Source organism: Rattus rattus, chromosome 6 (genome assembly GCF_011064425.1).
Source record: "Rattus rattus isolate New Zealand chromosome 6, Rrattus_CSIRO_v1, whole genome shotgun sequence".
Taxonomy (NCBI): domain Eukaryota; kingdom Metazoa; phylum Chordata; class Mammalia; order Rodentia; family Muridae; genus Rattus; species Rattus rattus.
The window spans coordinates 77,392,681-77,464,769 of NC_046159.1; the positions used below are offsets into that span (position 1 = coordinate 77,392,681).

Consider the following 72,089-nt stretch of genomic DNA (forward strand, 5'->3'; position numbering starts at 1 on the left):
GTGCCTTGGTCAGTTACGTGTACTGAAGACACCCATTAGAGGCCTGCCCACATGGCCCTCACCTTAGCCACTGCGGCTTCAGGCAGATGGATGAAACAAAGAAGTGCAGCTGACAGGAACCAGATGTAGATCTCTCCTGAGAGACACAGCCAGAATACAGCAAATACATAGGTGAATGCCAGCAGCCAACCACTGAACTGAGAATGGGACCCCCGTTGAAGGAATCAGAGAAAAGAACTGGAAGAGGCTTAGAAGGGCTCGAGACCCCATATGAACAACAATGCCAACCAACCAGAGCTTCCAGGGACTAAGCCACTACCCAAAGACTATACATGGACTGACCCTGGGCTCCAACCTCATAGGTAGCAATGACTAGCCTAGTAAGGGCATGGGTGGAAAGGGAAGTGCTTGGTCCTGCCAGAAGACTGAACCCCCAGTGAACAGGATTCTTTGGGGGATTTGGGGAGGATGGGAAGGATGGGAACAAGCCCATATAGAAGGGGGGGGAGGGATTAGGGGGATGTTTGCTTGGAAAGGCAGGGAAAGGTAATAACAATTTGAAATAGTAAGAAATAATTTAATAAGATGGAAAAAAAAAAGAAAAAAGGAAAATGTGAGTATATATTTTAAATATGTGTGTATACACGCATGCAGTGTGCTGTGTGTGTGTGTGTGTGTGTGTGTGTGTGTGTGTGTGTCTGTAACGTATTGTACCCATGCAAGTAGAATAGACTATTTGGATCTCTGGAACTAGAAAGAGTCATCTCACCAGCCCTGTGTGGTGTATTCTTGTTTAATTTCTGTGTCTGTTCTTTAGGAATCTGATGAGGCCCAGAACTCAACAACCTTAAGACCCTTTCTGATCTCAATATGGTCATCCAAAAGCTAATATTTATTGTTTATTGTGGGTTAGACAATGCAAGCACTGTGTAATTATCAAAGGGTACCACAGTCTGATGCCATGTTGGTTTCTTAAAAACCCAACCATGGTATGTGAATATAGTCTTGTTTTAATCACGGGTGTAGGATATGGGGTTGCTTCAGATTGTCACAGCAGCTGACTCTGATTTGTCTATCTCTGGCAGGGGTGTGATTTTTTGTCAGGTGAACATAGTTTACATTTAAATTCTAGGGACTCTTGTGAGGGTATAAAATGTAGAGCCCAGATAAAGGAGGCTTCTAGCTTCCCTGTTTGCTGGTGGTTGCTTTGTTTTACAGCTTGTCAAGTGGTCATGAGCAAAAGACAAGAGGAGGAGGTTGGAAAGCAGGAGAAGAAGAAGAAGAAGAGTTGGAATATCCTGATGATTATGATTGGACTTACTCCAAGGAACTCAATTCCCTGAAACAGCAAAAAGTAGTCTAATGAGGTCTAATGAGATCAATGTTCCCCTTTCCCCTCTACCCCTCTTTCTCTCCTATTTAGTGTTGGGAATTGGAAGGAACTGTGGTGGGAAAAGGTAGCCTAAAATTATGGTTACAGTCATCTTTTAATACAGTTCCTCATGTTGTGGTGACCTCCAACCATAAAATTATTTTTGTTGCTACTACATAGCTATAATTTTGCTATTGTTATGAATATTTTTGGAGATAAGAGTTTGCCAAAAACTTGATTGCTTCCCTCTTCTGAGCTTGCTCCTGTGCTTTCAGCATCCAGGTCACCTCGCCAGTATGTCTCAGGCTGAATTCGACAAAGCTGCTGAGGAGGCCTCAAGACTCAGCCAACTGATGCAGAGATGTTGTTCATCTACAGCCACTTCAAACAAGCTACTGTGGGCGATGTAAACATAGATCGGCCGGGGCTGTTGGACCTCAAGGGCAAAGCCAAGTGGGACTCATGGAACAAGCTGAAAGGAACTTCCAAGGAAAATGCCATGAAGACCTATGTGGAAAGGTAGAAAGAAGCTAAAAGAAATATGGAATATAAATTGATTTGGTGTGATCACATGTGTGACACCAATGCCCTATGAGGACATAATGCCTTGGTTTTTTGTTTTTTTTTTTTCTAATGTAGATGACATGGCTCTGATATGTTAGGGCCAGAGTTAATTACTGCTCCTCCTCCCTATTGGGTTTTTACCTGAAATCAATTAAAAAGTACATTTTGTTACTCTTAAAAAAAAAGAGTTTGCCAGAAGGGTCACAACCCACAGGTTGAGAATGCAGTGTTAACATGGTGGCATTGACAGATTAAAAATACTGTAATATACACAACACCAATAAATCACAGACACATGCTTGTAGTACCATATGGAGGATAAAAGCACAGGATTTTTGTGTGAGTTATGTTCATTAAAGTCATGGCAGAATGCATTTCTGTCCAGAAATCTCATTATGTCTCTTCACAGGCCAGGCTAAGATATTCTGTATGCACGGTGTGTAGTCTAATTATCAGCAAGGGTAGGCTCTGCCCAAGTTAACACATGTAGGATTCGGACAGAAAGTACCCAAGAAAAGTGAATTTTGACAAGACACTTTTCACATTGTATAGATACTCTTAAGGGCACTTAGAAACATTCTAACAAGGGATCTCCCATTTTCAGGGACACACAATGAATCAAACATGTGGAGGGCCAGGATCTGCATACCAAAGGTCCTTAGGACAGCTTTATCTACCTGGAATAGTGATGGTGGCAAGGCCTTTGAGCCCCTTTCTAAACTACCTAAAACCAGAGGCAAATGAATCCATGATCATTTTGCTTCCCTGTCAAGAATTCCCTGACAGAGACTGGAATCAAACTTGCACTGACTAGTTTGTTTTCAACTTGACAGAAAGCTAGAGTCACGAGAAAGGAGGGGGCATCAAAAGAGTGAGAAGGTGTCTCACAACACTGGGCTGCAGAGAACTTTAAGCATGTAGGGCATTTTCTCCAATTAGTGATCAATGTGGGAGGCCAAGCACATTGTGGGTGAATTCGCCATCCCTGGGCTGATGTCCCATGGAAAACCGCAGGCCCAGTAAGCAACATCTTCCTTGGCTTCTAGCTCCTGCCTAGTCCCTGGGTTGATATAATGTGAAAGCAGATAAACCCCTTCTTCTCCAACTTGCTTTTGGTCACAATCACAGCCATAGTAAGCCCTAAGCAATGCCCAGAACAGTCTCTCTCTCTCTCTCTCTCTCTCTCTCTCTCTCTCTCTCTCTCTCTCTCTCTCTTTTTATTAACTTGGTATTTCTTACATACATTTCGGGTGTTATTCCCTTTCGGTTTCCGGGCAAATATCCCCTAACCCCTCCCCTCCCCTTCCTTAGTTCCCCTCCCATCCTCCCATTCGCCCTCCTGTCCCCCAACAATAAACCCCTTCTTCTCAACTGGATCACCATTCCCTTTGTTTTCAAACTGGGTTCTCTCTCTCTCTCTTCTCTTGGGACCCAGGGCTTCCCCTTCCTGGGGTGCTCTTACTAGGATATTCATTGCTACCTATGAGGTCAGAGTCCAGGGTCAGTCCATGTATAGTCTTTAGGTAGTGGCTTGGTCCTGGAAGCTCTGGTTGGCATTTGGCATTACAAATGGGGTCTCGGGCCCCTTCAAGCTCTTCAGTTCTTTCTCAGCTCCTTCAACTTGGGGGTCCTATTCTCAGTTCAGTGGTTTGCTGCTGGCATTCGCCTCTGTATTTGCTGTATTCTGGCTGTGTCTCTCAGGGGCGATCTACATCCGGCTCTTCTGCCTTCTTTGCTTCATCCATCTTGTCTAATTGGGTGGCTGTATATATGGGCCACATGTGGGGCAGGCTCTGAATAGGTGTTCCTTCAGTGTCTGTTTTAGTCTTTGCCTCTCTATTCCTGCCAAGGGTATTCTTGTTCCCCTTTTAAAGAAGGGTGAAACATTCACATTTTTTGATCATCCGTCTTGAGTTTTCATTTGTTTCTAGGCATCTAGGGTAATTCAAGCATTTGGGCTATAGCCACTTATCAATGAGTGCATACCATGTGTGTTTTCTGTGATTGGGTTACCTCACTCAGGATGATATTTTCCAGTTCAACCATTTGCCCTACGAATTTCATAAAGTCATTGTTTTTGATAGCTGAGTAATATTCCATTGTGTAGATGTACCACATTTTCTGTATCATTCTCTGTTGAAGGGCATCTGGGTTCTTTCAGCTTCTGGCTGTATAAATAAGGCTGAGATGAACATAGTGGAGCACGTGTCTTTTTTATATGTTGGGGCATCTTTTGGGTATATGCCCAAAGAGAGGTATAGCTGGATCCTCAGGCAGTTCAATGTCCAATTTTCTGAGGAACCTCAGACTGATTTCCAGAATGGTTGTACCAGTCTGCAACCCCCACCAACAATGGAGGTGTTCCTCTTTCTCACATCCTCGCCAGCATCTGCTGTCACCTGAGTTTTTGATCTTAGCCATTCTCACTGGTGTGAGGTGAAATCTCAGGGTTGTTTGATTTTGCATTTCCCTGATCACTAAAGATGTTGAACATTTTCTTTGGGTGTTTTTCTCAGCCATTTCGGCATTCCTCAGCTGTGAATTCTTTGTTTAGTTCTGAACCCCATTTTTTAATAGGGTTATTTGTCTCCCTGCGTTCTAACTTCTTGAGTTCTTTGTATATTTTGGATATAAGACCTCTATCTGTTGTAGGATTGGTAAAGATCTTTTCCCAATCTGTTGGTTGCAGTTTTGTCCTAACCACAGTGTCCTTTTCCTTAAAGAAGCTTTGCAGTTTTATGAGATCCCATTTGTGGATTCTTGATCTTAGAGCATAAGCCATTGGTGTTTTGTTCAGGAAATTTTTTTCCAGTGCCCATGTGTTCAGATGCTTCCCTAGTTTTTTCTTCTATTAGTTTGAGTGTGTCTGGTTTGATGTGAGGTCCTTGATCCACTTGGACTTAAGCTTTTGTACAGGGTGATAAGCATGGATCGATCTGCATTCTTCTACATGTTGACCTCCAGTTGAACCAGCACCATTTGCTGAAAATGCTATCTTTTTCCATTGGATGGTTTTTGGCTCCTTTGTCAAAATCAAGTGACCATAGGTGTGTGGGTTCATTTCTGGGTCTTCAATTCTGTTCCATTGGTCTATCTGTCTGTCTCTGTACCAATACCATGCAGTTTTATCACTATTGCTCTGTAATACTGCTTGGTTCAGGGATAGTGATTCCCCTGAAGTCCTTTTATTGTTGAGGATAGTTTAGCTATCCTGGGTTTTCATTATTCAGATGAATTTGCAAATTGTTCTGTCTAACTCTTTGAAGAATTGGATTGGTATTTTGATGGGAATTGCATTGAATCTGTAGATCGCTTTTGGCAGAATGGCCATTTTTACTATATTAATCCTGCCAATCCATGAGCATGGGAGATCTTTCCATCTTCTGAGGTCTTCTTCAATTTCTTTCTTCAGAGTCTTGAAGTTCTTATTGTACAAATCTTTTACTTGCTTGGTTAAAGTCACACCGAGGTACTTTATATTATTTGGGTCTATTATGAAGGGTGTCGTTTCCCTAATTTCTTTCTCAGCTTGTTTCTCTTTTGTGTAGGAAGGCTACTGATTTATTTGAGTTAATTTTATACCCAGCCACTTTGCTGAAGTTGTTTATCAGCTTTAGTAGTTCTCTGGTGGAACTTTTGGGATCTTAAATATACTATCATATCATCTGCAAATAGTGATATTTTGACTTCTTCTTTTCGATCTGTATCCTTGACCTCCTTTTGTTGTCTGATTGCTCTGGCTAGAACTTCAAGAACTATACTGAACAAGTAGGGAGAGAGTGGGCAGCCTTGTCTAGTCCCTGATTTTAGTGGGATTGCTTCAAGTTTCTCTCCATTTAGTTTAATGTTAGCCACTGGTTTGCTGTATATGGCTTTTACTATGTTTAGGTATGGGCCTTGGATTCCTATTCTTTCCAGGACTTTTATCATGAAGGGGTGTTGAATTTTGTCAAATGCTTTCTCAGCATCTAATGAAATGATCATGTGGTTTTGTTCTTTCCGGTTTGTTTATATAATGGATCCGTTGATGGTTTCCGTATATTAAACCATCCCTGCATGCCTGGGATGAAGCCTACTTGATAATGGTGGATGATTGTTTTGATGTGCTCCTGGATTCGGTTTGCCAGAATTTTGTTTAGTATTTTCGCGTTGATGTTCTTAAGGGAAATTGGTCTGAAGTTCTCTTTCTTTGTTGGGTCTTTGTGTGGTTTAGGTATAAGAGTAATTGTGGCTTCATAGAAGGAGTTCGGTAGTGCTCCATCTGTTTTAATTTTGTGGAATAGTTTGGATAATATTGGTATGAGGTCTTCTATGAAGGTCTGATAGAATTCTGCACTAAACCCGTCTGGATCTGGGCTCTTTTTGGTTGGGAGACCTTTAATGGCTGCTTCCATTTCGTTAGGATTTATGGGGTTGTTTAACTGGTTTATCAGTTCCTGATATAACTTTGGTACCTGGTATCTGTCTAGGAAATTGACCATTTTCTGCAGATTTTCAAGTTTTGTTGAATATAGGCTTTTATAGTAAGATCTGATGATTTTTTGAATTTCCTCTGAATCTGTAGTTATGTCTCCCTTTTCATTTCTTATTTTGATAATTTGGGCACCCTTTCTGTGTCCTCTCGTTAGTCTGGCTAAGGGTTTATCTATCTTGTTGATTTTGTCAAATAACCAACTTTTGGTTCTGTTGATTCTTTCTATGGTCCTTTTGTTTCTACTTGGTTGATTTCAGCTCTGAGTTTGATTATTTCCTGCCTTCTCTCCTCCTGGGTGTATTTGCTTCTTTTTTGTTCTAGAGCTTTTAGGTGTGCTGTCAAGCTGCTGACATATGCTCTTTCCTGTTTCTTTCTGCAGGCACTCTCGCTATAGGAGGTTTTCCTCTTAGCACAGCTTTCATTGTGTCCCATAAGTTTGGGTATGTTGTACCTTCATTTTCATTAAATTCTAAAAAGTCTTTAATTTCTTTCTTTATTTCTTCCTTGACCAGGTTATCATTGGTAGAGCATTTGTTCAATTTCCGTATTATGTGGGCATTCTTCCTTATTGTTATTGAAGACCAGTTTTTAGGCCGTGGTGGTCGATATGTACGCCTGGGATTATTTCTATCTTTCTGTACCTGTTGAGGCCGTTTTTGACCAATTATATGGTCAATTTTGGAGAAAGCTTACCATGAGGAGCTGAGAAGAAGGTATATCCTTTTGCTTTAGGATGAATGTTCTATAAATATCTATTAAGTCAATTGGCTCATGACTTCTCTTAGTCTGTCTACGTCTCTGTTTAATTTCTGTTTCCATGATCTGTCCATTGATGAGAGTGGGGTGTTGAAATCTCCTACTATTATTGTGTGAGGTGCAATGTGTGTTTTGAGCTTTCGTAAGGTTTCTTTTACGTATGTAGGTGCCCTTGTATTTGGGGCATAGATATTTAGGATTGAGAGTTCATCTTGGTGGATTTTTCCTTTGATGAATATGAAGTGTCCTTCTTTATCTTTTTTGATGACTTTTAGTTGAAAGTTGATTTTATTTGATATTAGAATGGCTACTCCAGCTTGCTTCTTCAGACCATTTGCTTGGAAAGTTGTTTTCCAGCCTTTCACTCTGAGGTAGTGTCTGTCTTTGTCTCTGAGGTGCAGAACACAGTCTCTTAAACAAAGATCTAGGAAGTGCAAAGTCTCATCCCACTGCTAAGTTTATTTGATGCTCTTGCTGTAACATAGGAAAAGCAAGTTAGATTTTTAGTATTTTTCTTTGCTATATAGATTCCTCATAATTTCTAGGTAAACACTCCACCTCTGAACTACATCCTAGGCTCCTTTTTACATTTTTCTTTTTTTTTAAAGATTCATTTATTTATTTTATGTATAGCATTCTGCCTGCATATGTGGCTGCAGGCCACAAGAGGGCACCAGATTCCATTACAGATGGTTGTGAGCCACCATGTGGTTGCTGGGAATATAACTCAGGACCTCTGGAAGAGCAGTCAGTGCTCTTAACCACTGAGCCATCTTTCCAGCCCTACATTTTTCTTTTTAACACAAGGGCTTCCCAATTTGTTTAGGTGGTCTCCTTGTGCCCATCTCCCTAGTATTTGGCGTTTCAGCTGTGTACCACCATACATGGTACAAGTTAACTTTGATTTAATGGAACCTGATATTGAATCCTGCCTATCTACTTAACAGAAGTGAACTTTTGGCTAAATGACATAATCTCTCTGAGAATCTGCATGAGTTGATCAACCCTTCCTATTGCTGCCCAATTCTGCAATGTTGAAATACTTAATGTAAAGCTCACAGCTTTGTATCTGGCATATATGAAGTTTTCCATGAAGGCTGGCTGCTGTTATCCTTTGTGGTGCTGCGTCTATTACTGGCATTCTTTCCCAAAATGCTCAATTCTGAGATAATCCACAAGATGTCCCCCCTCTCAATAGAAAGTTCTATAGCACAGCTATGTGTATAAATATGTATGTCTAAAGATGTAGTTCTTGAAAAATTACTTTCATGTCTGTGTTTGCCTGTGCAAAAGCATATATTGAACCATGTGCCCAGGAGGAAATCATACTTGGCATTGGAACTGATGCACATATGGCTCACAAGGCAGTTCTAAGGCTAGCCAGTTATTTTCCAGTCTGAGCGTGGGTAATGACTACATCCCTGCAGTACCTACTAAGCATGGCAGAGTTGAAGGAGATTACTGTCCATCCTTCAGTCCCAAGGGAAGGGTCCAGCTCTTGAAGAGTATGAATGTGTGTGTACACGTGTGTATACTCCTATGTTCATAGCAGGGACAGAGCCTTCTTCTCTTAACATTTCCCTCAAACATGGAGAGATTGTTTTACTTCTTGCTACTCTGTGAATTTGACTTTTGGTAGGTTTTTGTAACACAATATGAGTCCAGTAATATACTCTCCACTTTTTGTAGAACAATTAATACCAGACCTAGAATAATCAAACATATTTAGGCTGACAGAACAATAAGGAATCAAGTGCAGAGGCTACATTTGCAGCAGAGGAAATATAGCTATTGACTCATTTAATTTTTAGCCAATTGAAAAATCTTTTCCTCTTGGTCAACACAGGGGATAAGAAAACAGAAGAGCTGTTTCTGATTCCTTTCCCCCTCCCATTCAACTCATTTGCATACTTAGTAAAGGACCTAGAGGCTGGTAAATATTTTGCCATTTGTTTATTGTACACAGGTTTGTATCTTCTAAGGATAATTTTCTTTGTTGTTTCTGAATGAAGGATGAGAATATCTTAGCTGCTATTCCTACATTGCATTACTTCATACATAATAAGCACTTAATGGGTAGGAGTACAATTTTATTTTTAAAATTTAGAGAATATTTTGCACTGTACTCTGGACTTGTTAGTTGCCACTGAGAAAAAGTGATAGTGCAGCAAATATCACCTGCTTTAAAACAATTTGGCCTCCTATATGTTATATAGATACACAGAATCATAGATGCTTGTGTGACATAAAAATAGAAGTAAAACTATCTAGGGATACAATGGTGGTTGAAGTGGGCGTGCATTATCAACAGCAAGGGGTCTTTTTGGTGTCTCCTCCCCAGTATGTAGATATTTGAGGCAAAGTTCTTGCCCCTTCTGCTTGGGGCAGAGCAAACTGGTCTGGGTTGAGATTGCTGAAATATAGTTCTGTCCCAGAGTACTCTGAAATTAGGATTCACACATATAAAAAGGGTCTTCAGTGTCCAAAGTTTGTCTTCAACTTAATGCTTTTCAGAGCGATTGCTATAAATATTCGCTGTCTATGGTGTGTGTGGGTATAAACAGCTTCTTTCTGAACTATTACTCCCCTCCCACATACATAAGAGGAAATTCTGGAGACACCAGTGAATATTAGCATTGGTTTCTGGTCAGTCTTCCTCTTTGCTTATAAATGACTATGTTCTTGCCATGCTGTACATGACAATAAATGGTTGCTTCTTATATAGTTTGTATAAGAGAAAAGAGTGCTCTCTGCTGAAGAGGCTTGCAACCCCATAAGAACAACAATGCCAACCAACAAGAGTTTCCAGAGACTAAGCCACTACCCAAAGACTATACATGCACTGACCCTGGGCTCCAACCTCATAGGTAGCAATGAATAGCCTAGTAAGAGCACCAGTGGAAGGGGAAGCCCTTGGTCCTGCCAAGACTGAACCCCCAGTGAACGAGATTGTTGGGGGGAGGGCTGTAATGGATGGGGAGGGGAAGCCCATCTAGAAGGGGAGGGGAGGGGTTAGGGGGATATTGGCCCAGAAACCGGGAAGGGGAATAACAATTGAAATGTAAATAAGAAATACCCAAGTTAATAAAGATAAAAAAAATTCTGCAAAAAAAAAAAAAAAAGAAAAACAAATGGGATCTCATAAAACTACACAGCTTCTGTAAGGCAAAGGACACTGTGGTTAGGACAAAACAGCAACCAACAGATTGGGAAAAGATCTTTACCAATCCTACAACAGATAGAAGGCTTTTATCCAAAATATACAAAGAACTCACGAAGTTAGACTGCAGGGAGACAAATAACCCTATTAAAAATGGGTTTCAGAGCTAAGCAAAGAATTCACAGCTGAGGAATATCAAATGGCTGAGAAGCACCTAAAGAAATGTTCAACATCTTTAGTCATAAGGGAAATGCAAATCAAAACAACCCTGAGATTCCACCTCACACCAGTCAGAATGGCTAAGATCAAAAACTCCAGCGACAGCAGATGCTGGCGAGGATGTGGAGAAAGAGGAACACTCCTCCATTGTTGCTGGGATTACAGACTGGTACAACCATTCTGGAAGTCAGTGTGAAGGTTCCTCAGAAAATTGGACATTGCTCTACCTTAGGACCCAGCTATACCTCTCTTGGACATATACCCAAAAGATGCCCCAACATATAAAAAAAACACGTGCTCCACTATGTTCATCCCAGCCTTATTTATAATAGCCAGTAGCTGGAAAGAACCTAGATGCCCTTCAACAGAGGAATGGATACAGAAAATGTGGTACATCTACACAATGGAATATTACTCAGCTATTAAAAACAACGACTTTATGAAATTCATAGGCAAATGGAGGGAACTGGAAAATATCATCCTGAGTGAGGTAACCCAATCACAGAAAAACACACATGGTATGTACTCATTGATAAGTGGGTATTAGCCCAAATGCTCGAATTACCCTAGATGCACAGAACACATAAAACTCAAGAAGGATGACCAAAATGCAGATGCTTCACTCCTTCTTTAAAAGGGGAACAAGAATACCCTTAGGAGGGGATAGGGAGGCAAAGTTTAGAACAGAGGCTGAAGGAACACCCATTCAGAGCCTGCCCCACATGTGGCCCATACATATACAGCCACCAAACTAGATAAGATGGATGAAGCAAAGAAGTGCAGGGTGACAGGAACCAGATGTAGATCTCTCCTGAGAGAGACAGCCAGAATATGGCAAACACAGAGGCGTATGCCAGCAGCAAACCACTGAATTGAGAATAGGACACCCGTTGAAGGAATCAGAGAAAGGACTGAAAGAGCTTGAAGGGGCTCGAGACCCCATATGAACAACAATGCCAAGCAACCAGAGCTTCCAGGGACTAAGCCACTACCTAAAGACTATGCATGGACTGACCCTGGGCTCCAACCTCATAGGTAGCAATGAATATCCTAGTAAGAGCACCAGTATAAGGGGAAGCCCTTGGTCCTGCCAAGACTGAACCCCCAGTGAATGGGATTGGGGTGAGGGCGGTAATGGGGGGAGGATGGGGAGGGGAATACCTATAGAGAAGGGGAGGGGGAGGGTTTAGTGGGATTTTAGCCTGGAAACAGGGATAAGGAATACATTTGAAAGGTAAATAAGAAATACCCTATTTAATAAACATAAAAAATATCTGCCACTGAAGAGGGACAAAGAGATCCAGCAAAACCCCAGGTTCATCTTTGGGATTTGGAAGTGAAATCAAAGGTTAAATAGAGGATATGCACATCTGAGCACTCCTGGTGGAGGTAAGGTCCCGCCCACCACAGATCAGTCACTGTCTCAGTCCAGGCTCAGCCTGTAAGAAAAAAAAAAAGAAAGTAATTAAGATTAAATGAGGTCATTAATGTGGTCCTGAGTTCATAGGATTAGTGCATTTTTAAGAGACTATAGAGAGACTATCCTCTATCCCCCCTTCTTCCTGATCTCTTTCTTTTCCACATTTCCTTTTCTTGATTTCCATGAGCTCTTTGTGGAATTCAGGGCTTTCATGTTGTCAGAAAACTGGGGGGAGGGGGGGAGGCTTAGTCTTTGGTTCTTAATGATTTCGTCTTTCCTGGACTTCTAGCAGTGGCCATCAGGTTCAGGTTCTTGTGGTCCATCACTGCGGCTAACACATTCCTTTTATTTAGCTCAGAGGCTGCATAGAGGGAGTAGGACAGTTTGACCTTTGCAACTTAGGCTGTTGAACCTGTAGTTTAGACTATTGTTATAGAAAGTGCAGGTGTACGGACAAGCAGTTCTGGCAGCATCTGGATAGAACTACAGAACATTGGGTCTCCCCACAAACTTCTGTAGTAGGAATTTGAACTTTAATAAGACCCTCAGTAATTTATATGCATGTTCAAGTAGAAGTAGCAACTTAGGAATCTAGTACTACCTTCTGTTTAGTGGACACTAGGAAGGGGAAATCAGATGCTACCATTCCTTATCAGCTTTCTGTCCTCAGTAACACCCATTGCTATTACCCAATGCCAGCATTGGAAGCCTGGCCTGATTTTTATCTCTTGCTCTTTTCTGACTTGGGTAGGCCTTAATAAATATGACTCATGGCCAGCTTCACAGTAGTCATGCAGTTGCACAGATCTTTAGCTCTTGACCTCAGAATGAATCATTTGACATTTTTGGTATGTCTATCTCCCCTTCTACTTCTAGATTACTTATTTTAATGAGAAAGTTCCTATTGCCTGAGCTGAGCACCAAAAGAATATTAAGAAATAGATGGCTTTGGGGGCATTCTCAGAAATAAGATCAAAACAACTTGGATTTGATATTTTGCTATGGGGCCTGAAGAGCTAGCTCAGCAGTCAAGAGCCCTGTCATTTCTTTCGGAAAATCTAGATTTGATTCCCAGCACCCACATGGTGGCTTACAAACATCTGTTACTTTAGTTACAGAAGATCTAATGCCTTCTTCTGGCCTCCGTGGGCATCAGGGACACATGTGATGCACAGAAATTCATGCAGTCAAAACACCCACACACAAACTAAATAAACTCCTAACTTTAAATTTTTGCAGCAGCTAATTCTCACAGCATGTGTAAATTCAGCAATACTGTGTACGGGTCACTTCTATGGAAAATTTCAGTCAAACCGTCAAAAAAATTGTGGTTTTTTTTGAAGTTGTATGTAGTTTTAGACAGCATGCATTGTTTTGAAAGCTTTTTCTTATTTTCTTTCTAGGCTAAAAGTAAAATGAGTTTGTATTCTGTGAACACACATCTGAAAACAGAGTGAATTCACAGGCTCAAGCAGAGGCATGGGGGAGGTTTTTTTGGAGATTAAAATTTTCCTTTAGATAATCCGAGACATGCTGTGGTCCAGCCTCCCCAGGTGAGAGTACATAGATAATTAAAACATGGGTTGGACTTCCCTCTGCTTTTCGCCGTCTCCCAGGTTTCCTTGGTAAATTCAAGACCAATTTTCTTATCAGTAATTATTAGTGATTCTTGCCTAGGCTTGCAGGATCCCGGTATTGGGGAAGCTGAAGACAGACTCCTGCTTTTCTCTTCTTTCCAAGTGTTGTGGTCGTTAACGTTTGATTTCCATTACTGCAGAAATCACCACCCTGCTGCAAACGCATGTCTTCTGTATGTGTTTTGATTACCTTGTCAGAGGCCAAGCAGGAGGAGGTGGAGCAGTGGTGCTACCCCTCCACTGTTATTTCTGCTTCCCTTACTTGTCACATCTGTCATTTTCAGGAGCAATCATATCCATGGAAGCATTATTTTAGCACTTTAATTATTTTGAATGTCTAAGGACACAATTAACATATCATCTTGGTCACACTGATGGACTGCCAGGGATTTGGGTTTCTAGGGTGGCTTCCCAGAGCACTTTCGTGTGGCAGATTGAATGGGTAAACTCCAAAACTCCGTGGGCTGTTAAGCCACTCCCTAGAGCAAACTTCCAATATTTATTCTAGCTTTCAAAAGCACTTTAAGGAATCAGATGCGCTGGTGCATGTCTGTAATTCTAGCACCAAGGAGACTGAGGCCAGGCATTTCTATGAGTTTGGAGCCAGCCTGGCTTACATGGCGAATTCCAGACCAGCTTGGGATACACATATAAGCCACAAGAAGTGTAAACAAACAAGTCACACTCAAGCTAGGTGTTTTGGTGTGTTTCTGAGATCTCAGTAGGCAGAGGATTACTACAAGTTGGAGGCTAGCATGGTCTACATAGTAAGGTCCAGGTCAGCCAGGGCTACATAGCTAGTTCTTGTCTCAAACAAACAAACAAAAAAACATTTTAAGCCTTTTCATAATATCCTATTGTTCATCATCCTCTTGGTACCATTACCACAATCCCTGACTCTATTGTATTGTCCTTGCTAGGGGCTGCTGTTCTAATCTCAATGTCTGATACAAAGGAATAACAGTGGTACCTAACCTTTGTTGAGTGTTTACACTGGGCCAGGCACCCTACAAATACTCTTTAATTAAGCCCTCTCAAAAATCCTCTACATTGTCATTGCTATCTTCATTTTATAGGCAAGGAAACTGAAGAGCAGTAACTTACTAAAGGCCCCGTAAGCAGTTTGTCTGAGATTGGAACTTTGGCTCTAATTTCAGTATACATGCTTTGTGTTTTGTTTTTATTTTGAGTGGTTTTCTTTTTAAATTTTGTCTTTTGATGACTCATAACTGTAAATAATTCCCAATGTACTAGGTGATGTTATGCTATATGGACTTAGTATAGGATGAGTTTTGTATATCTAATTAACATATCCATCAGTGAAAATACTTTACTTTTAAAATTTTCTTTCTTGAGATTACAACTACATCATCTCCCCCTTCCTTTTTCTCCCTCCAGCCTCTGCCTTAGCTAGGATTACTATTGATCTTTTGAAACACCATGACCAAAAGCAAGTTGGAGAGGAAAGGGTTCATTTTGTTTAGACTTCTAGGTGTATATACTTCCATCACAGAGGGAAGTCAAGGAAGGAACTCAAGGAGGGCAGGAACCTGGAGGCAGGTGGATACAGAGACTATGGAGGGGGTACTACTAAGTGGTTTGTTCCTCATGGCTGTTCAGCCTGCTTTCTTGTGGAATCCAGGACTCCTAGCCCAGGGTAGTACCACACATATTGGGCTGAGCCCTCCCACAGCAATCACTCAATCGCTAATTAAAAAAAAAATGCCTTTTGAAAAATACAGGAACATTAGCAAGAACAGACAGGAGAATAAACCAAGACAGTTTTGTTTGTAATTGTCAGAATAAAACTGAATAGCATATATGATAACTCATTTGCAATAAAAAAAGAAAAAAAAAAAGAAGAAAATGCCTTACAGGTTTGCCTGTATCCTGGTCTTGTAGAGGTATTTCTCAGTTATTTCTCAGATGACTATAGCTTGTGTCAAATTGATATATCCTTAGTCTACTTAAACTTCATGGCCTAATTTTTCATTAATTTTTTTACATATATGTGCAACACACACACAGAGTGCATACACACACACACATATATCACAGAGTGCATATATATATATGGACTCTGCGTGTGTTTATACATAGCCCGCTAACTCTGTATAATGTTACTCATTACTCATGTACATGTTTTCAGGGCTGACCACTTGCTATTGGATACCTAATTGGTGCCTTCTTCACCGTGAGACTCTTCTCCAGCTCTCAGCATCTTTAGTTGCCTGTAGTTCTTTGTTTATGATTGAAGCCATTTGTTCACATGAGCATGGTTATTGGTGTTGTCTTTGTTCAGTTTCAGGTCTTGTTTAGGAAGGCATGTTGGCTTAAAGTGTGTGTGTGTGTGTGTGTGTGTGTGTGTGTGTGTGTGTGTGTACACACACGCACACACACACACACACACACACACACACACACACGTGCCTGTATGTATGTGCCTATATTTGTGGAGGCCAGATGTCAATATTGGGTACCTTCCATAATTGCTCCTCATCTTATTTTTTGAGACAGTCTCTGTCACAAAACCAGGAGCTCACTGATTCAGCTTAGCCAGCTGGCCAGTGAGCTCCAGGAATCTACATGTCTCATTTCTTCAGTGCTGGACAGTGATGCATGCCACCATGGACAGCTTTTTATGTGGGTGCTGGGAAGCTGAGCTTAGGTCTTCATGCTTGAGAGGCATACACTTTACTGACTGAGTCTTGTCCCCAGCATATTTTGGTACTAAAAGTATTTTAGAACGAAAATTATTTCTCCTATCCAGTTGGACCTTTGTAACATTTGACCAATAGCCACCAGTCTATTCTGCTTTGTGAGTTTGATTGTTTTAGATTCCACATATAAGTGAGAAAAAGTGGTTTTGGTTTTCTAGCTGTACTTGTACTTTAAACTACCACGTTATACTGCTCCCAACTCAGATACCAATAACTAATATTTACTGAGTGCCTACCTTCTCCCAGTACTATGTTAAGTCCTTCATATGTGTTAACTTGGTCACTTTATCCTCTTAATGATTCTATAACATAGATTTTATTACTACCCCTAAATTTCAGAAAAAGAGACTCTTGTACACAGATATTAAATAATATCTCTTAGTTACAGTGTTAAGTAAGACAGTCAAAAGTAACCTTCAGACATAAAACAGTCTCATCTCAGAGTCTAAACTCTTATCCCTCTCATATGCTGACTTCCAGAGGCAAGGTGATGGGAGAATTGTGAGATATTTCATTTCAGAGAAACACTAAGAAAAATAGATAACCACTATTCACTTTTTATTAGTTACCATGAAGAATGTGAGCAGGATTGTTAGGGACATGCGTCTTTAAGAGTCACACCTCATGTATGAATCTTTATATACAAATATTCTATTTTAAATATTGGCAACAAATTGTAATTTCTGAAAAGCACTATGCCAGACTGAAAATATTTACTGATAGGAAACACTGAGTTATTAGTGAGGGATGGTTAATTTTATATACTAATCAAACATTTCTGGATGTTTTTAATGCAAATTGTTTGTGTGTTAGATATTATTGTTAATTGAAAACCTCACGTTGTTATTAAGACACTTACTCTGCCTCTGATTTCACTGGCAACAAATAAGTTTGCAAGATGATTTATGTATATTTTACAGTTTAATTCCTCGGTAATGTTATATAGCTACTGAAACAAAACATTCAGATACTCTGAATTTAATGTACAAGGCTGCATATTAAATTCTTCCGTCCTATTTCCAAGTGAAAATAATTTGTGTCTGCAAATAAGTCTTTATAAACTTTGTGATGAGCAATATATGCAGCCTATACATAGAACAGACACAGACACAGACACAAAGACACACACACACACACACACACACACACACACACACACACACACACACACACACGCCAGATATTTATGAAATGTATCTGGCCTGCCTGTTTGTAACCTGATGACTGCCAGTTTACAATCTTTGCTTGAAGAGACATATTATTTATTTTACAAGGTTTATATCAGGCAGTGGCCAAGCATAGTGACTTCATGTGCTCTTGTTCTGGCCTGTACATGTCTGAAACATGATGCTGTCTCTTAGCACACTTTGTTACATTTCTCTTGCTGATTTTCAGGACCGGTCTCCATTTTTTCTCATTTACAGGGAAATTCCAAATTGGGTGGACATGGAGCTTCCAGACTATCTTCTTCAAAAGCTGTTTTCCTGTAACAGCTTTCAAAAGTGCAACCAAGGGTGGAAGAAAAGGCCAGACCAGGAGTTTTCAATTCTAACTGTACATTTGAATCACCCAGAGATCTTTTTAAAAATGCTGATTCTATAGCTATGGCATCAGAAATTCTGATTTAGATTGTTTATAGTAGGACTCTGGGCACTAGTATTTTTTTAGAAAAAGCTCCCTAGATAGTCTAATCTGCAGCAGGGTTGAAAACTGGCTAAATTGATGAATATGTGTTTGTCAGAAGGTCCCAAATATCCACTTTGAGTCTTGATCAATTGCTTTCTCCTTTACTAAAATCAGAGACTTGTATAATAAGGAGGCAGGATAGGCTAATTGTACAATTATGTATTGTTTTGTTGTTAACCAGATTACTGTTGTTTATAATTATATAGTAGCTCGTTAAGTAGGCAAGAGCATGGGATAATGTATATATTTGATATAGAGACTGGCAGAGTGATAACTCCTGAAGTGGATTCTAATGATCACTACTGTCTGGCAGTCATATCTTTGTGAAATCCCATTCTTCCCATTGCTGGATCTAGTTTTTGCTTTCTAACAAAGATACTACAGCAAAAACACTCTCGTGTTGATTTCATTATTAGCTTTACAAGAAACTGACTTGTTTTACTGCTTCTTTTCGCCATACCTCTGTCCTCTCTTTTCTTGATCATACTTAATGAAACATGAAATAAGTTGTTATATAGTGAGCTGACTTATGGATAGGATCACATGGTGTGGAAATGAGGGTGGCTACTCCTGGACAGCTGAGGAGGATCTGAAGTCCCCAGTTCCACAGCTTACAAGGACCTGGATCTTCCTAATGGCCACAAGAAATAAGTTGGTATCTTGTACTTATTGTACCTTGAGAAGATAGGAGGTCAGAGTAGCAACTCAATTTCAATCATTCAGGATCCCGAGCCAAAGGACACAACTAATCTATGCTTTTCTTTCAAACCCATAGTGACAGTGCTGTAAAAATGTATGTTATTTTAAGCTTCTAAGTTTGGGAATCGTTTGCACCGCAGTAATAGATAACATATGATGAGGTGATAGTCCATTCAGTTAAGCACTAGGCCGTAAATGAGATTGTCCAGCTTTCGTGTGTACTGGCTTACTTTGCCCAGCATAACAGTACAGATTCATAGACTCTGCTCTCAAATGTATATGTTGGAGGGGTTCTGGAATAGATTTCTTTCTTCTTTCCTTCCTTCCTTCCTTCCTTCCTTCCTTCCTTCCTTCCTTCCTTTCTTTCTTTCTTTCTTTCTTTCTTTCTTTCTTCTTAATCACATGGCTCATATGTTACCGATGTAGTTGTTTGTGGGGATCCCATCTCCAGAGCCATTATCAAGGGGGTGGAGTTAGCCACCGGAGAAGCAGAAAACATGTTGAAAGGCCAGTGATTATTACAGGAGATAGGCCCATTGGAGCATGATTTTAGGGAGGCTTATGGAGTATGTGAGGTGTTAAAGAAGCATTGAATATTGAATTGTGAAAAGCTGTGGAGGTCAGATTAGCTTCATGGTTGTACACTGTATTGGTTGCAGCGAGAGAGACTGAAGTTATGATTCTGAACCAAACTGTTGAAATTGAGGAGATGGAGGAAAGGCATAAAGTATGAATTAGAAATAACTAGATGACTCTTTAGACAAGAACTGAGGAAGGGAGTGATGTTGAGCCCCAGTGATTCTGAGACAGTGGTACCATTGGGGGGATGAACAAATTTGGATGGGAGTAAGTTTGGGGTATAGATATCTCTCCTAGGACAATTTAATGTCCATCTCCTTTCAATGAATAAGCTTTGTTCTTGGAAGATGAGTTATTTATCAAGTGGCACAGTTGGAGGCAAATCCCAGTTCAGTCCACTGGGCCTCAAAACGTGTTCACAGAGCAGGGGCAAAAGTATCACCTGAGAATTTGTCAGCTGTGCTGTGGTGCTCAGGTTTATGATATGCTTGTATTTGCTTTTATTAACACATGGCCAGATGCCTTAGGATACAGCAGTCCACAAAACGGAAAGGAGGGATGAAGATTGAGGAAGAAGCAACTGCTCCTGATGAATGAATGTTATCAGCTGTTGGTGATGAGAGAGAGAGAGAGAGAGAGAGAGAGAGAGAGAGAGAGAGAGAGAGAGAGAGAGAGAGACTTATATGTTGGTGTGCTCTCCCCCTGTGAGAGTCCAGTCATAAGTTGAAGCAATGCGGCAGCTTTGCATTGTGCTTTAGGGTCTTAAGAATCATGTATTGACTGGCTAGGCCATTGGGCTGCTCTAAACCAGCACAGCATGAATGGGCAGTTCTGACAGTGGCTGACTAATCAAGGTAGGAAGCACAATGTGGGGCTTCTGTGTTCTGACAATTTCCCCTACACATGAACCTGAAGAGTATCTGGAACAAATTGTTTTCTTATTTTCCAACTGCATATATTTACCATTTGCCCCTTTGTCCAAATAAGGCTGCCCCAGTGTGAAGGAAAGGGATCTAGGATTTACAGAGAATGCCTACCAGTATTTTCAATGGCTGTGTTATGACAGAAAAAAAAATCTGGTTCAACTCATACTGAGTGTGAAAACCAAGGCATAGCTTCTCCTCACAGCAGATGACTCATCAAGTGAAGCCTGAGAAGCTGTCTTTGGAAGGTCACTGACTATCCCATTGTGTCAGCTTTAAAAAACTGCTGCTCTGGGCACTCTATGACACTACTGCCATAGGATTCCTAAATCAGTGAACCTCATATTGTCTTATGTGGGCCAAAAAAGGGTTATCTCAGAAATGAAGACCGTCGTCGAATGAAAAATTTAACCTCAATTCTTAAGTTAACTGAAGAGCCTCTTCTAAGACAACTTTCAGAATTAATCCAGCAGGGCATCAGGATGCATGCCTGTAAATCCCAATTTTGGGAAGTTGAGGCAAGAAAATAGAAAGTCCCTCCCCACCTCTCCTTCCCTCTGGATCCACTCTTTTTCTGTCTCTCATTAGAAAAGAACAGCTTTCTAGGATTTAACAACCAGGGACTGGGAAAAATAGAGGGAGGAGAAACTGTAATCAAAATATATTGTATGAGAAAAGAATCTATTTTCAATAAATGAAAAATAAAAAAGTTGATTTTTGAAGCTTCCTGTAGTTATTAAGACTGGGAATCTGGAATAGGATATAGTGGTTTAGATATGTAAATAAAACAAAATTTAATTCCAGGCCACTTTTGACTCCACAGTGAAACAATAAGTAAATAAATATATATATGAAACTAATTTCATTGCATTGTTCTTTACCTCCTAAATTTTCCTGACCATTATTCACCATCCACACCATTCTATTCCAACTCCAACTAGACATAAACAGCATTCTTTTTATTCCTTGCTGTACCCCCTAAAAATACCTATATTTGATGGTCAAAGTGACTATATCATTACATCCTCTACTTCTGACTTTAATTATATCTTGGACATTGTACTGGCTGGTTTTGTTTCAAGTTGACACAAACTGGAGTTATCACAGAGAAAGGAGCCTCCCTTGAGTATTTCCTCCATGAGATCCATCTGTAAGGCATTTTCTCAATTAGTGATCAAGGACCATTGTGGGTAGTGCCATCCCTGGGCTGGTAGTCTTGGGTTCTATAAGAAAGCAAGCTGAGCAATCCAGGGGAAGCAAGCCAGTAAGTAACATCCCTCCATGGCCTCTGCATCAGCTCCTGCTTCCTGACCTGTGTGAGTTCCTGTCCTGACTTCATTTGGTGATGAACAGCAATGTGGAAGTGTAAGCTTCTTGGTCATGGTGTTTGTGCAGGAGTAGAAACCCTGACTAAGACAGACATGTACCAAACTGGAGATATATTTGGGTCTGTTGTTTCCCTAAATCATTTTAGTATTGTTTTTGTTTCGTGTGTGTGTGTGTGTGTGTGTGTGTGTGTGTGTGTGTGTGTGAGAGAGAGAGAGAGAGAGACTTCTCTATCTTTTTACATTGCTATCATCTTCCAACTTTTTGGTTATTTCTTCTCATTTATTTAAGACCTTGCTTATGATCTCTCTTCTTTTCCCTTTTATCATTTCTAAGAACCTCTACATTACGATGCCAATAATTTCAAAGCATCTGTGTCTGTCTCAGTCAGCTGCTGGTAGGGCCTCTCAGAGGACAGCCATGCTAGGCTCCTGTCTGTAAGCACACCATAGCATCAGTAATAGTGTCAGGCCTTGGAGCCTCCCCTTGAGATGGATCCCAAGTTGGACCTGTCACTGAACCTCCTTTTCTCAGGCTCTTCTCCATTTTTGTCTCTGCAGTTCTTTTAGGCAGGAACAATTCTGGGTCAGAGTGTTTGACTGTGGGAATGACAACCCCCTGTGGTTGAATTAGAGAAAAGCTGTAAGAAGCTGAGGAGGAAGGTGACCCCATAGGAAGACCAGCAGCCTCAACTAATCGGGACCCCCAAGATCTCTCAGACACTGAGCCATCAACCAGGCAGCATACACCAGCTGATGTGTAGCCCCCAGCACATAAAGAACAGAGGACTTCCTGGTCTGGCCTCAGTGGGAGAAGAAACACCTAACCCGCGAGAAACTTGATGCCCCAGTATGATCCTTCTTTACCATTGCATTTTCCTTTTCTGACTTGTGCACTACTTTTTCCACTCACCCCAATAGCTCATTTTCCTTGTCCTAAAATAGATCTTTCAATCACAAGAAACTGCATTATTTTGTAAATCTCAGCCTCCTCTGCTGTAGTCACAGAAATATCTCAGGCTAGACTCCTGATTCATTGGCTCCCACAAAATTTTCTCTCTTCATTGGTGAACCACTCTATGTATATAATTTATACCCCAGCTTGGAATCCACATCATTGTTGTAGTTGGTCTCTCTTCCTTCTTCACCAGCCCATTGCCTTGTTCTACCCTGGCCGTCGTTTATTCTGTATCCTCTTTTCCTTTATAGCAGAGACTTTTATTTATGTCTCTCATTAATTTAACTGGAAAGCCAGCTCTGCCTATTTCTTTGATTGTCCTTTCTTTCAGGATTTTGGAGACAATTAGCTAAGAACTTTGCTTCCTCTCTCCTTTGACTTTTCCCTTCCACCCTTCCTTATCTTGCCCTCTGATGACTTCATCGTGTATAGTACTGATTAAAAAGAATCTAGGGCTGAACTGTGGTTAGGTCCGCAGTAGAAGCCACGAGCCACGCCTTCTGCTCTGTCACTAGCCAGGGCTTGCCCCCCCTAGGGATGGCCCTCTGGCACTCACAGGGCGCTGCAGCTTGGGGAAGGCAGACTTTAATGCCGAAGGAAAAGGAGGGTGGCAGAGATACACTAGGCTCTGAACAGTGATCCCACCTACGTGGCTGCCCTCCAACGAATGGCTATCAGTGAGGGAGGGCTCCTGACTGATGAGATCAGGTGCCAAGTATGGCCTAAGCTCCTCAATGTCAACACCAATGGGCCACCGCCTGGTCAAGAATCTGTGAGACAAGAGCAAGAACTACCAGCAAGTGCTGCTGGACGTCAGGCCGTCTCTTTGGCGCTTCCTTCCTGGCATGCCAGATGAGCAGAGAAAAGGGCCCCAGGAAGAGCTAATGGATACATCCTCCTCATCTTGGATTGAAACCGTCAGCTCCACTACTACCAGGGCTACCATGATCTCGTGGTTGCTTTTCTGCTGGTGCTCGGCTAGAGGCTGGCAACATTTCTGGTAGAAAAATTGTCTACACACCACCTCAGGGATTTCATGGATCTCACAATGGACAATATCAAGCACATCTTAAATTATTTGATGCCCATCATTGACCAAGTGAACCCGGAACTCCATGACTTCATGCGGGGATCGTGCTGTACCGGGAGCAGGAAGTGGTGGACTGTGACTATGACATGGCCTCTGTTCACCACCGTTGTCCCAGATCCCTCAGGACCTGCCCTATGAGACGCTCATCAGCAGAGCAGGAGACCTCTCTGTTCAGTTTCCCCCTTCTGAACTTGCAAGGGAGGCGGCTGCTCAGCAGGAGGCTGACAGAACTCTACTTTAAAAGACATTCAGACTTTGAGCTGGCAATTCAACAGAGGACAGACACGGCGCTGTGGCAGCGGTTCCGGGGACTTCTGAGGCCTGAGGCTCGAACAAAAGACATCCTGACCAAACCAAGGACCAACCGATTTGTAAAACTGGCTAACGGTGGCCCTAGGAGCAGTGGCACTAGCAGTGGTGCAAAGTGACCTGGAGTGGGCCCCTAAATTCCAGCTGCAACTGTTCCCCTAAACTCAGCTCAAGCAGCCGCTTTCTCACCCAGGACACCAAGTTCTCCCCATTTCCAGAAAAAGGATGAAATTGCTGTGATTAAAGGGTTTCTGTCAGGGGTGCTCTGTCTGCCACCCTTGTCTTTCGGCTTTGGTGACAAGTGGCAGAGTTGCCTGACACCGGGCTTACCAGACCTGAGTACTCTCTGCACCTCTCCTCCTGTTGGAAGTGGCTCTGGAGCACCTGGCTACCCAATCGCTGCCTAGAAAGTTGGGCCCAGAGATGCCCTCCTTACAGCACCACGTCTTGAGTGCCTTTAGACAAAGCAGGTAGGGTGGTTCACCCTTGGAATGAAAGCGAGGGGAGCGAACTCTAGCCTGGGAGCCAGGCTCTTAAAAGCGGCCCTATTAGCTGGTCAGAATCAGAGGTAGACTTGAGCTGGGTTCTAATGAAATGTTTATGATCCCAGCCTAGAGATCGCATGCAGAGGAACGTCATCGCACATCCTCCTTTTCCATCTCTCCAGAACTGGGATTTTAAGCATGGATCACTATCCCTGGATTTTTATGTGACTATTGGGGATATGAGCTCAGGTCATCATGCTTGTATGCCAAGTACTTTACCCACTGAGCCATCCTCACAATCTGAGAATGTGTTCTTTTCACAGGCCAGTTTCTTCTCAATTCTTTTAAATGTTGCCCCAACAGGGACTTGGACTCTTAAATTATTTCCTCTATTACATATTTCTTGTGCTCTTCTGGGTCATGCACATAGTCATTACCCATGTTATAGGACTCCTATTCTAAGTAAACCATGACTCCATGGTTTTACATTTTACTCTAACAGCTACCACATTTCCTTATTCCCTTTTCGATCCAACTGTCTTGAAATTTTTCTTCCTAATCTCTTCTTTCTCAATGATATTCCCTTTGAAACTTCTCTAATTTGGTTCAAACCTGACTTTATGCTGCCTCTCAAGGTTTGAGAATCAAACATACAGAGAGCTCACACTGAAGGCTCAAACTCTGAGTGTAGTATATGAGAAAGAAATTGAATATTTGAGAAGTATATCCAAGGAAACTGAAGCTCTAAAAGCCCAAGTGATTTGCCTAAGAAATAGAGCTAGTCAGTAGATAAATTGTTATTGAATCAAAAGGCATCAAATTCTGAGAACGCATGCATTCATCATTCTTGTCATTAATTACATGTGCTTGGTCTACCTGTTAAGACTGTCATGTCAAATTGTGGTTGTTTTTGTTGTTGTTAATGTGTTTCCTCGTGGGTCTATTATTTCTAGAACATTAACAAAGCGTGCAATGAATAATAGTAGGTGTTCAATAAACGCTTGTTAAGTGAATGAAAGGACATTGTTATCATTGCTCTAATTGGTCTTCAGCAGAAAAGCCTCATTGCTAATCACCACCTTTGCTTTAATATCTTCAGAGAATTTTGCAATTTTAGAGCTGCAAAGGGACCTTAGAGATAGACAATTTAGATCTGTAGAGGTTAAATAGCATGACCAAGGTCACTTCACTAGTTAGTTGCAGTCCAGTGCTCTTCCCATGCTGTCTTCAATAGGTGTTAATGTTCCCTGCCTCCACATTCTCTTTCCCAGCCTAAGTAACCCCAATGCCAAGCAGCATGAAGACGAGGGAAAGTCAGTAGAAAGGCATATTGTGAATGTGAGGGGTAGGCAAGTATTTTAGCATTAATGAACACTTTCTTGGTCCATAGAGGTACCTGAGAGCTGCTTTGTCTTCAGTTTAAAATACCTCCTTCCCCCACTAGACCCTGTGCTATGTTTCTGTTAGTACTTAGGTTACCTTAATGAGATTTTCTTATCTCTGATTTATAAAACCAGACCTTCTTTTCTAGTGTTTCATTATGTACTTCCCAGTGTAGTGTGGTTAAAAAAAAGGAAACCCACATTCCTACATCTCGTTCCATTCCACTGTTCTTTATTTTTTGTACTTTTTATGCTCGTATAATGTAAAGTGCACTTAAAAAGGCAACCATGTTGCTTGCTAATATGGTGTCAAAGTAATAAGTTCCTCATATGGAAGAGAAGAATCAGCTGATTGGAACCCTCAACCAACCAACATCCTTTGTGTGAAGGATAAAAGTAGCACAATCATGGCGAGCCATAGTTGTTTATAAATCTTTGCTTTGCTACTAGTTAATGGTGTGACCATAGTTAGCATGGTCCTTCACATTTGAAATGAGAACAGTAGGCGTGTTTTTATTTCAGAGAGTAGAGGTAAAGATTAAGTGAAGAATATGTATATCAAGGGTTTAAATTCTCTTCCTGATATGTGTTATAGAATGATTTCAGTATTTAATTAACTTCTTTTGGCCCCACCTGTGTGAAATAGGCACTGTTATTAATAAATATAGGTCATTAAAACTTAGTGCCTGATACCCATTGATTTGCTCATGACTCTCTGGTGATTTGGCTCAACTTAATTGGAACTCTCTGCTTCATGTATGCCATCTGTGTTTACTTGTACATTTTTTTCATCAAATTGAAGTCTGTAGCCTCAGTCTTATATCTACAACAGCAACAACATCAGCAGCAACAACAGCAGGAGAAGCTGCAACAACAACAAAGACAACAACAACGACAACAACAAGACCAACAACAACACCCTACAAAATACTTGGGAATATGATGGGAATTTTGTGAAATATGATGGGTGACATTATGGGAGGGACTTTGCAGAACTCCGAGGGGGGATGGAGGAGAACAAATATGACCAGAATGTATTATATACATGTATGTATTAATTTTAATTAACCAAAAAACCCAAGCAAACAAACCCATAGCTCTCTGATTTGAGAAATGATTTTATAAAGTAAAGCATATCCAGAAAAAAAATCACTGAGAAAAAGAATCCTCAGATGGAAGCTACCAGAGTATGCTGAGAATGAACACACATTCTGCATTCCTAGTCATGGGGTCTGATGAACCTGAGGGCATACAGGATGCTGGGAATTCGAGGAAAATTCATTATGGTGGTTAAAGCTGTGAAGAACACAAAGACTTTTAGCAAACAATTGCCACAAGTAGTTTAAATAAACCAGAGTTTTAATTTATGTTTTCAAAACAGTCTTCTTTAAATCTTTAAGTTCTTAATTATTTTTATTTGTATGTATTAACTTTACAAAATAGTGTGTTTCATTATGCCATTTCCTATGTTATATAAAGTACTTAGATCATATTTTATCCCCTCCCTATCTTTTATTCTTATTCCCCTTAACTTTCACTGTCTCCTCTCCACTTTCAGGTCATTCCCTTTTCCTTTTCTGTTCTACATATGAGAGAAAACATGTAATGCTTGGCTTTTCCAGTATGGCTTATTTCATTTAACCTGGTGATTTCTAGTCACATCAACTTTCCTGCAAATAATTTAATCTCTCTCTCTCTCTCTCTCTCTCTCTCCTCTTCCCCTTTCTCCCCTTTGTTTGTGTTTGAATATTCACTAAATTATGCAATTCTTCAATCCTCATCCATTATTCATTATTCATCCATTGATGAGCACCTAGACTGATTCCAATGTGAAAAATTTCATATTTTTGATGGGAAAAAACTTCAGAGGCCTTTGAATTTTAGCTGCCCTATTTACCTTTAGGAATGGTTGGTGCTTTTGTTTTTGAAATCAGGACATTTAATACTCTTAAAGTTACTGTAAACCCCCCAAATGACTTTGTTTCTGTAATTTAAATTCATTAATATCTTCCAAATGAAAATCATAACCTGAGGTAAATTTAGTAAATGAAAGAATATGCAGGCTTATGTATTTTTTTGTGATTTTCCAGAGCACTGGCTTATCAAGTATTATGTGCCTTTTGGAAAACTTCATTGTACATTCATGGAGCATAAGTAAAAATGGTAAATAATGTTTTAGTGCTCTGAATAAGTTGTGGAGAATTCCAAGACTCTATAGGCCACAGTTTGTAAATTGTTGTGCAGTTGTTAGAAAGGAGTTGCCCTGCTAAAGCATTTTGAGACCATATGATCTAGTGAAAGGCTCAACCTTAGACATGTAAGATGAATTTTCTAATCTATACTATCGGTTGGTAATCAAATCTACCTCATATAGTTGTGAAGATTAAACAAAATTAGGCAGTATATCTCACCTATGCTGACGGACTTGCACAAAACTTGGCATATATCAGGATTTCAATAACTGTTGTCTCGTCTTTGAAAAAAGACCTAATAATTCCCTGCCTCATGAGGCAGCTTATTTAGGTTCTGGGTTTTTCCAAGTTTTCTCTTCTCGCCTCTGTATAGCTCCTTCCCTTATCTTTTGTGCTTTTTCTTCTGCATAGAATAAAGCATCACCATTAGCATTTCAGGTAAAAACAATTGTGGATCTTCACTTTGTGGTCCTTTTCCTTCTGCATAGAATGAAGCTTTACCTATGTATTTTAGATAAAAGCAATTGTGAATCTTCTTTTTCTGGTCTTTTTTTATTATTATCAAAACCAGCTATTGATAATTTTTGCTGAGTATACTTGATCACTTGGTTAAGTATTTACTGAGCACCTCTATGGTTTATACCTCCAATATAAAGTGATATTTCTGAGTTTGTATTCTAGATGTAGAAGAGAGACAGGAAAAAAACAAGTACTAAGAAAGAATATGAACAGATGTGATAGGGTCCTATAATGGTAATGAAGCAATGTAGAAAAACAGGGATGATGTCAAAGGAGGATAATCATGTAACGTCTCCCTGTGGAAGTGAGACCTCGATAAGGTGCCAGCCAGATGAAGGGAAAAGTAAGTGCAAGTTTTGATTTTTTTCCAATTGTGATCAGAATCCATTGGAAGATAAAGTGCTATGAATTATGTTTTGAAAATATCTCTTACCGTTTTGTGGAGAATGGAGGACAAGAATAGAAGTGGAGAGAACAGTTAAACAACTCTTGAAATAGTTCAGGCACGAAGTGATGGTGCTTTGGAGGTGGTGAGAAGTTAGATTGAAAGAGAAGGCAGAGTTGATAGGATTTACAGATGGATCAAAGCATTGTGTCAAGAATAATGAGGAATCCAGAATGGTACCCTGAAGTTTTGGCCTGAATACTTAGATGGAAGGTTGTGTCATTTACTGAAATGGGGAAGACAGGGTGAAGACCAGAGTGGAAGACAGAATCAAGAGTTCTATTTGAGGTATATGTTAAATTTAAGGTGCTTATTAGATCCATATAGACAGATGGAATGAAGGATCTGGAGTACAAGAGAGGATCATAAATTTCCATTTGGAGGTTCTCAGTAGATAACATTCAAAAACCGAGTTCTAGAGCATTTTATTGTTAGTCTCTGAAAATGGAAGCATGAACTGCTAAGGGACGCTGAGAACAGGAGGCCATTGGCAACCATGTTAAGAGTGATGTCAATAGTGTGGACAGAAGCTTATTTTGTTGGTGGGGATATAGATCAGTTGTTAGAGTGCGTAATGCTTTGTTTGTATATGTGAGCAACCCCTCTCCCCAAGGAGATGGAGAGGTGGTGAGGAGAGGGAGAGAGAGGGAATGAGAACTTTTGTGTATGTTGAGGAAATATTGAGGGGTGAGGCAATAGGGAGGCCATTGTAGAGAATGTTTGGGAGAGTTTCGTTATGAAAGGGAGAAAAGAAATTATGAAGAACAGAATGTGTAGCCAAAGGAAGGTTTAGTTTAAGAACCAATGTTGTCTATTTGAAGGATCAGGGAAGATCCTTCAATATGTGATGGAAGGAGACATTGGTGCCATCAAAGAGAGGCAGATTAATTGCTAAAGCAACATACTTGAATATCTAAATGTAAGAGATCTTATACACAAGTGGAAGATTGGATTAACCTAGGGATATTGAAAATTATTACTGACTAACAGGGGAGCAGGCCGAGTATGTTGGTAGGAATGCAGGTGAGCTGATAGACCTGTTGGTTTGAAGATGAGTAAAACCAAAGTTTTCAGGCAGTGCTGAATACTGTTGTCCTAGTTTAAGCCTCTTTCTTTGCTGTAATAAAAAACCATGAGCAAAAGCAGTCTGGGGAGAAAGGTGTTTATTTCATCTTACAACTTATAGTTCATCATCCAGTACGAAGTCAGGGCAGGAACCTGGAGATAGGAACTGATGCAGAAGCCATGGAACAGTATTACAGGTTTTCTCCACAGAACTTGCTCTGTCTGCTTTCTTATACTATCCAGGATCACCTGCACAGGGGTGGCACTGCTCACAATGGGCCCATCCCTCTAATACAAATTGCAAACTAAAAAAAATGTTCCACAACCTCCTTACAGATCATTTTTTTCAATTATGGTTCCAATGTCTCAACACTCTAGTTTGTGTTAAGTTGATAAACAACTAGTAAATCCCACTGTCTTGAAATTTCTGCTTAAATATTTGCTATAGGACCATTGTATTATTTACATGGAATTATTCACAATTAGAGTTAAGTGTAATGAAGGATGAAGTATAGAAGCATTTCCTCTACAGACGCACTTATTTTGGTGTACTAGGTATCATGGGACTTGGAGTTTGAGTAGGGGTGCAAAGCAGCCATATGAAAGGTTGACAGTTGGTATAGTCTGATGCTGTGATCTTTTTTTTATTATTTTTTTTTTCAGTATATTTTTTATTAACTTGAATATTTCTTATTTACATTTGAATGTTATTCCCTTTCCGGTTTCGGCCAACATCCACCTAACCCTCCCCCTTCCTTCTATATGGGTGTTCCTCCCCATCCCCCCCATTACCGCCCTCCCCCAACAATTACGTTCACTGGGGTTCAGTCTTGGCAGGACCAAGGGCTTCCTTCCACTGGTGCTCTTACTAGGCCATTCATTGCTACCTATGAGGTTGGAGCCCAGGGTCAGTCCATGTATAGTCTTTAGGTAGTGGCTTAGTCCCTGGAAGCTCTGGGTGGTTGGCATTGTTGTTCATATGGGGTCTCAAGCCCCTTCAAGCTCTTCCAGTCCTTTCTCTGATTCCTTCAACGGGGTTCCCGTTCTCAGTTCAGTGGTTTGCTGCTGGCATTCGCCTATGTATTTGCTGTATTCTGGCTGTGTCTTTCAGGAGAGATCTACATCCAGTTCCTGTCAGCCTGCACTTCTTTGCTTCATCCATCTTGTCTAATTGGGTGGCTGTATATGTATGGGCCACATGTGGGGCAGGCTCTGAATGGGTGTTCCTTCTGCCTCTGTTTTAATCTTTGCCTCCCTATTTCCTGCCAAGGGTATTCTTGTTCCCCTTTTAAAGAAGGAGTGAAGCCTTCACATTTTGATCATCTGCCTTGAGTTTCATGTGTTCTGTGCATCTAGGGTAATTCAAGCATTTGGGCTAATAGCCACTTATCAATGAGTGCATACCATGTGTGTTTTTCTGTGATTGGGTTCCTCACTCAGGATGATATTTTCCAGTTCCAACCATTTGCCTACGAATTTCATAAAGACATTGTTTTTGATAGCTGAATAATATTCCATGGTGTAGATGTACCACATTTTCTGTATCCATTCCTCTGTTGAAGGGCATCTGGGTTCTTTCCAGCTTCTGGCTATTATAAATAAGGCTGCGATGAACATAGTGGAGCACGTGTCTTTTTTATATGTTGGGGCATCTTTTGGGTATAGCTGGGTCCTCAGGTAGTTCAATGTCCAATTTTCTGAGGAACCTCCAGACTGATTTCCAGAATGTTGTACCAGTCTGCAATCCCACCAACAATGGAGGAGTGTTCCTCTTTCTCCACATCCTTGCCAGCATTTGCTGTTGATGCTGTGATCTTTAAATGGGCCATGATTTGTGATGGAAGAAGTAGGGGCATGGGCTTAAGCCAACAAAGGAGAGTAGGCAGGATGAACAGTGTGGGAAAGGAAACATGCAGGATATGAGAAAGCTGTATGGAAGCTACTCTGGTAAAAACATAGTCCTCCTTTAGAACAAGAGACTATACAAGAACAGGAGTGGGGTTCAGTGTGAGAACAAATGCCTAGTGTGTAGGGAGGCATGGGCTCAGCTCTTTACAATACTACGAAATGAAGGAAAGAGAGAATCTGAGCAAAATGTTGAAGTTACAGAGGAATATGATGATGGGCTACAGTTTCAGAGGACGCAGCAGCAAAAGAGCATGAGGGGTTCATTGATAGTCTATTGAGTCAGATTACAGAACACATGGAGCTTTAAGGAATTCAAGGTACTGATACAGGCTGGGAAACTGGGAAGTTTATGCGATTATGTTAAACAGAAGCAAATTATCTCAGAAATTAGTTCTGTTGGCTTTTGGAAGAGGTAATCAGACATACAAACTGCTTTTGGGCTGATTTCTTGTTCTCTTTGTATTGGCAAAGCTGGTTAGAGGTTAAGTGTTTTAATTAGGGTTTCTATTGCTGTGATAAAACAGTATAGTCATAAGCAACTTTGGGAGGAAATGTTTTTTTTTTTCACCTTATAGCATGTAGTCCATCACTGAAGCAAGTGAGGGCAAGGACTCAGGGCAGGGACCTGAAGGCAGGAACCGAAAGGAAGACCGTGAAGGAGTGCTGCTTACTGGCTTGCTCATTATGGCTTGCTTGGCCTGCTTTCTTATAGCACACAGGACCACTAGTCTAGGGTGGGACCACTCACGGTGAGATTGGCCCTCCTATATTAATTATCAATCAAGAAAATGCACCACAGATTTGCCCACAGGGCAATCTTGTGGGAGAACATTTTCTTAATTGATTTCCCTCTTCCAAAATGATTCCACCTGGGGTCAAGTTGACCTAAAACTAGTCAGCATAATAAACTTTAGGAGATGAGTTTACATGAGGAGGTCTTGATACCCTCTGTCCTCTTTTTAATTTCTTGTGGGTGTTTTGAAATCTGACGGAAGGAACTCTGAGGTCATTTTAATAATGACTACTTTGTGAAAAAAAACATAAATCAGGTTCTCCAGTCCCCTGTTAATCTCCAATAAAGCCAATTTTAATAACTGAATGATGTAAGTGAAAGGTGTGTGCTTTCTATCTAAACAAAGTTTTGGACAAGTCCCATAGGCACTGCAGTCACCATCCAACTAGATTGTTCCTTGAAGACTCCCATTTTATTTGTTATGTATTTATTGTGGAAATATTCAAGGCTACTCAGAAAAATAGAATTCAAATGATAGGCTCCCATATGCTATACTGCTTAGATTTAATAGTTTTTTGAAATATTTTGCATGCGTTCTTCAACCATTTTCCCTTACCAAAATGTCTTTGAGGAAATTGCAGACATTATAGACCCCTTATTCTAAGTAGTTCAGTAAGCTAAGTCTTCTATGTAGAAATTCTCAAAATGACTGTGTCTTTCAAAACGTGATGACAAGAACTAAACAAGAGCATTCCACAGACGGATTGACTGGCCAGTTGTCCAGAAGTAATGTCTAGAAGTTATTTTGATTAATACAGATTACAGTCTCTAAAATTATTCATTTAAGAGGCCCAATGCATTATTGACTCGAGCACATTTGTGGTCAACTAAAGTCCCCGAGTTCTTTGCACATGGACTGCCACTGTCAAGTCAGGCTTCCCTCCGTTTGTATTTGTGTAATTGATTTTTTGTTGGTTTTAGCCTATTGAAAATATTTTGAATTGGTATTCTGCCCTCCAGTGAATTAGTTAATCCTTTTACGCTTTGGTTCATCACCAAAGTTGATAAGTAAACCTTTTATATATTCATGCAAGTATACGGCAGCTACTTTCTAAAGTTGAAGCTTAAGCTGCTTCCAAATTGTAGAGCCTGCAATAAGATGAGTTTGAGCATTAAGAGTGAACTTTTTGTTGGAGAAATGATTTGAGTGTTTCTGATAAATGACTGAAATTCATTCCTCTTGATGGTATCTGAGTACAGTTTCCTGACACATTCTAAATCATTCTACAGTGACTTTTGAATATAATCAGTCACCAAATGGTTTCTTCCTACAGTCTTGGAAACACCTACATTGTTCCGGGCAGATATATCTAGGGGTGGGGTTGGCATTCTGAGAACCCTATGGGTTCACTTAGTAGATTGATCTCACAATTACAGAGGAAATAAAATTAAACCCCAGAACTGTGGTGTGGCCCCTGATTCTGTTATACTTAGAAAATGGTATCACACTAGGAACATGTCAACGGTTAGACAAGTGATATTTTTGTAAATTTCCAAATTTACAAAATGCCTCAGCAGAAGGCATAATCTTGGCAATATACAAAGCTCAAAATAGCAAATCAGTATTACAGAACTCTATACTCAATATAGTTCTCAGGTTGTAGGTATTTCAGAATGAGAGATCTCTGACATCAGCCTTAACGGGAGGCACCATAGCACAGAAATTTAGATCACAGCTACTGGGACTTGATTGTCTAAATCTAAAGTTTGTCTGTCATACTTTTTGATTGTCTTAGGCTATTTGTTTAACCTTAGTAGAGATTAATTACCTTATCTGTTAATGATGAAGCCAGTTCTAGCCCTATCACATAGCCGTTGTGAGGATTAACAGAGTTGATTCAAGCAACGTTTCAAGAAGTCAGCCACCTTCTTTTTACTCATAAGAAAAGGATTTAAATGAGTACAGAAAGTATGTATTTTAGTCAACATCTCAATCTAATTCAGAGTGTCAACCTGAACTAAGTGACACATCTTAGATATTCCCCAAAATGTGACAATTCCTCAGTCTTTAACTGAATTTGTTATCTGGACGCTTTTTTTTCTAGTTCTAGCAAGAAAGTACAATATTTCTCCACTGTGAGTTTCTCAATACTTTCTCATGAGTAACTTAAAGTTAGGAATTATTTGGAAAATATAATTCAGTGATGATGTGCCCTTGGTATGTTTGATCAAGGGATTCATGATATTGCTTTAAACCCTAACTAAGACAGCCCTCCTTATCATTTGGATTCTTTGGGTCTGTGGATTGTAGCATGGTTATCCTGTACTTTATGGCTAATGTCCACTTTTAAGTGAGTATATACCATGTGTCTTAGGGTTTTACTGCTGTGAACAGACACCATGATCAAGGCGGCTCTTATAAGGACTACATCTAATTGGGGCTTACAGGTCCAGAGGTTCAGTTCATTATCAAAGTGGGAACACAGCAGCATCCAAGCAGACATGCTTGGATGGAGGGACTGAGAGTTCTACATCTTCATCTAAAGGCTGCTAGCAGAATACTGGCTTCCAGACAGCTAGGAGGAGGGTCTTAAAGCCCACACCCACAGTGACACACAGACTCCAACAAGGCCACACCTCCAAATAGTGCCACCCCTTGGGCCAAACATATACAAACCATCACACCATGCATGTCCTTTTGGGTCTGGGTTACCTCACTCAGGATGATACTTGCTACTTCCATCCATTTACCTGAATAATTCGTGATGTGCTCATTTTTAATAGCTGAATAGTATTCCATTGTGTAAATGAACCAGATTTTCTGTATCCATTCTTCAGTTGAGGGACATCTGGGTTCCTTCCAGTTTTGGCTATTATGAATAAAGCTGCTATGAACATAATTGAACAAGAGTCCTTGTGGGATGGTGGAACATCTTTTGGTTATATGCCCAGGAGTGGTATATATTTATTTATTTTTATTTCACTTATTTGCTTGTCAAGTATGTCTGTGTACTATGTGCATGCATTTCTGGTGCAGGCTAGAGGAGGTCACTGGATCCTTGCAAATAGGAGTTAAAATTTTGAGTTGCCATATGAGTGCTGGGATATGTCCTTTGGAAGAGCAACCAGTGTTCCTAATCACTGATCCATCTCATTAGCCTTCAATACTTTTGTTTTTCAAAGATGTTTGCTTTACTATGCTCTAGGATATTTTATTTTATTTGTTATATCCATATAATCTTTTATTTGTTATGTAGTCTATTTTATTTGTTATATCCTGAATCAACCAGTCCTTCATTCATGGGTAAATTATATTTGAAAAAACCATGCCAAATGTATTGGACATGGCTATTACTGTATCAGAAACATTCCTCATTTTGGCAGATAGTTCTATAAAAAAGACACGCTTGACTAAGATGCATTCAAAGTTTATGCCAATCAAATTTACACAAAGGATACAGACTCACAAGTCTATCTTATAGTACCATGACTCTGTTGTGTGACACTATTACCAGGGAGATGTGAACAGACATCTACTCACAGTAGATAGGGAACTGATGACCAACCAAAGTAAGGATGCCAGTAAAATTCAGCTTGGAGAGCCAATATGTGATATTGGGGTTACTTACAGGAGCAGAAGTGACTCAGATATCTAACTATACCATCAAAATCCCACCCCAGCATGGGTGATGGCTAATCAGACCTGGAATCCTGGGGCTCTCTGCATAACTTTCAGGTTGCTCAACAGGTTAGAGAGGGCTTCTTTCAGGTAGCTCAGCTGGTGTGAGCCTCTTGCCTGCAGCTTGTTTGGTCTCTGCCTCATCTAGGCAGCACAGTTGGTTCGAGAATATCTTTTGGCATACACACACACACACACACACACACACACACACTACACACACACACACACACACACACACACACACACACACACACACACACACTTTGAAAGGGTGGGCTCTGGTGAATTTTGTCAGTTTCAGAGACTTCCTGAAGCCTTTGAGTTGTTTACTTCTTGAGTGCAAGACTCTCCCTTGCAGGAAGGCATGTTTACTTCCTTTTAGAACATACTGTGTGTTAATGAGCTTTCCTCCAAGATGAAAGGAAACTGCTACAGAAAAGACACTAAACAAGCATCACAGTTTTCCTTTTAATCTTTTTTTGTTTCCTTAATTTTAATTATTTTCTCCGATATTGCGAAGCCAAGTTTTTATTATCCATGAATATAGTTACTCAAAGTTCAGTCTTAGTATACAAATCAAGTAGTTTTACAATCCTTAATCTGCACTTGCAGTATAAGTATATTGATAAATGGTCGTTTTGTTTGTGCTTTTTGAGAGCCAACTCTACCAACAAAACATAGGTTCTTTTGTTTCAGAGCCAAGCATGTTTAATTATTTCAAATGTACCCCCCCCAATTCCTGGCTCTGTATCAGAAAGAATGGGAAAAAGTAAATTTCTAAGAACATTAAAAATATTTTTCCTTAACTCTATAATTTTGTATTTTTTTGGCATCGTTTAAAGATTCCCAACTTTGAATCATCGTAACTATTTACTCAAATCTTGGAATTTTAAACAAATTGGATACATATATTTTCTTCCAGAATTTCTTGCAGTCTCAATAGTGATCTAATAAGTTAGATACTAGCCCCTCATTATTTAGATTAGGACAAGCCCTGGATAATCCTTGTTTCAGGAGAATAAGTACCTATTCTTTTTTATTGGATATTTTTTATTTATATTTCAAATGTTATCCCCTCCCCCCCACCCAACCACCCACCATAAGAACATATTCTTATTGTGCACAATATACTTGTATAAGTACAGCATAAGTAACCTTGGAGCCAGGTATTGACCATTTTTACTACTGCTTAAATCATTTCTTTATAAAGATCATCCTTTAAGGAGACATTTGTATAGTTAGAATTATCACTGACATTTCTGATGTGAATTGAAAGTATTCTTGTGTAATCTATATTTTAACATATTAATCTATTAGCTTGATACAGAACCAGAATTGCTGCCGCCAGTATCACTCTTCTCAGTCAAGACACAGTCATTTTTCTGTAGAAGGTATCTGTTAAATACACAGTTTTAACCTGTGAGGGAAAACTTTTAGCACATTAGCTAGCTGTCACCTCACCGAGATCATGGCTGTGATCTTTGAGATCCCTCTGTCCTGGCACCTTCTGTCACTCTGCAAACACTCATTTCTGTTTCACTGACCTGTGAGCTCTTTGAATGAGAACATAGTTTAATCATATCACCAAAGCCTGGAACATAGTAGCTCATCTATGGATACTTCGTGAAGGGATGAATAAATGCATGCGAGGAGATGATGCTTGAGGACATAGGCTGGGGAATGTGAAGTAGAAAATGATTACTTACAGCTGGGCAGAGGCAGGAAAGGGCAAGTCTGGATAGAAGAACAAAAAACAGGATTATGTATTTTCAGAGGACAGCAAAACTGTACAAATTGTTGTGGGAACACTGCTCAACTAAAGATAGGATGTAACTGAATACTGGCCTCAAAGTTTAAAGCTTCTGGTTAGTTGTGACTAAAGGAGCAGGTCCTGAAACAGAATAAGTTAAAATCCTAGGCTGGCTACATCCTGTTGGAATTTGAATTTTACTATAAGTGGGGTGAAGATCAACTTGAGGGGTGGAGGAATGTTTAAGTAAAAGAAATGACTTGATATAACTTTTTATTTCCATTGGGTCACTCTGGTTTTGTTGTTGGGAGCAGAATGAGGTGTGAGGGTAAGGGTAGCACCACATATCTTAGTAATGAGGCTATTGTAGTAGGTATATAAGGCAAAGTTGAGAGTAACAGACTAGATCCGGTGGAGGTACCGTGGAACTCTCTCATTTAGCTCTTGTGCTAAAGATGGAGCAGGATTTCATGAGGAATAACACAATATCTCTTCCATTTATGCCCTGAAAAACTAAATTAAACTGAACATTTCACAATGGCTTTGAATGATAAAACAGAAGTTGATGTTAGAGGTTTAAGAAGAACTTAGTTCCTTGTAGGACTAAGCTTGATATGGGGCTAATGATGGGTTCAGTGATGTCCCCACAAAGCGTTCTAGGCTGTGCTTTCCATCTGTTTCTGTAAGGAACAACAGCCGAGCAACATTTTCATTACCTCTTTCCTGTCAATCGAATCCGTAGCAAACAGAGCAATGTGTATAATTTTATCTCACTTGAGAGCATTTCTAACCACAGAGCTGATTTTCCTTCTATAAGGAGTAGAGTTCATTCAGATGCAATTTTGGCAGGGAAAACTTTTACCCAATGAGGCAAATATGCTATGAAATCAATTCACTCACGTAAGAACTCAAGAACCACACTCTTTGCACCTAGGCACATAATCAGTTTCATTTATTTTAAAAGCAGCCCTTTGGCTCTGATAGGAAAAGACTGTCTTGTTTAGTGTAATAGTTGATATTCTCTTCCCTGGGTAAGATTTTCATTATTAAACCTCTGATGACTTTTGTAGGATTGATTTTAGAGGATTTGTAGGATCGGGTAACAACTGCTCTGAGAATAGACTTATCAGTAGGAAAGCCTCTGAACAAAGTATTAGTATGTCACTCAAGTGAGAATTAAACTTCTCACATCATTAGTGCCTCCAGACCAGAGCCCTATCTCCTGACCACACAAAACTATGGGTACAAGCAGCAGCAGCAGCAGCAACAGCAGCAGCAGCAGCAGCAGCAGCAGCAGCAGCAGCAGCAGCAGCAGCAGCAGCAGCAGCAGCAGCAGCAGCAGCAGCAGCAGGACTTGAATTCCTCAGATGTGTTGTATCCTAATTGAATATAACAGCATTTGAGAAACATAATCCATCAATGCCCTAGGTCTGTGGCAGCATCTGAGAGCAGTTTCTCAGAGTCCTGTGTTTCTGAGGAGATCACCAGACACAGCCAACGGATGCAGGTAGCTTAGGGCAGTTTGATTATAATTTCATTTTTTGCAGGGATGACATTTGATCTGTTGATCAATTTGAGGTAAGAGATAGCAGAGTCCTTGTGAATTCTGACAGTGCGCCTACCTGCAGGGTAGTAGCCAAAGGCTAAAATTTGCAAGTAAGAGGGTGTCTATCACTAAAATAGTTATATCCCAGATTGCCACAAGGTCAGGGACAATTCCATTTTGATGATCCCTTTGGAAAGAAGCAAAAATTTCACAGCAAAATTGTTGAAGATCTAAGTGAAATGTCTGGCTCTTTATGATTTTTAATGTGCTTTAGGATGTTGTGAAAAATATAAGAAAGGTCAAAGTTTCCTCTTCCATCATTATTCAGATAGATTAACATTTTTGGTACATCACTGAGCATTTTATTAATTTCTGAAAAATCTATTTATACAGACTGACTCTTATGTGTATATGCATATTCACCACATATATGTCAGCTAGAATAATGGATGCTCCATATAAAAGGCAATTTTATGGCTTTGTAATTTCATGATATATATGTAGAAAATAATTCAGTACAATACAAATTTTGGCAACTCAGAATTAAGAGTCAGGCCTATGAGCAAACAATTCCTTAATTCCACACTGAACTCATATTAATTTGGTAGATATAAATTGCTGAAAATATGAATTCAAAGGTAAGTAAAATAGATAAAAGTGGCATAGTTCTAGTCCACATGGTGAGGAGATGTGTGAAGTATGGTAGTTCCTAGTAAATGATTTAATCTGTAGGATGATTTTGGAAAGAGAGAAGGTTGGATGGTTTTCATGAAGTTTTAGATGATTTAAGTAAATGAGGGTGAGATTTTGTGGTCAAAGTCCTCCTAAAAATTTGTTTAATACTGATTTATGCCATTACTGTAGGCAACAGGACCAGAATTAATTGCTTGGATGTAGTCCACTCATTATTTTTAAAGAATGATCTTTTGAAGAGATAGGCATGTCAAGCTGGGATGATGGGTGAGCATAGATTAGGGAGTGTGTGTGTGTGTGTGTGTGTGTGTGTGTGTGTCCGCGCGCGCGCGCGCGTGCGTGTCTAATATTGAAAGCCAATAAAAAGGGAGCAAAAATCCAGCCATGAATGAGTTCTATATATGCCATATGCATTTAATTTTTATTTTCTGAGAAAAAGATCTCATAATCCTGAGAGAGGACTCTATAATCTCAAAATGGTCAGTTAGTTGGAATTTCTATTTTGATTTCAAATTGGCCAAGAGAGTAACCGTTTATATAGAAGTGGAGAAGAGTTGAGAGAAAAACTTTAGGGGCCGGCCACAATTTTTCCCTACCTTAATAAAAATCCTTTACTTCCTAATTGTGTGTCTATGTGTGGGTCTGTGAGTGCATGTGCATGCAAATGCTGGAGAATTCACGAAGAGGGTATTGAGTCCTTTGTAGTAGGAACTACAAGTGTTTGTGAGCTGTAATACGTGTGGGCTGGGAACTGAACTCAGGTCCTGTGCAAGAACAGTATGTGCTCTTAACTACTGGGCCATTTTTCCAGCCCTTTAGGCAGTCTTTTGGCTACTTTTTGATTTCCTATTTCTACTACCTTACTCCATCCTTATACCTGCCAACCCAACAACACTAGGTAGGAGAGAATGCAGGTTAGTGGGGTACAGGGACATCAATAGCTTTAGTCTACTTTCTGCTGATTAGGGGTGTTGAGTTCCTTGGGGCCAGTTTGAACTTTGTTGTCAGGAGCAGCTGCAGCAGGAGAAGCAGCAGCAGTAGCTGGACCCTTTTCTGGGTGCTTGCACTTATATTTCTCTCAAGAGTCCCCATGACTTCAAACACCATACACTTGCAGAACTACCTGCATCTGGAAAAAAAAATCATATCCTTGCCAGAGCATAAGACAAATCACAGTCTGCTCCTGTGGACGATCTGAAGCAGCTCTATATCCAGCACCAGGGATTAAAACTAAAACATTCACATACGATTTCTACATTTTTAGAGAAACCAAATTTCCCCCTACACAGACCTGCCCTCATCTTTTTTAAGGTCACTGTTTTGCTTTGTTTTATTTTAACTAAAAACCATAAAAATACATAGCTGTATCTTATGCAAACAACAAAATGATCTCCCTTGTATAGTGCCTGTCACAATAGGGACTACAAGGAAGGAGTCGTTTGATTAATGTTTGTTTGTTTGTTTTACAAAGAACCTTTAAGGCATGAGGAAACACTAATATTGTTCTTTCCATTATGCTTTATACACGTCTTCATTCTTTTTAAAAATTTAATATTCCCAACAAGCCTATGAGGTAAGTCCTGCCATTATCCTAAATTTAAGCCCTCCAGAGGTGGTGCTTTTTTTCTCAATGCATGACAAGTAAATGATGGAGTTGTCATTCAGAAGCAGGTATCTGAAACACAGAAGAACATGCATTTTCCAGTGAAACATATTGTTTTGTTCACTGAACAGCAGTTTTCTTTTCTTTACATAGTTCAACCCATATACCTGGGAAAAGAAATGAACCTGTCTTGCTGGAATTACGAAAGTCAAGATAGGCATGTGGGAATGTCTGGTCACAATTCTGCACCCACAAAAGTGCCAGGAATGTTGCAAGGATTTGTAGTCTGAGAGGCTTGATACCTGGGCTTAGTGGAACCATATTCCTTTTACTTTAAATATTTATCATATACATGCAGATAAGATGATACAGACCAAGAAAGTTCTATTTATATATTTAAGAATATACACACACATACAAATTAAAGAAAACCAGGCCAAACTTGTTCTTATTCATTTTATTTTAGGTGTGCGGTTGTTTTATCTGCACATGTATCTAACTGCATACCACATGCATTCCTGGTGCCTATGGAGGACAGAAGATAGTGTTGGATTCCCTGGAACTGCACATACACCTGCATGTCAGAAGAGGGCATTAGGTCTCATTATAGAACTACTATGTGGTTGCTGGGACTTGAACTCTGGACTTCCGGTAGAGCAGCCAATGCTCTTAACCTCTGATCCATTTCTCTAGCCCCTTAAAATATTTTTAATTGACAGATTTTTATCATTTTCAGTCCAACATAATGCTCAACATAAGATCTGCAGTCTCTGGGTGGCTTACTTTGATCTTTAGATGAGGCCATTGGTTTCCTGAAAATTTCCATAGTTTGTCGGTCTATGATGACATAAGCAAATGAGCAGACTAACTAATCCTTTATTTCAGTCCTTGGAAATTATTTTTGTGCCTATCATTCCAGAATTCTAACCTCGTCTATTTTCTACCAGTGTTGTCAATGCTGCTATTTTGTCACTAGATGATGACCTAAATCTATGAGTACCACAATCCTTTGCTCATAGGTTGTGTCTGTTTAATCACTAGAGGATGGCTCATGAGCACATTTGTTAAAAATAATCTGTCAAGGTGTTTTTCAGGATGGATTGGGTTTGAAAAGGTCAATCTGTTTCCTGTGGGTCCAAATACCTTTACTTGAGGTTATCATGACCTAGATGGCTCATTCACACTGAACAATCTACTGTTTGGCTAGCATACAATTCTGCCTAAAACTTGGCCTAACTGTGAGGTTACATGGTTACAAAGCAATGTCTTATACTTCCTTTCATGTCGCTTCTCAAACAAACAACAACTCTTTCCATGTACTCTACGGGCTTACAAGAATGGTGGAGTTCACATTGAACTGCCTGAGGATCCAGCTATACCTCTCTTGGGCATATACCCAAAAGATGCCCCAACATATAAAAAAGACACGTGCTCCACTATGTTCATCGCAGCCTTATTTATAATAGCCAGAAGCTGGAAAGAACCCAGATGCCCTTCAACAGAGGAATGGATACAGAAAATGTGGTACATCTACACAATGGAATATTACTCAGCTATCAAAAACAACGAGTTTATGAAATTCAGAGGCAAATGGTTGAACTGGAAAATATCATCCTGAGTGAGCTAACCAATCACAGAAAGACATACATGGTATGCACTCATTGATAAGTGGCTATTAGCCCAAATGCTTGAATTACCCTAGATGCCTAGAACAAATGAAACTCAAGACGGATGATCAAAATGAATGCTTCTACCCTTCTTTAAGGGGAACAAGAATACCCTTGGCAGGGAAGAGAGAGGCAAAGATTAAAACAGAGACCGAAGGAACACCCATTCAGAGCCTGCCCCACATGTGGCCCATACATATACAGCCACCCAATTAGACAAGATGGATGAAGCAAAGAAGTGCAGACCAACAGGAGCCGGATGTAGATCGCTCCTGAGAGACACAGCCAGAATACAGCAAATACAGAGGCGAATGCCAGCAGCAAACCACTGAACTGAGAATAGGACCCCCGTTGAAGGAACCAGAGAAAGAACTGGAAGAGCTTGAAGGGGCTTGAGACCCCATATGTACAACAATGCCAAAGAAACCAGAGCTTCCAGGGACTAAGCCACTACCTAAAGACTATACATGGACTGACCCTGGACTCTGACCTCGTGAGGTAGCAATGAATATCCTAGTAAGAGCACCAGTGGAAGGGGAAGCCCTGGGTCCTGCTAAGACTGAACCCCAGTGAACTAGACTGTTGGGGGAGGTGGCAATGGGGGGGAGGGTTGGGAGGGGAACACCCATAAGGAACGGGAGGGGGGAGGGGGATGTTTGCCCGGAAACCGGGAAAGGGAATAACTCTTGAAATGTATATAAGAAATACTCAAGTTAATTAAAAAAAAAAAAAGAATGGTGGAGTTCTTTAACATTCAATCATGGGCACCTGGTCCACAGCCTAGTAAAAGAAGTTAAGTCCAAGTGCAGGGGCAAGACATATGTTGTTACAGTTTTTCTGCTGTTAAGGTCTTTTTGGGCTGTTTGAGACCTGATACCGATGTAGCTCACTTGAAAGGATGGAGTTTGATGTGCCAGTTTCCCCTACTGTTGGACAGTGAGTGGATGGCAGGGGCCATTGGATTCTTTTTATATATAGTTTCAATATTGTCATTTGGCCCTGAGTTCTTTTTTCCCCAAATATATATATTATATATATATATATATATATATATATTTCATTTGAAGACAGGAAGTCTTTCAAAATTTCCAGATCTCTTAGTTTTATAAGTATTTATGTGCAGAATATTTGATCACAAAAGTTAATCATGAGTCCAGTGCATGTTACTACAAATCTGGTTAAAATCTGGTAAGCACTCAATAGGACCAAGAACAGCAATAGCCGGACTTTTGTTATAAATGTACTTGGTCTGCACTTCTCGAACCATCTTCGCATCCACTGCATCAATTCTTGCTTCAAGCTCGGGGATGAGAATTCTCCTATTATAGCACAGCATCTGCCTACTGATGTCTTCCCAAACTGGAGTTGAACCATCAAGCAGCAGCAGCAGCACGGTTGTCTTCAGAAGGTTTTGTGCATGCGCAACCTCACTCTTAGTGACATCTGTACACAGAAGCATCCATTCTTTTTGTGCAGTGTGCAGCATATCAGCAACTGGGGCTTGTTCTTTAACCATTTAGAGTCCCCACAATCCTGTGTGTGCGTAGGAAGTGTAGAAGGGCTGGAAGCTGGAGCAGAGGTTGCCATGGTGAGTGGGCTGGGCCAGCTTGCTTGGTAAATCTATTCCTCCTCCGAAAAAGCGATCCCAGTTGCCTTTCAGTGTGTTTGCAACCATGAGACAGATTGTGTCTGGGTGTGCCCAACCAACTGCTTCCATAGCTACTGCAAGGTGCGCCAATGGCATCTTGTCATCCGTCACCCGAATCTCACTTCCAGTGGATTTGCATGGAGGCAGGGCTGGCAGATCTCCTTTGTGCACACAGTCACCAAAAATGAAACTTTGCTAACCCCAGGAGTTTGTTATGACAAACACCTCCAGCAGCAGCCAGCATGATTCTTTGTCCCTTATAATGTGTGGTTATGTAATCCACTAAGTCCTTACGATTTAGAGATTTGATAATTGCAGTTGGCCCCAAAATTGTATGTCCAAGTGTGGCGTTTTGATAGGCTGTGGCATGCAGATAATCAAAACCAACTTTCTGCAAGTTGTTCTCAACTTCCTGCCTCTCTCTAAGGATGACTCCACCATCACATTCAATCTCTGCTTCTCCCAAATGTGCTGGTTTGAACAACGTCAGCAAGAATTTCTACAGCTCTTGGCAAATCTTTCGAGAATGCTTTGGTTTAGTAGACAGTCTGTTCTCTGGAGGTATAGGCATTAAGATAAGCACCCATATTCTCAATCTCAAGTTCAAAGTCTAACTGGGACCTCTTTTTAGTGCCCTTGAAAGCCATGTGCTCCAGAAAGTGAGCAGTGCCATTGTTCTTCTCATTCTCATGAAGAGTTCCAGTGTCTGTCCACAGCCCAACGGTGCATGTTGAGAGCCCAGAGATTTCAGAAGCTATTCTGAGTCCATTTTTTCAAACATGTTACCTGTGTCTTGGGAACACAAAACAACCTGTGTACTTCTTAGTTGTCCCCTCCAAAACACAATGGCTCAGCAGCAGGCAGCATTGCAGAGCAGAATCCTTTGCATAAATCCCCACAGGCACCATGGCGCCACTGGATGCAGCTGGTGTAGCCATCTCTGCTGTGGATAAGGTGGAGAGGTCTGGTCCTGGGTTCTAATGTAAACTCTTATGGTTAATTCCCAGCTCTATCCTTTTATTTATATTATGGGTGTTATGGATGAAGGTTTTCTAGAGGTACGGTGCTGCTCAAGCTATAGGGAGAAATGGAGGAGCTAGTTTCTTGGAGCCAAGACCGACTCTAAAATTGGTTGTAGTAGATATGGACACAGGGTTTGATGTAGCCAAAAACCTACCTACCTGAGGAAGCCCTATCTTTGGGCATTGGGCTCGGACCAGAGCCTGAAGGGCTCTGCCAGTATTACCACGATGGGCTTTGTGCTGGTACCTTTAATTGTCTATCTTTCTAGACAAGTGACATCTCCTTAAGCTGTGCTAAGATAGATGGAACATGGATAACTTGTTCTTCCCTTCTTTTTCAAGCACCTTTTCTCATCATTTTCCTAAAACTAGGACCTATGCTTTCTCTCCTGCTTTCATGGGTGGATGTAAGGACACATTTGAATGTGATGTTTGTGTGGAAAGACTCAGTGGAGGGTCTTACTCCACTTCCATCATTATATGCCTCTGGCCATATTATAGAGTACTGGGTGGGGTGTGCAAATAGTACTGCTGCGTCCTCAGCAGTTCAGACATGGGTATGGTGCAGTCCTGGAGTGTGGGCTTTGAAGATGAAGTTGCACTAAGGCTCCTGCATAGAATTATGTGGTTTATAAATATATTTGTTTCAGGCAAATAGTGTACTTCTGATGGTTTGTAATTGAAATGCTAATTCTAGTCAGAATAAGGTTTTTTTGTAAGGAACTATCAGAATGCATTTAATGTTTTGCACTGGAAAGATGACAATATTTCTTTCAACCAAGATAGAAACCAAAATATTTCAGTCACTCCCGTGATACTAATGAATCACAGACACGGTGAGCTTGCCAAAGATACAGAAGCAAAATATATTTTTTGTGGTGCCTGAAGCATGTCAGGATAGAAGTAAATTTTTGTTCAAGCTCCAACCTTGAGTGAATAAATGAATGACAGGTGTCTCAGAAATTGTTTTAAAAGATGTTTTGTGTTCTGCATATTGTGAAAACATTTACTCATAGAAACAGTGTCAGAATAGGGTTACTATTGTTAGTCTGGAAAAAAAGAGATCAGTATGTATGAGTGCACATATATCAAGAACAGCTCAACTTTTTTATTAAATGAGTGAATTCTAAGTACATTGTCATGTGGTACATAAAACACCATATGTATAGGTTACTTTTGCTGATATCACTTTGCAGATGAATAAATAGGTTCAGAGAGGTTATTCCTTGGCTCAGGCTGTGTTAGCTGCTTCTACTAAGCTCCAGAATCCTCTGTGGATAGGTCAAAATGCATTTTTAACATTCCTTGGCTCCAACTACAGACTGAAAATGAAGGAACTAATTTGCTTTTCTTTTCTCTTAATTAATTCTACATCCTGATCGCTACCTCCTTCCAGCCCTCCTTCACAGAGTCCCTCTCCTATGACCACTCTCTTTCTCCTCTGAGATGGTGGGACCCCCGGGGTATCCCTCACCTATCAGGTCTCTGCAGGGTTAGGAGCATCTTCTCGCACTGAAGCCAAATACCACAGCCTAGTTGGGGAGCACATTTCACAGACAGTCTACAGCTTTAGGGACACTCCCTGATGAAATTGTTGGGGAATGCACATGGAAACTAAGCTGCATATATGCTGCACATGTGCCAGGAGCCTCAGTAGAGCCTGTGTATGCTCTTTGGTTGGTGGCTCAAATTGTAGAACGTTTATATATATATTGTTGAAGGGCATCTGGGTTCTTTTCAGCTTCTGGCTATTATAAATGAGGCTGCGATGAACGTAGTGGAGCACGTGTCTTTTTTATATGTTGGGGCATCTTTTGGGTATATGCCCAAGAGAGGTATAGCTGGATCCTCAGGCAGTTCAATGTCCAATTTTTCTGAGGAACCTCCAGACTGATTTCCAGAATGGTTGTACCAGTCTGCATCCCCACCAACAATGGAGGAGTGTTCCTCTTTCTCCACATCCTCGCCAGCATTTGCTGTCACCTGAGTTTTTGATCTTAGCCATTCTCACTGGTGTGAGGTGAAATCTCAGGGTTGTTTTTGATTTGCATTTCCCTGATGACACAAGATGTTGTTCCTCAGCTGTGATTCTTTGTTTGCTCTGAACCCCCATTTTTAATAAGTTATTTGTCTCCCTGTTGGTCCTTTTTAATTCTTTGTATATTTTGGATATAAGACCCCTCTATCTGTGGAAGGATTGGTAGGATCTTTTCCCAATCTGTTGGATTTGCCGTTTATCCTTCTTTCACAGTCCTTTGCCTTGAGGGAGCTTTGTAGTTTATGAGGATCCCATTTGTCGATTCTTGATCTCTTAGAGCATAAAGCCATTGGTGTTTTGTTCAGAAATTTTTTTCCAGTGCCATATGTTCCAGATCTTCCCTAGTTTTTCTTCTATTAGTTTGAGTGTGTCTGGTTTGATGTGGAGGTCCTTGATCCACTTGGACTTAAGCTTTGTACAGGGTGATAAGCATGGATCGATCTGCATTCTTCTACATGTTGACCTCCAGTTGAACCAGCACCATTTGCTGAAAATGCTATCTTTTTTCCATTGGATGGATTTGGCTCCTTTGTCAAAAATCAAGTGACCATAGGTGTGTGGGTTCATTTCTGGGTCTTCAATTCTATTCCATTGGTCTATCTGTCTGTCTCTGTACCAATACCATGCAGTTTTTATCACAATTGCTCTGTAATACTGCTTGAGTTCAGGGATAGCGAGTCCCCCAGAAGTCCTTTTATTGTTGAGCATAGTTTTAGCTATCCTGGGTTTTTTGTTATTCCAGATGAATTTGCAAATTGTTCTGTCTAACTCTTTGAAGAATTGGATTGGTATTTTGATGGGGATTGCATTGAATCTGTAGATCGCTTTTGGCAGAATAGCCATTTTTACTATATTAATCCTGCCAATCCATGAGCATGGGAGATCTTTCCATCTTCTGAGGTCTTCTTCAATTTCTTTCTTCAAGTCTTGAAGTTCTTGTTGTACAAATCTTTTACTTGCTTGGTTAAAAGTCACACCGGTGTACTATATTATTTGGGTCTATTATGAAGGTGTCGTTCCTAATTTCTTTCTCTGCTTGTTTCTCTTTTGTGTGAGAAGGCTACTGATTTATTTGAGTTAATTTTATACCCAGCCACTTTGCTGAAGTTGTTTATCAGCTTTAGTAGTTCTCTGGTGGAACTTTTGGGATCATAAATATACTATCATATCATCTGCAAATAGTGATATTTTGACTTCTTCTTTTCGATCTGTATCCTTGATCTCCTTTTGTTGTCTGATTGCTCTGGCTAGAACTTCCAAGAACTATATTGAATAAGTAGGGAGAGTGGGCAGCCTTGTCTAGTCCCTGATTTTAGTGGGATTGCTTCAAGTTTCTCTCATTTAGTTTAATGTTAGCAACTGGTTTGCTGTATGTAACTTTTACTATGTTTTGGGGTATGGGCCTTGGATTCCTATTCTTTCAGGACTTTTATCATGAAGGGTGTTGAATTTTGTCAAATGCTTTCTCAGCATCTAATGAAATGATCATGTGGTTTTTGTTCTTTCAGTTTGTTTATATAATGGATCACGTTGATGGTTTTCCGTATATTAAACCATCCCTGCATGCCTGGGATGAAGCCTACTTGATCATGGTGGATGATTGTTTTGATGTGCTCTTGGATTCGGTTTGCCAGAATTTTGTTGAGTATTTTGGCGTCGATGTTCATAAGGGAAATTGGTCTGAAGTTCTCTTTCTTTGTTGGGTCTTTGTGTGGTTTAGGTATAAGAGTAATTGTGGCTTCATAGAAGGAGTTCGGTAGTGCTCCATCTGTTTCAATTTTGTGGAATAGTTTGGATAATATTGGTATGAGGTCTTCTATGAAGGTCTGATAGAATTCTCCTTTGTGCTTTCTTTATTGCTTCTATTTCCATTTTTAATTCCTTCACCTGTTTGATTGTGTTTTCCTGGAATTCTTTCAGGGTTGTTTTTCATTTCCTCTCTATAGGCTTCTAATTGTTTATTTGTGTTTTCCTGCATTTCTCTAAGGATGTTCTTTATGTCTTTCTTGAAGTCCTCCATCATCATGATCAAATGTGATTTTAAATCTAGATCTTGCTTTTCTGGTGTGTTTGGATATTCATTGTTTTCTTTGGTGGGGGAATTGGGCTCCAATGATGCCATGTAGTCTTGGTTTCTGTTGCTTGGGTTGCTGTGCTTGCCTCTCGCCATCAGGTTGTCTCTGGTGTTACCTTGTTCTGCTATTTCTGACAGTGGCTAGACTGTCCTATAGGCCTGTGTGTCAGGAGTGCTTTAGACCTGTTTCCCTGTTTTCTTTCAGCCAGTTATGGGAACAGAGTGTTCTGCTTTCAGGCGTGTAGTCTTTCCTGTCTACTGGTCTTCAGCTGTTCCTGTGGGTGTGTGTCCTGAGTTCACCTGGCAGGTCACTTGGAGCAGAAAAGTTGGTCTTACCTCTGGTCTCGGACCTGGAGTCACTCCTCAGAGCCAGGGTTTCAGCTCTCTGTGAGGGCAGCAACCAGAAGGGCCTGCCCCACCTTCCCTTGGGAACCTGTGCACAGGGGTCCCAGATGCAGCTAGGCGTTTTCCTCTAGATTCAGAAATGTGGGCAGAGAGTAGTCGGAGCCCATCTGGTACAGACACACACAGGTCCTGTGCAAGCTGCTTCAGTCTCTGTGAGTTCATATGTGTCATGATCATGTTACTGTAAAGGGTCTTATTTTTTTGGTGTTCTTCATGCCCTCTCTTTCTCTCTTAGATTCTTTCTGCCTTTTCTTCTGTATGATTACTGAGTCTTGAGGGGATGAATTTGGTGGAGACATCCCATTTAGGGCTAAGTGTTCAAAGGTCTCTCACTCTGCATAATGTCTGATATCAGGTCTCTATTTCTTCCCATTTTCTGCAAGAGAACCTTCACTGATGATGGCTGAGCAAGGCACTAATCTATGAGTATAGCAGAGTATCATTAAGTGTTATTTTATTGCAACATTTTTGTTGGTTGTGGTGGTGGAGGTTTGTGTGTTTGTTTGTTTGTTTGCTTGCTTGCTTGCTTGCTTGTTTGCTTGCTTAGAATAGTAGTATTTAGTTTGGTTTTGTCCTAGACCCATGAGCTATTTAATCTCCGGTCCTTCACTAACCAAGCAATGTTGGGTATAAACTGCATCCATTTGGTTTGCAGTTCCTTAATGGCTAAGGATGCTCAACATTTCTTTAAGTGTATTTTTAGCTGTTGGAGTTTCCTCTATTGAAAGTTCTTGGCTAGATTTGTACCCCATTTTTATTGTGTTGATATAAGCTCTCTATCAGATATGTTTTTATTGGATATTTTTTGTATTTACATTTTCTATCAGATATGTAATTGATAGAAAACCTTTTCTGTAGGTCATGGTTTTATCCAAATGACAGTGTCTATTGCTATGCAGAAGATTTTCAGTTTTTTTAGGTCCTGTTAACTAATTATTTATCTTAGTGCCTGAAATATTGGTGTTCTGTTCAGAAAGTCTTTTCCAGTGCCAATGAGTTTAAGGCCTTTCCTAACATTCTGTTCTATGGGATTCTGTGCATTTGGTTTTTGTTGGGGTCTTTGATCCATTTGTAGTAAATTATCTGTTATGTCTATTTGGTTTATAATATCATTTAAATCAAGTATTTCTCTGTTTAGTTTTTGTCTGTGCTACCTGTCCATTGGCAAAGTCTGAGTATTGAAGTCTCCCACTATTAGTGTGATTGAAGCTAAAGCACAGTTTTTCTTACAAACTTGGGTGCCTTGTAGATGGTGCATAGATGTTACAAATTGCAATGTCTTCTTGGGAGATTTTTCCTTTGCTGAGTATGTAGTGTCCTTCCCTATCTCTTCTGATGAGCTGTAGTTTGATGTTTGCCTATGAGATGGGTTTCAAGTTGGGCCAGTTATTGGTTGGCCATTCCTTCAGTCTCTGCTCCATCTTTGTTCCTGCATTTCTTTTAGACAGGATAAATTTTGCGCCAATGTTTTCTGGATGCGTTAGTATCCTTATCCCTCCACTGTGGCAACCTGTCTGGCTATAGGAGGTTGCCTTTTCAGATTCCATGTTCCCACTGTTAGGCACGTTGGCTAGGTCACCCAAACTGACTCCTGGGAGTCTGCCCCATCCCAGATCTCTAGGACTTCCTAGAGATACCAACACTACCCCCAGAAGCTGCAGATTTCCATTTATTCTCCTGGTCCTCTTGGCTTCTCTCTTGTCTCTGCCCTTCCATTCTCCTCCCCATCCCCTCTCCCCCTAGTTACCTCCCTCCCTCTGTCTCCTATGACTAACCACCCACGCCCCTTCTAAGTGTGATTCAAGCATCCTCCTTTGGGCCTTCCTCCTTGTTTAACTTCTTTTGGGTCTGCAGGGTGTACCATGGCTATTCTGTACTTTATGGCTAATATCCACTTATCAGTGAGAAGATACCAAGAGAGGCTCTGCCCGGCAGCTGAGTGAAACATGTAGATACCCACAGCCAAACACTGGATGGAGGTAGGGGAACTATATATAGTTTATTTAAGTACATTTATCTCCTAAAAGTAAAATTGTGACAATTATCCTTGGCTTGGTAAGTACATTTTTTTTTGCTTATCATTTCTGGTGATGTTTCTTTCTTAGATATATTTCTTTATTTACATTTCAAATGTTATTCCCTTTCCCAGATTCCTGTACATCAGCCTCCCTCTCCCCTTCTATATGGGTGTTCCCCTCCCCATCCTCCCCCCATTACCCTCCTAACTATCCCCTACACTGGGTATCCAACCTTGGCAGAACCAAGGGCTTCCCCTTCCACTGGTGCCCCAACAATGTTATTCTCTGCTACATATGCAGTTGGATCCCTGGCTCAGTCCATGTATAGTCTTTCGGTAAGGTTTAGTCCCTGGTAGCTCTGGTTGATTGGCATTGTTTTTATGGGGTTGCAAGCTCCTTCAACTCTTTTAATACTTCCTCTAATGCTCCCCAAGGGGGTCCTATTCTCAGCTCAGTGGTTTGCTGCTAGCATTGACCTCTGTATTGGACATGATCTGGATATGTCTCTCAGGAGAGATCTATATCCGGTCCCTTTCAGCGTGCACTTTTTAGCTTCATCAATCTTATCTAGTTTTGGTGGCTGTATATATATGGGCCACATGTGGGACAGGCTCTGAATGGCCTTTCCTTGAGTCATTGCTCTAAACTTTGCTTCCATATCCCCTCCTGTGAATATTTTCCCCCTTTTAAGAAGGAGTGGGAGCATCTGCATTTTGTTCATCCTTCTTCTTGACCTTTCTGTGGTCTGTGGTTTGCATCTTGGGTAATTCAAGCTTTTTGGCTAATATCCATTTATCAATGAGTGCATACCAAGTGTGTTTTTCTGTGATTGAGTAACCTCACTTGGGATAATATTTTCTAGTTCATTCCACTTGCCAATGAATTTCATGAAGTCATTGCTTTTGATAGCTGAGTAGTACTCCATTGTGTAGATATACCACATTTTTTGATTCCATTCCTCTGTTGAAGGGCATCTGTGTTCTTTCCAGCTTCCGGCTACTATAAACAAGGCTGCTATGAGCATAATGGAGCATGTGTCTTTTTTGTATGTTGGAGCATCTTTTGGGTATATGCCCAGGAGTGGTATAGCTGGGTCCTTAGGTAGTACTGTGTCCAATTTTCTGAAGAACCTCCAGACTGCTTTCCAGAGTGGTTGTACAAGTTTGCAATCCCATCAACAATGGAGGAGCATTCCTCTTTCTCCACATCCTCCCCAGCATCTGCTGTCACCTGAGTTTTTGATCTTAGCCATTCTGACTGGTGTGAGGTGGAATCTTAGGGTTGCTTTGATTTACATTTCCCTGATGACTAAGGGTGTTGAATATTTCTTTAGGTGCTTTTTGACCACTCGATGTTCCTTAGCTGAGAATGTTTTATTTAGCTCTGTACCCCACTTTTAATAGGGTTAATTGGCTCCCTGGAACCTAACTTCTTGAGTTCTTTGCATATTTTGGATATTAGCCCTATCAGATGTAGGATTGGTAAAGATCTTTTCCCAATTTGTTGGTTGTCATTTTGTCCTAATGACAGTGTCCTTTGCCTTACAGAAGCTTTGCAGTTTTATGAGGTTCCGTTTGTCAATTCTTGATCTTAGCGCATAAGCCATTGGTGTTTTGTTCAGGAAATTTTTCCCAGTGCCCATGTGGGAACTCTTATGGAAGATTTGAGGGGAGGATTGAAGGCTCTGAAGGGAATGGGAATCCTAGAGAAAGACCAAGAGAGTCAACTAAACTGGGCTCCTGAGAGCTCTCAAAGACTTGAAGTTCCAGGATTGGAGAATGCCCAGGGTTCCCCCACCTGCTCAGAGGAAAGGGAGATGGGGGATGAAGGAGAAGAGTTATAGGATGGAGTGACCAGGAAGAGAGCAGTGAACAGGATGTAAAGTGATTTAATTTTAATATATGTTTCTTGATCTTTCCCCCTGCCAATTTTTAGTATTTTCTTTGTTCTATACATTTTGTGTTTTGATTATCATGTACTGAAATGAATTTCTTTTCTGGTCTAGTCTATTTGGTGGTCTGTATGCTTCTTGTACCTTGATAGACATGCCCTGAGAATTGCCTTATCTGGCATCAATGTGAGGGTAACCCCTTGATCCTGTGGAGGCTAGATGAACCAGCATAGGGGAATGCCATGGTGCTGAGGGGAAACTGAAAAGAGTGATAACATTTGAAATGTAAATAAATTAAATAACCAATGAAAATATGGTAAAAAGAGTAGTAAATTTTTCATCTATGATTTTATTGAAAATATATTCTGTACCTTTAACCTGGGTTTCTTCTTCCTCCTCTATACTTAGACTTGGTCTTTTCTTGATATGTCATGGTGTTTGTTTGTTTGTTTGTTTGTTTGTGGTTTGGGGGTTTTGTTTTGCTTTTTTTTTTTTAGGTTTAACATTTTCTTTGACTGGGGGAATGGGACATGGAGGAGAGGAGGGAGAGATGAAGATCTTCAGTTAGCTCACCTGCTTTCCTGGAAGGATGGCTCATGTGCTCTCAGGCCTCTTGTGCTTTTCCATTATCTCTCTTTCTTCTGATTGTTTACTTTGTCCTATCCTAATTTTATTGTTTAATCTTATTTATTATTATTCTTTAGATACATGTTCATTTTCTATGGAGAGATAGAAAGGGTGTGGATTGAGATGGGAGGGGAAAGGATCTCAGAGGAATTCAGGAAAGGGAAATTATAATCAAAATATATTGTGCTGAAAAAACTAATTTTTAAACATTTTATTGGTTCTCTGAAAATTTCATATCATGGGCCACAATCCAACTCATCAATCTGTCTCTCCATATTTACCTTCCACCCTTGCAACTTCCTCCCAGAAAGAAAGAAAAAATAATACATACATACATACATACATACATACATACATACATACATACATGTAATAAATCAAATACCTAGCCATGGAAGCTGTCGGTGTGTCTAAGTGTGTCAGAGAATATACCCATTTGTCCAAACAGGTTTAGTAGCAAATGCTCATTGCAATGTGTCACTGGCCTAGTTGGAGGACTTTGGCTTCTGCACTCATGACACTGAGGCCAGCTCTCCAGCATAACCCTGGCAAGGTTCAGAGCCCATTCTCTGAAACTGGCAAGGGGTATGGCAATATGGCTCTCCTGCACTCATATCCTCAGGGCCAGCTCACCTGCACCCCTGCCACCAAGATCAGGTCTACTATGGTGTTCTGGTATGGTGCAGGGCCATTTCTACTGCAGGGCAGATATCTGCGAATTCCAGAGCAGCCCAGTCTACAATGTGACTCTAAGGCAGCTAGGGTGTTTGAAAGAGAAAAACCTTGTCTCAAAAATAAATAAATATATAAATAAATAAATAAATAAAGCAAACAAACAAATAGCATCTATTTCCAATAAAAGAAAAATAAATCTGAACAAGAGAATGAAGAAAATGGATCTTATACTTAGGGGACCTGTGGATAAGTGCTTGCCTCCTTTTTCCTTTCTCTCTTTCTTTCTGTCTTTCTTTTTTCCATTTTAGATCTTGAGTGGCAGTTACTCTCATTCTATAAAAGTTATAAAGATGTACTTCAAATCATGAGTTATTCTGTCAAAGAACACTGGTCACGTGGCCCTGGATCAGCTTTACTGTAAGCTATCATGTTTACTTTTGAAAATTATTACATTATCAGCAAGAATCACTGTGCATATTTTCCCATGCAAAGCCAAGGTACCTGTATTTGCAAAAGAGGATGTGGGGATAGAAAGACTTGAAGGCCTTGGCTACTGCTCTTTTCATCAGCCTCCTCCCCCGGCAGCAGGACCTATTAGAGAGAAGCAACCTTGTCACCACAAACTTAGGCCCAAAGAAAAATGGAAATATGCAGCAACTCTATCTTGCTCAGTCTCTTTCACAAAATAACTCCTCAGAAATATGATCAGCATTTGAGACAAGTGATTAAAAATTAAAAGGCCCTGACAAAGAGAAAAAGTCTACTCATATCAAAGATTTGAGAGCTTAATGAAAGGTGAACATGATTGTGGGAAATGCAGTCTTTAATATCATTTCTCACAGTGAACAATTGACCCAAAGAAGCACTTGATGATTCAAATTATCATATACAGACGAAAGTGGTCCCCTTTAAGAGGGAGGTTGTGCCTTGGGGTACTTAAAGAGCAATATAAAAACTGGCCATGAAAACTGGAGGAACTCCATGGTGGCATTTGTCATTTGAGCAAGAAAATCAAGTATCAATGTAGATGCTTCATGAAAGCCTAACTGACTCAGAGCAACTTTCTGGGCATCTTTGTGCTGGCTCAGCGATGGTGAAGGAGGCAGAGAGGTCTCTGAAGGATCCGTGTGGCAGTCATCCCTGCACTCCCACCAAGCATCTACTTCTCTGTGCTAGGTGACAGCTTACAGGAATTCTGATGAACTAGGCTGGCCAGAGAATCTTCTGGTGAGGTTAACTCTGTGGCATTAGCTCAGTGAAAGTTTTGTGGCCCCAAATAGCAGCCAAGGTGTTCCACTGACAGGGATAAACACTCGAGTGGATGATACAACTGAAAGTTGCACCAAAAAAGCTGCAGGCTTCATCAGCAGGCCAGACGCACTTTGGCTAGGTGATTTGGCCAAGAGTTTGTGACTGTTTCACTGGTGTGTCTCCTTCAAAGTTTTGCAGACTCTCCAACAATGACCTGCACTGGCAGTGGCTACTTGATTTTTTTAGACATGTTAACAAGCAGACTATCAATAAATTTGCAACCAATGTTGAACGGCTCGTATCCTCAGCAATGCATACCCTTATAAAGTTTAAATTGTGTTCTTTGAGAATGGTTGAGACAGGACCTCACTGTGAAGTCTAGGATAGCATAAAACTCTGGATCTGCCTCAGCTTCTCAGCTGCAGGTATTGCTGATGTGTGCCAAGACACAGGAAATATTTGTATGCACAAATTTGTAGAAAATTTATGATTCTGTATCACTGACTTTGAGCTTCAACATAATCTAATTAATTTTTATGTTTGCATACAAAGTAATGGGTTTCACTATGGTTCGTTTGACATAAGTCATTATTCTTTGCATCAATCATTCATTCTTGCTTGAATGTCCCCTTTTCCCATCTGAATTTTCTTCCCCAAGATATGCCCACTCTGCCTTTTTAAGCACATTATTTCATAGTTCCCCCACATCCTTTAAGATTTCTTCCTCCTCATCATGATCCTCTTTCTAGTTTCATCATCACATGCATAAATATTATATATATATACATATATATACACACAGAGACATATATATATATATATGGAGAGAGAGAGAGAGAGAGAGAGAGAGAGAGAGAGAGAGAGAGAGAGAGTGAAATGCACCCTGGTTCCTGGTTGAGTGAAGCTTAAAACCCCGTTGAACCTGAGAGGAACAGTAAACACTTCGCCTGACTCACTGGTCAACTAGGCCTCATTACTAGTCACAGCCCTCCATAGATTTGTGGCCATCAGTCACATAAAGGCAATGCCCCAAGCCCCTTCACAGGTAGAGGATGTGACCACAGGTCACTTAGGCTCAAGATAGATCTCCATTATAATGAGGTACCTAAAGGCCTGAAGGCTTAGCCAATGAGCTTTCCTTCCCAGACACTCCTCCCTGCAAAAGGTATTTAACCTCAGGCAAACGCCGAGAAGTGGGGTATGGTTTTACTCATCCACTTTCCACCAGGACGATAGATGTCTTAAAACCACAGACTGCCTTTTTTCATCTCAATTGGCAGTGAGGAGCCACAGAGAAGGCCTTTGCTGACAGAACTGCCATCTAATCTCCCATAGAAGGCCTCCCTGTGCTCTCAACCACCTCCACCACCAAGCCTGCAGCCTACCACGCCACTGTCAAGCCAGAGGCGCCTGGATGCCCAAGAGCCTGAGAACTGGATGGGCCCAGCCTCTTTGCAGACCTGGGGACCCCCAGCCAGCTCTAGCTGTGACCCTCACCTTGCCCAGGGATCGGTGTCCTGGGACTGCCCTGTGGCCCGGCACCCTTCCGGCGATGGCATGGAGTAAGCATGCCCAAGTGGCCGAACCCTATGGCAGAACAGACACAGAACCTCATAATAACCCTACAACACACACACACACACACACACACACACACACACACACACACACACACACACCATCCACTTTCAGCCAAATGTTATTATTTTGTTCAATATGTGTTAGATATACACATTTTGAACAAATTTAAATAAAACTTTAAGAAACAAATATTTATTAACTTTTATTATATGTTGGTCACAAGAAAGTGTATAAGACAAAAGATTAGAGTCATCTCTATCCAAATAAGAAGGTGAACAAAGAGACGTCAGACAGAGCAGCTCTGAGTGGAGACTGAGGGCGACTGCAAGTGTGACATTAGAGGCTGGGGTGTAAATTCAGGATGTTAGAGCAGCAGTTATGGTATGCCTAACTTCTGCCCTAAAAGTTGGGTCCATGGAAAAGAATCCTGAAAGTAATAAACCAATTTACACTCCTGTAGTTTTGTTTTTTTGTAAATATGCTGCTGGAATGAAAATTCTAGAAACTGGGAGAGTGTGTCTGTGTCCAATTTAATATAAAAACTGTCAGATAACGAACACCTCACCAATAACTGTGTGGCTTGGAGAAGCAAGTCATATACAAGGGCTACTTTCTTCTTAAATTTTACACCTTTTCAGACAGAATGTTACTATGTAGCACAGGCTAACCTCAAACTCATGATCCTCCCGCCTCAGCCTACTGAATGCACTAATAGTTTTGAAATTGTGATGTTTGAAATATTAAACTTAAACATAATATTCTGCAAAGAACTCCAACATAACTCTCTTCATCTTTTACAGGTGAGGTCAAAAATTCCATCTCGACTTATGTTTGGGTTGGTGGTATTGCTTCAGGGCATGCTCCCTCATTAGCTGTTCCCTTATGCAGCCACACCTCTGCCTTTGGAGACTTAGAGCCATGAAGAATGCAATATTTACCCAGGTTGCAGTTGTTGCACACAGTCCCAAATGAGTCTTCTGTCAGAAAGAATACAGATGTTTATCCAGGTTGTAGTTGTGTCCAGCACCAAGTAGGTTCTTCCACCACGAAGAATATGTCTACCCAGGGTAGAGTTGTATGCAACATGGAGTAGGTCTCCCTCAGGCAAAATCTTCACGACATAAAAGGTCATCAGAAGTGTGCCGTCTTCCAAGACTCATGGTCTCCAGACCCTGTGCACTATTTAATTTACTATTCCAAGTTTCTGGCAGCTCTTTCTTAACACACCCGAGCAAATGTGTAGTTCCTATCAGTGGGAAGGAACTACTAATAGATCTAATAGAATCTACTCCACCACAGATCTGAGTAGTCACCTGATTTTTGTTGTTGTTTTGTTTTTGTTATTATTATTCTTTTATCTTTTACAGTCCAGTCTTAACCTCCTCCCTGTCTGTCCTCCTTCCATTCCTCCTCCCCTGAGCCCCTATCTCCACGAGGATGTCCCCACCCACCACCACACCCCAATAGACTTCCCCCCTTCCAAAGGTCTCAAGTCTCTCCAGGTTAGGTGCATCTTCTCTCACTGAGGTCAGACCAGATAGTGTATATGTGTCGGGGCCTCATATCAGCTGGTGTATGCTGCCTGTTTGGTGGCTCAGAGTCTAAGAGACCTCGAGGGTCCAGGTTAGTTGAGACTGCTGGTCTTCCTATGGGGTCACCCCCCTCCTCAGTTTCTTCCAGCCTTTCCCTAATTCAGCCACAGGGGGAGTCACCTGTTTTCCTTATCAATTAAATAGGGGGAATGATAATGCAATTAACATTTTACTGTATGTTAACTCGTGGTTATGAATCATATTTCAAAGTCTTTAGCATGTCAAATTGTTTTTCTTTCTTGCTAAATTTAGTAAGCATTTTTGCTAACTAACAATGCTCATGGTATCTGGTAAATTAAACAGAAGTAGAAACAGCCCGCATAGCTTAAGCTCCAATTATTCTTCTGGGTTATTTGTATGCATTATCTCCAAAGACAATCTTTGTCTCAGCACTGCAGACAAAGCGGTCTTTCTCTGAGGAGTAATTATCATTTTGTGAACCTGTAAACTGAAATTCAGGAGGTTAAATACTTTGCCTCAGCTGCATAGATGGTATGTGGCAGAATTTGGGGGAGGAAAAAAATGTGCTCAGAGCAAACAACCACGTGCTGTACTGTCTCCAAAAAGCACAAACCTCCAGCTATCCTGGTCATTATTGACCACAGGAAAGCATCGTGTGCATAGCTGCATCTTTCTAATCTCATTTCCTCAGTAGTGGGAATTGAGCTTTGATTCTCATGCAAGGTAAGAAAATCTTTAATGCACTCAATCACGCTGGTTTTGTCTTTATTTTTGAGACAGGAACTCACTAAGTTCCTCAGCTGCCCTTGAATTTACTGTTTAGCCTGGTCAGCCTTGAAATTGTAATCCTCCTGCCTCATCCTCCATGATAACTGGGATTAAAAGCTTGTGCCAACATAGTCTAACTTTAAATGTGTTGTTCACTGATTTTTAGTATGTAGTGTAAGTAAAAGTAAATAAACACAGAGAGTTTTATTAAGCAGCTCGATTTCAGAATCAAATTTCCTTCTATAAGACGTGATACCTCTTATACAGATGGAAATGCACCTGCAATCATTATACAGTTAAGCAAGTTCTGTACCTCTCAAAATGGAGCATTCCGATTTGTTTTTTATCTGTAAGGTAAGAAAGTCAGTAACTGTGCAGCTACTGACAGAGTTGTAACTTTCAGCCTTAAAAGAGGTGTCTGCCTTCCCTCCCTCTCTTCCTGTCCATCTGTCTCCATCTTTCCTTCTCCCTCCCTCCCTCTCACTTTCTTGCTTTTGTCAGAAGAGTTCCATGCTGAAGGGCATGACCAGTACGGACTTAAGTAAAATAGGTATTTCCTTAAGTCCAGTCCTAAGGCACAGCACAGATGATCACCGTGACTCATTTCACAGGTCTCCTCTGCATGTGAACTTCCACAAGAGTCTATTCAACCGGGGGAACTAAGCAGAAAGAACAATGTCCCTCTATACAAGGTGGATTCTGCATTGTCCCACACGTAGCCTGTTGATGGCCGTGGGATGGCAAAGTCATCTTCATTAGACGGAATTTAATAGTGAATCAAAGTTCTCGTGGAGAATAGACGGATCTAAACTTTAGCCTCCCTCGGGTCCCGCTGAAAGATTAGAGGGAAAGAGTAGGGCCTTAGTAAGTTGAATGTATCAGATTGTTTTTCACTAATAGTTCTCTTGTAAAACTCGAAAGCCCACCCACTTTAACCCTTTAAAAAGGAGAGAGAGAGAGACAGGCAGAGTGGGAACAAACAGTCCCAGGGAGTATGCCGTGGGCATTGCTTTCATCATTGTTTTTAACAGGCTGCTATCCTTGCAGCAAGTTCCACGGTGCTGCAAAGTGCCCATCAAAAGTAAAGCAATTTCCCTGTTAAAAGTTGGTAGTCTGTATTCTACCATGCCGCAACTTGAATAAATAGTGTATACAATCAAATTCTTCTTTCTGTGGAAGTTTCAAAGCCCACACTTGGGAGGCAGGCCATTATTAAGATCTGGGGGGGAGGGGGTAACAAAAGGAATGAGGAAAGTTAAGAGTAGAGAAAAAATATGGAGCCTTGGGAAAGGAAGCAAGAGGCAGCCTCTGTGGGGCAGGCCAGACACAGTTAACAAGGAAGAAGGAAGCAGAAACAAATGTGTTAGGTGATCTTTACTCCAAAGAAATCGCTGCTGGACAACTGGGCATTCTGCTCCTTGCCTTTTATTTTCACTTCCTTTCAAAGCATTGGCTAAGTGAAAAGAGAGATGGCGGCACTGGCTATCAAGGCTCGGCTATCAGCCGGCCTGTTCCAGGGTCTTTCATCTTTTGTGCATGCCTTACGATGAGCTGTGTGGTAACACTGGAGAGTCAATCTTATACCATCTATTGCACATAAACGTTAAGGAGGCAGGGGGGAAAAATCACCAAATAGAAATTGCTACTCTCCCGAGTATAGAGTGGCACTGATAAGAACTAGTGAATCCAAAAAGATTTGCATGGGCTTCTTTTTTCCTCTGTGGGAGAAGGGTGGAGAAAGGCTTGGTTTATTTTTTCAGTGGGGTGAGAAAGAAGTTGTAAGAGAAGGAAAAGACATCGCGGAGGTTTTCCCGAGATCAGTGTTAGCTATGAGGATGCTGTCTGACTTGACAACAGAGCTAACACATGCAAAGCTTGCTACCACTGCAAAGAAATGCTATCTTTTACAGAAGATTTCTATATTTAAAATCAATGTCTACCATAGTTATGCCTTTCCCTAAATCTCTGCTAGAGACCAGTTTTAGAAACTCTTGGGAAAGAATGATAGGGTCTCTGTAGGCAGAGCCTTCCTCTAGGATGCAGAAAAGAACAAGGAACACAGTATTTCCAGAAATGGAAACAAGATGATAAGGACTAGAATAAACCCAGACAGGAGACAGCACCATTGTGGCGCATTGCCACAGGGAGGGTCCTGGGTGAGTGAGAGAGGTTGTATCTGTAGACGACATGAGAACTCTGCCCTATAGGAGAGGAGAGCCACACATACAGGGCCATGAGAAACAGAGAAGACACCAGCCACTTTCTCCTATCTCCTTATTTCTTCCCATGATCCCTTAGAACAAAGGCTGACAGAAACCAAGGGGCAAGCAAACTTAGTACTGTCACACAGCCTCTTTCGTAGGACCAGGACAGAAATTAAAACAAACTTTTAATAAGCTGATGGTGTGATTCCAAATGCAGAGCCACAGAGATCATCCCCTCTCTATAGAAAGAATGAGAGCTTTAATCTCAGGTCTGGGTGTCTGGAAATTGCTTTCCTTTGGGTGAGACTTTTCTCTGCCTCCTGCCTTCGTAGCAATTTCTCCAACAGGATGAATCATCAATATAATACACATGTCCTGTCTTTTGTATTGTTTATATAACACCTGAGGGAAAACAACTCAAGGGAGGGAAGATTTAGTATGGTTCCATGATTACAGGGCTTCTGTCATTGTGGTGGAACAGCTAAGGTCATGGAGGATGAAGTGTTTAGCAAGACTGTTCATATCACAGTAGACCAAGACACAGACCTTGAGGCCAGAAACAGGTGCCAGGCTAGACCCTTCAAGGGCTTACCTGTCCTGACGAAAAGCTGCTAACTCAGCCCTTCTTGACTCTAAACTATAGCACTTCCTATATGGAACAAGTATTCAAAATGAGCCTGTAGCAGGCAGTTCAGATTTAAGCCATCACAAGTAGGGAGAGATTTCTTTGTGGAAAACCTTAGCAGTAACGGGTATCATCTGCTTTATCCTAGCCACGCCGTTTGGTATTCTCATTTGGGGACAGCTATATGAAGTGCTCTGATGTGTTTTCTTCAAAAATCACTTTTATCTACTCCTTAAAATGTTTTGATGTCAGGCAGTGCTGTATATTGATTTTAGTCTAGATTTTCTACCCTTACCAGAGCAGAACATGCCACAATGAAGTTAACATTTATGAGAAGAGCTTCCTCGGGGAGGGTAAGGTGTGCTATAACATGTTAAGGCTGAAAAGAGACTTTAAAATCAAATCTAAAACCTTTATTTACAAATGTGAGGCAGCAACTGAGAGACAGTAGCAATTCTTTCGTAGACACATCGCTGGTGGTTAGCAGAGCTAAGAGTCTACTCTCCTGACTCACTGTCTGGATTGCCCACCTTCCAGAGATGCACGTCCTGCCTGCATTCCTTTTTATATTCAGGATATACACCAAAGAAATTCTTAAAATTTCTTAAAAACATTTTTTCTCAAATTCAGTATGCAACATGTCGTGAGAAGTTGCCACTCCCGTCTTAAAACTTCCCTTTTCCTACTATAACTGGTTGCTTCAAGAAAGGTCACCCTAATACTTCTCATCCAAAGCTGAAGGCACCCCCAGTGTGGAACCTCAAGCACATTTAAGAAGTCCTGGTCTTCTGAACTTAGCACTCCTCTGTAACTGAAAAGCCTTGGGTCAACAAAAATGATGAACAGATCATACACTCAGACGCTCAGGCTTTTTTGGCTTCAGGGTTGGTTTTTTTTTTTTTGTTTGTTTGTTTGTTTGTTTACAAATGTAGCTTGTTCTAAAAAGAAAAAACTGTACCTTATTGTGTTGTTTTCAGTTCCATGGAAGAACTTTTTCGGGGCTTACAGAGTTTCCTGGATATAAATCAATTTGACTGTCATTCTATTTTACTCTCTGACAACCACACTCTGATTTCTTACTCAGATTGCTTCTGCCTTATCATCTTTCTCTACAGTAACCAATGACATACAAACAGAAGGTACAACCTTCACGGCCATTGTGTGTTTGCTGTATGCTTACAGATAGGTCACTGAGAGTCCATGCAAATCAGGGCACTCATAGCCAACTCATCTGGAATAACAGGTGTGTTGTAGGAGAGAACTATAAATGACTCAGTTTGAATGATGGCCGTTGATGTTCCTCTCTGCTATGTTCCCTGCAGTTCACCTTCTGGGTCACACTATTCACATCCAAACTCTACAGGCATGCCTGCCATGCCCTGTTGTGTCTAATGGTCCACTTAATGGGACATTGGACTTAAAGCAGAAGACCACCAAGTATCTTCCCCAAGCTTTCTCAAAGGAAAGGGGGTACATTTTATCAGTAAGTTATTGAAGAAACATAAGCATATAAGTTATTTTGTCTCTGGCAATAAAACCAAAAGAGTTTATGAAAGTTTTACTCTCCTGCTACAGGGTTTACACAGTCAAAGTTAAAGTGTGTGAAAGCAATCAGTGTCCTTTAGAAAGCCTGCGAATGCTGGCTGGACTGTATGAGGTGGCTCTCCAGGTACTGAGTGTTTCATTCCAGACTTCACTTTAGCCCCAAATACTAGAGGATTTAATAGTTTGCATTTGATGGCAATACTCCAAACAGCAAGGAGAACTGGGAGATACCCCGTGGTATGGAACAGAAAGGAGGCGTGGATGGAGAAGTGGCACAGAGGTAGCGTAGAGAACCTCCCTCCTACCTCTCTCCTGGAGGAAAGTCTCTACCCAGTTTTCCCATTTTCTAGGCATTTTCATCAGTACTGTTTCTAATAACATTTTGTATACAGTCTCCTTCACATTTAGCACGTAAATGATCTTTTAAAAATGTGACATTTTCAGAAAATGTGTCTTCCTCCTGGCTACCTCTTGTCCTCCTGAGAACTGGTAAGCCAGGTCAGCAAACCTGTGTTGGCTTCCTTCATTTTCTCAGCTCCCTTGTTAAGTCAAGAACTCCCCATGGAGTCAACTCATGTCCTCTTTTAATCCTAAGGGGACTGAAGGGCAAACACTCTTTTGAGGACAACAGCTATGTACAAAATGAAGAAGAACCTAGAAGGGCAGGCAGAATATCTCTGCTTAGCCTGGCTGGAATGAGAGAGAGAGACATCCAGGGGAAGGCATTTTCCACAAACAGAAAGGGACAGCAAGGCCACTGAGAGGCCTTTACCTAGGGCAGCCATGAATGTAGGCCTATGTCTCCTTATACAGCCTAGGTGCCAGGTTCAACAGCTCAGGCCCTAGGGCAATCAGACTCCTTGGAGACGAAAGGCTAGCAGCTGTTTTCTGGTCACTGACATTCTAGTTATAACCAGTTAAACCTTCATATTCCCACCAACTTCAGAATTAGGAACTGGTGTCCGTTACTCCTTTGCTGCAACTTTTAGTCCAGTACACCTTTAATTTCTTTTTAAGTATAATATAAAGGGCAGGGACTGTATGTACCTCAGTGTGGCTCACTTGTCTACTATGAGAATCGAAGTTCAATCCTGTGGTGTTTGGAATCTGCTTCGCCCAGAGAGTGGCACTACTATGACGTGAGGGCCTTGTGGGAGTAGGTGTGGTCTTGTTGGAGGAAGTATGTTGTTGCTGTAAAATTATAAAAAAGGCTGTCTTTTACCCACTCTAGCTCCAGCACCTTAGTGCCCCAAGATATCTGGTGCATATCTTCATCTCAGTCAGCAAAGCATCTCACCCACTCTGCTCCATCCCATATCACACTGCCGATGGCTTCTCTCTGAGCCTGACAACAATCTCTCTGCCCATCTAGTTCCCAAGGCAGGTTGCCACCATGCCAGACATGCACATGTCTCCAGCCACCACATACTCTCTAGAACTTAAACCGCCACATGAAAGAACACACAACACAATAACCTCTGATCCAATGGATAATATATAATTTGCTATCTAGACATACAAAGCCCTGTACAAATCCATCCCTTAAGAATATTCATAACAACATGTAAATGTGCAGAGAGGAATCTTAACATCTGCCTCCATGTTCTCCCAGCTGCCTCCTCTACCGTTTCCAGTCTCTTCCTCCTCTCTAAAACTTTTCTCCTACCCATCCTTCCTTCTTGTCCAATGACAGGCCTCGTTCTATCTTGAACCTGCCTACACTTGTATAATGACATTATCCTACAGTGTATCACTGTGAGTGTGGGCTTTAAGACCTTCTTCCTAGCTTCCTGCAAGCCAGTCTTTTCCTAGCAGCTTTCAGATAAAGAACTCTCTCAGGTTCTCCTGCACCATGCCTGCCTGAATGCTGCTATGCTCCCACCTTAATAATAATGGACCGAACCTCTGAACCTATAAGCCAGTGCCAATTAAATGCTGTCCTTATAAGAGTTGCCTTGGAAGGTTACCCAATCACAGAAAACACACATGGTATGCACTCATTGATAAGTGGCTATTAGCCCAAATGCTTGAATTACCCTAGATGCACAGAACACATGAAACTCAAGAGGGATGACCAAATGCGAATGCTTCACTCCTTCTTTAAAAGGGGAACAAGAATACCCTTGGCAGGGAATAGGGAGGCAAAGATTAAAACAGAGGCAGAAGGAACACCCATTCAGAGCCTGCCCCACATGTGGCCCATACATATACAGCCACCAAACTAGATAAGATGGATGAAGCAAAGAATTGCAAGCCATCAGGAGCTGGATGTAGATCTCTCCTGAGAGACACAGCCAGAATACAGCAAATACAGAGGCGAATGCCAGCAGCAAACCACTGAACTGAGAACAGGACCCTGTTGAAGGAATCAGAGAAAAGAACTGGAAGAGTTTGAAGGGGCTCAGACCCCATATGAACAACAATGCAAGCAACCAGAGCTTCCAGGGACTAAGCCACTACCCAAAGACTATACATGGACTGACCCTGGGCTCCAACCTCATAGGTAGCAATGAATAGCTTAGTAAGAGCACCAGTGGAAGGGGAAGCCCTTGGTCCTGCTAAGACTGAACCCCCAGTGAACGTGATTGTTGGGGATTGTTGGGGATTCTAGAAGGGGAGGGGGAGGGGCTAGGGGGATGTTGGCCCAGAAACCAGGAAAGGGAATAACAATCGAAATGTAAATAAGAAATACTCAAGTTAATAAAGATTAAAAAAAAAAAGAATTGCCTTGGTCATGGTGTCTATTCATAGTAGTAAAACCCTAAATAAGACAAATCCCCAGTACTGCTGGAAAAAGAAAAGGGAGCAGAGTGAAGTGTTGTGGGCATTGAGTTAGTACAATATAAAAATTAGGAGTTAGAACAACCCCAAACCACTCAGGTTCATGCTATCCAGACATCAGTTTGTTTGCTCCTCCTCATTCACAGAGGACTTTGCTATTTGGTAAGAATTTTTCTCACCCAAGCCCTTTCCAAAACATAAGGTAAGTTAAATTTTGGACCTCCCACTTCCTCAATTTTTCTACCAGCTATAACCTTCTTCTTCACCTCTTTTCCACTTACCATTCAAATCTCTAACAAAATAATTATCTCTAGGAAGCTGTTTAGTTATTTTTCTTTTTAATATAAGGTGTCCTGTGAGTTACGCTAGACTCTAGCGCTTAATGGAGTTTCCATTGTTGCTGGGACCACAGAATGCACACCACACCTGATTTTACGTAGTGCTGGAGATCACCCAGGGTTTTGTGCTTTCTACCTGTAAGTGAGGCACAGTGAAGACACCATACTAAACCACTACTCTGTGGATAGAAAAAAGTTTATTTAGAGATCAACTGCTTGGCAAGAAAGCAAACAGATGCCACATGATAGTCAGAAGGTCTTTGGGCTGATACGTGCTGTTCGTGTTAATCAGGAACTAGATGCCCTTGTCAGAGGTAGTTGACTTGACCATTGGGGTAGATAACAGAGGTAGTAGGTTTCCTTGTAAACAGAGATTCCTGAGATATGCTGAGTTTAGGTTTCTGTTTCCCCAATGACAATCCTTCTGTTCACCTAGTCCCAGTCCTTCTGTTTATGACATTGTCAGCAGCACTGCTATCTGGGGGTTCCACTGTAAGCTTAACACTACCAACTGAGTTAGACCCCCAAACTATTGATTCATTATCTATTTTACTTTTCTGAAATAGCAAAAATACTTGAGGGTAGGTAGGGTTTTGGTTTGGTTTGGTTTGTTTCAAAGATGTTTGCTTTATTTGAAGACCTAGAATGAGTCCCCAGTATGTGACAAAGGTACAACTACCTAAGTTCCTGATGAGATCTCAATGCTGCTCTACACAGGAGGAAAAGCATAAGGGGAAGTGGGGACATTAAAGAGAGATCACACAGCAAGAAAGGCAACATTGCTGTTGCTCTCGTTTTAACATACAGATACTCTCTTTTCAGTACACTTCAGCATAGGCAAAGACAAAGGGAAAACAAGTCACACTTAGTGACACTCTGTTTTTAAAACTATGAACCTGACCCATAGATAAGTATAGTCTTAACCCCCATAAAGGAAGCTTCTCTTTGTCACAGAGACCCTTACAGAAAACCAGACCTATCAAAGTGAAGAGTTATGCAGTCGAGTCTCAGTGAATACAACTACAACACAAAGCCCTGCACACACATAAGGCTAAGAGATCATTGCAGGAAAGGAGGTGGGAAAATTGTAAGGTCCAGATGAATAGGAGGTTTCCTCTAAGCTTGTGTCACCTAGTAATATCAGTAGCTACACCCATAAAGTCTTACCCACATGACTGCCTAAACATGAACTAACAAGGATGGCAATAGACAGCCCAAAGTAGATGGGGAAGTAACTAAGGAATGAGAGAAATAGTCTTCACCAGGAAAGAACACTGATTATTCAGTACCAAGTGGTTAGTCCTAAAAACATACATAGAGGTAACATACCAACTGACTAAGTTGTGTTTATGTATTTAGGAATGTGTGTGTGTGTGTGTGTGTGTGTGTGTGTGTGTGTAAATAATTAATGAAAATGACGTTTTTTTTAAATTTAGAAGTCAGAAAGGAGGGGTACAAGAGAAGGTTTAGAGGAAAGAAAGGGAAGAAGAAGATGATATAGTTACATCACTCTCCAAAACAAAACAAATAATTTTTTAAAGAAAAAAACTATTTTGCAACTTAAAAAGGTGAACCTCACTGTCATTGAGATTTACAAGAAAGTTCTAATTATCAGTAACTTTCAGCATGTATTCAGATGGGTTCATTGTGTATCATCAATCCATTTTTTAAGTTACCTTTATAGTCTTAAATAATGCTGTTTTCTGAAATTTTGTCATTAATGTTTTAAAAATTATGTAGACAGCAAGTTGAAGAAAGTCATGTTAACCAAGACAAAGCAGACTCTTATTAAGGACCTTTAGCCTGTGCAGTGAACCCACACAAGTCACCTTATAGAAGAGAGTCATAGTCCAGTGCAAGCTGTCTATCAGGGATCCAGCACAAATCATGCAATAATTTGCATAAGCACTGAGGTAGGGAAACATGCAATGCTATAACTGCAGAACTTCCCAAAGAGGAACTACTAGAAATTCCATTGCAAACATCTCTCTTGCATTCTGAGTTACTTTGAGGGGTCAGCTTATGGTGCTAATGCCCACACTCTACCTGGCCATAGAAGATCTCTGTGCACACGCCTCCTGGACAACATGTGACTCACCACAGGAATGCTCTTAATGTGGATCATGCTTATTTAAATAAGTAGTGATTTTACCAAAAGCCAAGCTAACCCAAGGTCCAAAGGAGAAACAAACATTCAGAAGTAAAGACGTGTGAGAGATTTGCCAATGTTCAGTGCACTGATTGTGCTCCACAAAGTCAAATAAAGAACACTTTCCAAGCAATTTCACAAGAGAGTAGGAGAAGGATCGTTTATGATTTTAATTATCTTTCAGTTATTTGGTCACAGATGTCTTCATTGGTTAAACATAGGCTACAGTAACATCCTGGTTAGTCTTATGCCAACTCGAGACAAGCTACAGTCATCTGACAAGAGAAAGCATCAACTGAGAAAAGCCTCTAAGTTGAGGATGTAAGCAGGCCTTTAGGCTATTTTCTTAAGCTGTGATTGGTAGGGGAGGGCACAGTCCATTGTGTTGGGGGGTGGGCAGCACTGGGCTGGTGGTCTTGGATTCTGCAAGAAACTGTGAGGAGTGAGCCAGTAAACAGCACTCCTCCATGACTCTGCATCAGCTCCCACCTCCAGTATCTTCCGTGTTTGAGCTACTGTCCTGACTTCCTTTAATGACGAACTGCAGTGTGGAAGTGTGAGCAAAATCAGCTTTCCTCCCCAAGTTGATTTTGGTCTTGATGTTGCATGACAGGAATATAAACCTGACTAAGACAGACGCTGTCTTAAGATATTCTTTTTCTTGTGCTACGGTTTAAATATGGTTTTAGTGTGATATCCCCTCCCCCAGTCCCCACCTCCCAAAGATTTTCTTGCAGCTTGCTCTGCAATATAGCAATGCTGGGAGGTGGAGAAATCTTTGAAGTTGGACCTATTAGAAAATAATTAAGTCAGCAGGGATATGCCTTCAGGAGGGATTAATGGAACTTCCAGTAACTCTTTTAAGAATAAGTTATTACTGAAACACCAATTCTGGCTGTTGAATTTCTTTAACTTTCTGTATTATCATGAAATCTCTCATCTTATCTGTTCACACTGAAATGCCATCCGCCATGTAATGAACAACCAAGGCTGAAATGAGCGGCTACTTGAGCTTGGATCTTCTGCCTCCAGAATTATGAGCTGAAGAAACTTCTTCCCTTCATAAAGTTCTGAGCATTAGGTATTATTCTGTTATAGCTTTTAAATCTGAGAATCATGAGTAGAAAAGACTAAGTCCATGATTGTCCAGTTAAACAAGTTACAACTTGAGGTGCACCCAGGACTGGCCAGCCAGTTGTCTTACTGTAAGTCAAGTGAGGGAGAAGCCCCTGATGGCCCCTTGAAGTCCCTTTGATAGGAGAGATAAGGTGTTCACAGAGGCAAGAGAGGTGGTTGTTATAGATTGTTAGATACAGCGAATGGGAAGGGACAAGG

General features: G+C 40.8%; 1 protein-coding gene and 2 pseudogenes across 1 annotated transcript; 2 read left to right on the plus strand and 1 right to left on the minus strand.

The window, feature by feature from the left end:
• The first annotated feature begins 1,710 nt into the window (after positions 1-1,710).
• Positions 1,711-1,895, plus strand: LOC116902791 (acyl-CoA-binding protein-like). The gene has a single exon (XM_032905128.1). It carries the CDS (start codon positions 1,734-1,736, stop codon positions 1,893-1,895), a length of 162 nt encoding a protein of 53 aa, XP_032761019.1. The 5' UTR covers positions 1,711-1,733.
• An 11,600-nt stretch (positions 1,896-13,495) lies between these two features.
• LOC116904355 lies at positions 13,496-24,053 on the plus strand (annotated as a pseudogene).
• A 20,649-nt stretch (positions 24,054-44,702) lies between these two features.
• On the minus strand, positions 44,703-47,734 carry LOC116904356 (annotated as a pseudogene).
• Between the last annotated feature and the right edge of the window lie 24,355 nt (positions 47,735-72,089).

Bases quoted from the DNA above. Each gene is read 5' to 3' on its own strand.
- LOC116902791 (XM_032905128.1), top strand. From the start codon at position 1,734: ATGTTGTTCATCTACAGCCACTTCAAACAAGCTACTGTGGGCGATGTA.